This window comes from Rhinatrema bivittatum, chromosome 8 (assembly GCF_901001135.1).
Source record: "Rhinatrema bivittatum chromosome 8, aRhiBiv1.1, whole genome shotgun sequence".
In the NCBI taxonomy this organism is placed as follows: Eukaryota; Metazoa; Chordata; class Amphibia; order Gymnophiona; family Rhinatrematidae; genus Rhinatrema; species Rhinatrema bivittatum.
Genome location: NC_042622.1, coordinates 275075635 through 275147723, shown reverse-complemented (window position 1 = coordinate 275147723; position 72089 = coordinate 275075635). Strand labels below are relative to the sequence as shown.

The 72089-nt window shown below is 44.6% G+C and overlaps 1 long non-coding RNA gene across 1 annotated transcript; it reads left to right on the top strand.

Moving 5' to 3' along the window:
- Window positions 1–26633: 26633 nt before the first annotated feature.
- LOC115097344 lies at window positions 26634–44645 on the top strand. Its single transcript, XR_003858263.1, has 3 exons — window positions 26634–26704; window positions 27217–27595; window positions 44607–44645. It is a non-coding gene; the product is annotated as an uncharacterized LOC115097344 (long non-coding RNA).
- The last annotated feature ends 27444 nt before the right edge of the window (window positions 44646–72089 follow it).

The following is a 72089-nucleotide window of genomic DNA, read 5'->3' as shown; positions in this document are numbered from 1 at the left end:
GAGGGTAAGACCGTGTTCAGCCATGCGGGAACATGCCTTCAACCCTCGGCCTGGCCCTGAAGGTCTGGGCCCGGGCTGAGGCCCAAGGGCACACTAAATACCTCGAACACAACAGAATGCAAGGCCTTCGAGGCCGAACACAACATTTATGTACAAAAAACTGACTGGTTAAATTTTTCTATCCGTCTGCACACCCCTCACCGTTCTTTGAGATCAGCTAATAAAGTGCTTCTATATGTTCCTCCAATAGGCACAGCTCACTTAGGGGAGGATTTTAAGAGCCCTGCTCGCCTAAATCCGCCCAAATCCGGGCGGATTTAGGCGAGCAGGGCCCTGCGCGCCGGTAAGCCTATTTTACATAGGCCTATCGGTGCGCGCAGAGCCCCGGAACTCGCGTAAGTCCCGGGGTTTTCGGAGGGGGCGTGTCGGGGGGCGGGCCCGAACCGCGTGGCGTTTTCGGGGCGAGTCGGGAGCGTTCCGGGGGTGGGCCCGGGGGCGTGGCTACGGCCCGGGGGCGTGGCCGCACCCTCCGGACCCGCCCCCAGATCGCGTCCCGGCGCGCTAGCGGCCCGCTGGCGCACGGGGATTTACTTCTCCCTCCGGGAGGCGTAAATCCCCAACAAAGGTAAGGGGGGGGGGGTTTAGACAGGGCCGGGCGGGTGGGTTAGGTAGGGGAAGGGAGGGGAAGGTGAGGGGAGGGCAAAGGAAAGTTCCCTTCGAGGCCGCTCCGATTTCGGAGCGGCCTCGAAGGGAACGGGGGTAGGCTGCGCGGCTCGGCGCGCGCCGGCTATAAGAAATCGATAGCCTTGCGCGTGCTGATCCCGGATTTCAGCGGATACGCGCAGCTACGCGCGTATCTACTGAAATCCAGCGTACTTTTGTTTGCGCCTGGAGCGCCAACAAAAGTACGCCTGTTCGCGGTTTTTGAAAATCTACCCCTTAGCCTTAGATAGAGAGAGAGTTATTTCAAAGGCAGGCCCAAGTTTATGGAACACCATGCCAGCAATCCTAAGATTGGAGACAGAGTCAAAAAAATGTAAGAAAGGCTTAAAGACCTGCGCCTTCCAGCAAGCCTATTCAGATAATCTACAAACAGGTGACTAACTGCATAATCTCTCTACTTTTTATTTTATTATGGATTGTTTTACGTTTCTTTTAATATCTGATCTTTGTATTTATTTTAAAGCCTTTTTGAATTTGTTATTGCAATGTATTTTTTTTTAAATTGTGTTTTAGATATTTGTAAACCGTTGTGATGTAATTACGAACGACGGTATATAAAATCTTTTAAATAAATAAATAAATGTGTATGTTGGTCTGAGGCAGAGCTCTCATTATTAAAATTCAGAAAATTAGTTAAATCTTACTTTGATGAGCAAGCCTTTTCTAGTGTGATCTGATGTCAGAATTTTGTTTTCTGATTTGACTTTGCATCTGAATATATCGGATTTTCTAGATTTTATATGAAGCATTTAAGCTCTTTTAGTTGCTATTGTATTATGGCTATATTTCTGTGCTATTTTTTAATTATTACTTGTTTTTTGAGTTTTAAGCTGAGGCTGACAGTTCTAAAAAAAACAACCCAGCAGAGACTGTGAATAACTACAGGAGGGAATTCAGCATTAAGGGAATATGACAATTCATGCATCTTAAATAAATGGAACTCGGTTTAATAGTATATTAGCATATGAGTACTGGGAAGAAAATTGATTTTTTTTATGATTGATTTATTTTTGTTTTAGATTTTATGCAGTATTTGAATTTATGTATGTCTATGTTTTATGATTTGAACGTACCATTAAACCACCAAGAAATGGTGATTGGCAGTCTAGAAATTTTTTAAATAAATAGTTAGACAGGGCAAGGGAAGAGTGCTGGATGTGAACTAAAGAAGGGATCCTGTGTGCTCATCTATCTATGATGATGAGTACAGAGGAGGAAGATGACAAATTGTCTTGGATAAGAAGAGATATTTAATGCATGCTCATTTATTTATTATTTAATTATTTATTTAAAATTATTTATTAACCGTTTAGCAATAAAATATTGGACAAAACGGTTTACAATAAATTAAAAGACAAAACAAATGAAAAATAAGAGTAGGAAAATTACATATATAAAATTATATAAAATAAAATAGACAAACATCATATGGCTGGCAGTTGGGATATATCCTTAGCAGCATGAACAGAAATAACTGAGCAGACTGGATGGAACAAGTAATCTTTTTCTGTTGTTATCTACTATGGCCTCTATGGCTTCTTCCATTTGCTGGTAGCTCGAAAATTATATTGACTTCTAATATGTATGGCAGGCTGAGAGATAAGGTGATTTGATCAAAGTTGGAGAGAAAGCCAGTGGCAGAGCCGAGAAATCTTGACTCCCTTTTTTGGGGCTTGCATTGGAAAAGAACCCGCATCTCGCTGTCACATGAGTTCCTGTGAGTTCTTCGATAGAAGGGCGTCGGTTTTTCAGCGAGACCCATATCATCCAAGCCCCCTCAAGCCTAACATTGCAACAGTTCTTTCATTTTGCCCAATAGACTAAATGACCGACCCAGCCACTGTATACTCATATGTTCTCATTCTCCAGTTTTTTCTATCCTTTATTTCCTGGCTACTCTAGCCCCCAAGTTCATTCTCCCTGTTATTTGTATCTGCGCTTCGGCCTTCCTGTTATATGGTTTTTGTTCAGTTAACCCCAAGTTTGATGTAAACCGGCCTGATATGAAGCTTGTCATGAAGTTCTGTATAGAAAAATGGTAAATAAATAAAATAAATAAATATCACTTAGCCACCTTCTGCCAAGGCGTCTTTGCTAATCAGGGCCTGGATTTGCAATGCTGTTAAAATATAACACTGTAGGTTGGAGCCATGTTTCTTTGTCGATCTTCATTTTTTGTATCTGCTGAAGCTGTGGCCCATGGCCAGTTGCAAAGCCATTAATAAGTGCTCAATGACAGAGCTCTGCTTTCACCCACTTACTGCCAAAACCACAGAGTATTTTGAAGCAGGGAAGTACGTTCTTTACATATTGTACCTGTGTTAATCATTCATGGTATCCCTGCCATGATTTAGCTGGCTTTATCTTGTGCAATCAGTGCTATCAAAAAAACAAGTCGCTAATAATGAAAGCAGATGATTGCCTTCATTCCAATCTGAGAAAGCAACGTGCCCATTGTAAACAGTGCATTCTTTCTGTCAGGATGCACGCATGGGCTGGTGTTCTGTTTCATGTCCTGTCTTGTTATAAGCTGATAGGACGGTCACAAAACTGGTTGGATGACAGTCGGTGGTTTCAGAAATCAAGATCAAATGACTGACTCACCCGACACAGCAAACACTGGAACCAAATGAAACGCTAGGATAATCTGAAATCTATTTTTTTTTTCCGTAAAGTGTCTGAGAAACTAACCCTGCATTTGATGACTTGTTTCCGTTCCAGTTAGCTCCGCCTTGCATCACACTTCAGCGATAAAGTATAATACTAAGAGTTTTTCCTTAATTTCTCACCTGTCAATTATTTCCTCCCGAAACGAGAAGTCAGGTCAGGGCACGACAGACTCGACAATGCTATAGTACAAAAAAAAAAAAAAATCACATCTATTTTATCTGAAAATGCTACAAGTAGGTGCACAGCGCTGCTTAAAACACGGTGGGAACCCACGGCTTTTAACTCCTTTAGACAACGTGATTGATTTCAGAGGCACTGCCCAAGGGAGTGGAAGCACTCCATCAATTTCTTTTAACAAAAGATACAGTAATAAATATAAAAAAAAACTTGCCCTGATCAAGTGTGTTGTGTCAGTAGTAAAAACACAAGCAGAGTACATCAGTAAGTAGCTTTAAGTGGAAGAGAGAGCAAATGACCACAACCTGCAGATTCCTTTCCGTTGACGTTCTAGTAGTGCTCCTAGAAAAGCTTATAGGGCCCCTTTATCCAAAGGAAGGGTGATTTTCAAAGGCATTTCCATGGGTAAAGTGGTGCTTTACCCACAGGAATCTGTGTGCAAGTTTACCTGGACTGAGCAGAGGGACAAGGCTCGGGACGGGGTTTACATTTAGGTGCATAGTTTTCCAGTTTCAAAAGGATGCAGGTGAGTTTCAGGAAACATTTCTGAGCCCAAATTAGCAGGCGTGCGTGGGTTGCTTCCATGGGATACTGTTGTTTTGCTTTGAAAATCAGTGTAGCTTGTAGGGGTGTTTTGCTGTCAAATTTATGCAAGTTGTTATAAAATCACCCCAAAATGCTGCAGATATGCAGAACGGCCTCCCAGAGGGGGTGGTGGAAAACAACATCAAAATAGCATGGAGCAAGCACAGAGGATCCTTCGTTGAGAGGAGCTGAAGGTGAAGACAGCTGAAGTAGGGAGACACTCTGCAGTTTTGCAACAGGAAAGGAAGCTGGGTAGAAATCAGACAGGCTGGGGGGTCTTTAACTGCCATCGTATTCTCTAACTCTGTGTACACTGCAGAGTCGCCCAAGGCAACCAGCAGATCTCTGTGACAATCTACAACTTTTTAAATGATCCACACTACATTTTCCTTATGTAGTCACTTTTGGGCCTGTGACCATATAACCACTCTTATTACCCCGACATCCAGCGTTCTACGAGGCATTAGTTCACTTTGGCGTACAGTTAAAAACCGGGCTCTAGTTCCTCCATTTTTTGAAAAACATTTGCCAAATGAGTGAAATATTCAAAACATTTAACAAATCCCTTCCCCACCCAAATAGCTACATCTGGTGCAGGTTACTACCCACGCCACATGCTTGTGACTTTGCTCCCTTCTTTTCTCCCTGCCAGAGATGGCGGGACTACAAAGCAGCTTGCTCCGTAACTCGTAGGAGCACGCCACTGTGAAACCTGGGCGGCTGGTGGTCTTAGTCCTCTCTCCACTGCGATGACCTTAAGCCGCATCCTCAACCGTCACCGGCGGCAACTTGGATTGTGAACTCTTTTCGGGGACAGGGAGCTTGCAGGTAGGGGACTGATCTTGCCCGGCTTCCCAGTGCTAAAGGAATGGCCGTTTGTTTTACCCGTGTGACCAAATGCGCTCATTGTTCCAAAGAAATCACAAAATATACCAAAAAAAAGGGGGGCAGTTTTTAACAGATACTTAACAGGTGACTTAGAGATCAGGACAGCTTCTAGTCAGTCTGCTTTGAAAGAGGAAGGAGAGACTTCAGTCAACTTACTTGGCAAAGCTAAGATTTCTTTGAAATTAAGCCTTTACAAAGCTTTTAATTTTGCTATTCTGTCTACTTCCCTCCCACCCTACCCCTCTACCCACCCACCCCTAGGTCTGTTGTTCTAATATAGTCTACCTAAATTCATAAATGGCAACAAGGTAAATTAGTATTTCCCTAATTGCTATCCATCAGACAAATTACCAAAATGAGGACTATCCAATGCAACAGTTGTGGAGCCTTTATATTGAGGGTAATCATATGGAAACTTAAGGCTTGCCCCATTTGTTCAGAACTCTATACCTTGGAAAAGGAGCTGGCTGAAGGTAAAGCTGAATTAGCTTCAATAAAGAAAGTCTCACCCACTGTACATTCTTCAGGAATTAAATTCCCATTACCACTGAATAACCAAAAGTCAAGGAAAAAGAGATTTACTGTGGGCTCAGGTAGGTTAAGACCTGTGACCCACAGACACCCATTATTGACAGCTGTGCAGCCCACACCTCTACCCCCCCACTCACATAGGGCATTGAGGAACTTAAAAAACAGTATTACAGTGGCCTCTGGTAGAATTAGACCTGTGATCCGGAGACACACACTGTATCAAGTGCAACACGTACAAAATGCCTTCTCTGTATTAAATACTGAAGAAGTTCTCGAGAAAAAGATTGAAATGTTATCTGAAAATAGAGAAGAAACCCAATGCATACAGAAAGTCCAGATCAGAAACCAAAGAAAAAAGCTCACTGTGATGGATGACTCTGCCATCAGAGGCATTAATCTCTTCCCTTGCACAAATGCAAAGGGAAAAGTGGATAACAAAACTCAACTAAAGAGGTCACAAAAGGAGTCCAGGAACAGCAGTAACCTGAACGAAGAAAGCTGGAAAGCTATGAGCACAAATGGTCATAGTTTGGGCAATAAAATCCCAGATCTGCAAGCCCCAATGGTGGAGGCAGACTTGGACATTGTTGCTGTCACGGAAACGTGGTTTACGGAATCTCATGACTGGGATACAGCAATACCAGGCTATAACGTGTTAAGGAAGAACAGAGAGGACAGGAAAGGGGGAGGAGTGGCTCTTTATGTTAGAAACAATATCCAAGCATCTGAGCTGCAAGGAAGATGGGGCAAAGAAGAAGCACTATGGCCGACCTAAAAAAAGATGGGGCATCCATTTTTATTGGAGTGGTTTACAGGCCTCCAAACCAAAAAGAAGAGCTGGACAGAGACCTAGTTAATGACATCCACAGGATAGGAAAGAAGGGAGAAGTGATCGTTGGAGACTTTAATATGCCAGATGTAGACTGGAGAATCACATCTGCATAATCTAAAAATAGTAGAGCGATAGTGGATGCCCTGCAAGTAGCTTTGTTCAAACAAATGGTAATGGAACCCATGAGAGAAGGAGCTATACTCGACTTAGTGATCACTAATGGAGATAATGTCTCAGACGTCCAGGTGGGTGCCCACCTCAGCACCAGTGATCATCAAATGGTATGGTTTAATATCACAAAAAGGATACGGAAAAGAAGCACAAACACCCGAGTTTTGCAGTTCAAAAACACGGACTTTGATGAAATGGGGAAGTACCTGAAGGAAGAACTAAAAGGCTGGGAGAACGAGAGAGATGTGGATCAACAGTGGACCAATCTAAAAGGAGCAATTACCAAGGCAACTAATCTATATGTTAGAAAAGTAAAGAAAAGCAAAAGACAAAAGAAATCTATCTGGTTCTCAAAGGAGGTGGCTGACAAAATAAAGGCTAAAAGAACAGCGTTCAAGAAATATAAAAGATCCCAAAGGGAGGAGCACAAAGATGAATATCTGGTAGAATTGAGGGAGACGAAGAAATTAATCAAGACGGCAAAAAGTCAAGCGGAAGAGAGGATTGCCAAAGAGGAAAAGAGAGGTGACAAAACATTTTTCAGATACATCAGTGAAAAGAGAAAAGTTCAAAGTGGTATAGTGAAATTGAAAGATGGAAAGGATCAAAGTGTGGAGAGAGATGAAGAAATGGCAGAAATATTAAATGAATACTTCTGTTCTGTGTTCACTAAGGAGGACCCTGGAGAAGGACCGTCCCTAGTTAACAAGAAACTGGAGGGGAGTGGAGTAGATGTAACTCCATTTACAGTAGAGAATGTATGGGAAGAGCTGGAGAAACTGAAAGTGGATAAAGCCATGGGGCCTGATGAGGTTCATCCAAGGATACTGAGGGAGATCAGAGATGTGCTGGCAGGTCCGCTGTGTGACCTGTTCAATAGATCCCTAGAAACGGGAGTGGTGCCGAGTGATTGGAGAAGAGCAGTGGTGGTCCCGCTTCACAAGAGTGGGAACAGAGAAGAGGCTGGTAACTACAGACCAGTTAGCCTCACTTCGGTGGTGGGAAAAGTAATGGAGTTACTGTTGAAAGAGAGAATAGTGAACTATCTACAGTCGGGAGAATTGCTGGGCCAGAGGCAGCATGGATTCACCAGGGGAATTTGTCCTGTCAGACAAATCTGATTGACTTTTTTGACTGGGTAACCAAGGAATTGGATCAAGGAAGAGCACTCGATGTCATCTACTTGGATTTCAGCAAAGCTTTTGATACGGTCCCGCACAGGAGACTGGTGAATAAAACGAAACGCTTAGGAGTGAGTGCCGAGGTAGTGGCCTGGATTGCAAACTGGTTGACGGACAGAAGACAATGTGTGATGGTAAATGGAACTCTCTCTGAAGAGAGAGCGGTTTTAAGCGGTGTACCGCAGGGATTGGTGTTGGGACCTGTCCTGTTCAATATCTTTGTGAGCGACATTGCGGACGGGATAGAAGGTAAGGTTTGTCTTTTTGTGGATGACACTAAGATCTGCAACAGAGTAGACACGCCGGAAGGAGTGGAGAGAATGAGACGGGATTTAAGGAAGCTGGAAGAGTGGTCGAAGATATGGCAGCTGAGATTCAATGCCAAGAAGTGCAGAGTCATGCATAGGGGGAGTGGAAATCCGAATGAACTGTATTTGATGGGGGGAGAAGGGCTGATGTGCACGGAGCAGGAGAGGGACCTTGGGGTGATAGTGTCTAATGATCTGAAGTCGGCGAAACAATGTGACAAGGCGATAGCTAAAGCCAGAAGAATGCTGGGCTGCATTGAGAGAGGAATATCGAGTAAGAAAAGGGAAGTGATTATCCCCTTGTACAGGTCCTTGGTGAGGCCTCACCTGGAATACTGTGTTCAGTTCTGGAGTTCGTATCTCCGAAGAGACAGAGACAAGATGGAGGCGGTCCAGAGAAGGGCGACCAAAAAGGTGGAGGGTCTTCATCAAATGACATACGAGGAGAGATTGAAGAATCTAAATATGTACACCCTGGAAGAAAGGAGGAGCAGGGGTGATATGATTCAGACTTTCAGATCCTTGAAAGGCTTTAACGATCCAAAGACAACGACAAACCTTTTCCGTCAGAAAAAAATCAGCAGAACCAGAGGTCACGAGATGAGGCACCAGGGAGGAAGACTAAGAACCAATTTCTTCACGGAGAGAGTGGTGGATGCCTGGAATGCCCTTCCGGAGGAAGTGGTGAAGACCCGAACTGTGAAGGACTTCAAAGGGGCATGGGATAAGCACTGTGGATCCATCAAATCTAGAGGACGTGAATGAAGAGGGGGTGGCTCGCATACAGTATGCTGAACAAGCATCAGCCCTCAAGATAGAAGGGCTCAGAATAGAAGAACAACAGGAAGCCGCTGCTGCCACAGCTGCCGCCACAGCCGCCACCGAAGTGCGCAGAAAGGCTGAGCTAGAGATCGCCTTAGACCTGTTGCAGTAAAAGGGAGAAGCAGCAGCCCTTGAAGCCCAAATTAAAGGTCTTGTTGTGGGGGGAGGGAAGTTGTCACAGCTACAAAAAGTAGCGGACGCAGGGATCAATAACCGGGGCCCGCAAGGCCAGGGGTGGGAGGAGGCGGCAGAACACTGCACGGAGTGGCAGTAGCCACAGAGGCATTCACGGAGCGGGATGCCAGTGGTCAGTGTTCCACCTTCACAGAGCGGAAGGCTGGAGTGGCATTCACGGAGCGGGATGCCAATGGTATACCACCTTCACAGAGCAGAAGGATGGAGGGCTGCCATCTCCAAAAAAAAAAAAGCAGAGGGGTGGGTAAGAGTATGTAAAATTACCGGTGAGGACATAGGCTATAGGTATTGCCAATTATTAGGCTTGTTCAATATTTGTTGATTGTTAATGTGGCTCGCGAGAATGAGGGCTACTACCTGGAGATAATGCCCTTGTTCAATGTACATACACACGGTTAATGAGACTCCATCATTGCTCTAGGCTTCAACAGCAAGAGGAAATGTGGAAGAAAAAAAAAAGGATTTGCATTCACAAAAAAGCGAGGTGTAGCTTGCTTGTTACGGCGGTTACTTCCCCAAAACCAAATAAGCCGATACTTTACTTTCAATACATATCCAGCATAGCTCTCTGCTTCAACGGCAGGGGAGAAAGTCTAATACTTCTCTTTCAATGCATAGCTCTCTGCTTCAATGGCAGGGGGAATGTGGAAAAGAGGATCTGTATATGGACAACAACCAACAAGGTCTGAATTACATAGTCTGAGTGGACAAAGGCATGGGTGTAGCCTGCTTATTGCTGCGGTTACTACCCCTAATTAAGCTAGATATTCACTTGGATGTGGTTCCGGCACTGCTCTCTACATTGGTGGTGGGGTGGAGGGGAAATGGAACTAAGGGGTACTAAAAGCCAGGCGTAACAAGTATGAGAAAAAAAAAAGAGTGCATGGCTTGCTGGGCAGACTGGATGGGCCGTTTGGTCTTCTTCTGCCGTCATTTCTATGTTTCTATGTTTGACTGTCTGTAGGTATTCCAGTATTCTTTCATTGCCCGTATTAAATGGGCAAAGAAAGAATGAAGGGGTGTTCAGGAATCCATGTTCTGAACCAGATCCTATGACACAACTCTCAAGTACTCTTTCATTAAAAGTTGTCTGTCACATGCTTAAGCAGTTGCCAAAATCAGTATGAAATTTCATCATGTCTATATCAGGCAACACAATATAGTTCCATGGAATTGTGCCAGGACACTGTGTTCATAAGTGGGTCACTTTTCAAGCAGGCATTGAGCGGCCAAGATAACCAGCTCATTGTAGTGATCTTTAGCGGCATTTTCAGCTGAACCTAACTGGTGAGGGTTTCACTTGAAATGTTCCCTAAATCGAGCGGGTCAAAAATTGATTGGCAAAATTTAGGAGACTTCTATTTGTGTGGCTGGCGTTATTTGCTTAAACTTAACGGGTTAAAGTCCATTCCTCCTGGGATGCCCTTGGAGCCATCCCTTTTTTGACAGGCCAAATTTGGCCATCTGGTGAATTTAGGGAGTTAAATGTAGCCTGGGCGGTCTTCTTGTAGTGGATAGGTTAGTTCCAGATTCGAGGCTAGAGTATAAAACAGCTGATATCCGGTAGAGACGGAAGATTAGCGCTTGAGCGCCATTTTTTGAAAGACAAAGCGGTAGGAAGAACCTGTGCCACACTGAATTGTAAGTAGCAATGCATTAGTAGAGTAAGATACGTATAGACATCGTTTTAAAGGTATTTATAGACTTATGTTTTTTGTAACAGAGTTTGTGAAGGAACGGTAGCCCCTGAAGCAGGCGCGAGGAGCGCGCCGAAACATGGCCAATGTCGGGCGATTCATCTGAAGCAGTGCAGTAACACGGCGAAGAAACATAGTAGAAATACTGTTGAGAGATAAGCATAAATCGAAACACACAATGTTTTAATGATTGGTTGTGGCATGTTAGATTGTCAAATACGGGTGTTTTTAGGGATTTTAAGGGAGGCATATTTGCACTTTAGAAGAATATAAGTTTAATTGACAAACTTGAAGAGAGTAGGTAATTAATAGACAAACCTGAAGAGAGTAGGTAAATGACGTAATTATTAAGTGGTGAAGTCAAGAGAGGGGCTGTAGCCCTGTAAGGGCAAGAGCTCATGAGACTGCGAACACACTGACATCTTTCTGATACCACTCTCTCTGGTAAGTCTTGTTAATTACATATTAAAAGTAAAAGTATAATACATCTGCTTTTTTGCAGTACCTCAAGTTGCAACGTTCTGTTTTTGTTTAGTAGTTATATATTTGAGGTTTTTTGAGCCAGCATATATTATCAGCCAGTAAATGGGGAACATTTTTTTTAAAGCAAAGTTCAAGCTGGCTAACTCCTGAAGTTAACCAGTTGATTTTGGCTTTTCAGAAGCTACACCAGTATTAATGGGATTGTTCTAGCCCTGAAACTGCATGGGCACTTGCTGTCCAGTTGCTTTAATGACCCCAGGTGTCCGTAGTGCACCTCGGATAAATGGCTGATGCTGTACCTGGGTCAGCAATTAGACTCAGCCAATTGCCAAACATGCTGCTCTTGACAACAGTCAACCATATGGTTTAAATCAAAACAGTTTGGCATCATCTGCATAATTCCAAGAATGCATGTGGCATATATTTCATATAAGGTGGAGGGAACTATGAGAGGGATAAATTTGCAATTTAAAAAAAATACAAAATACCTTAAGAAGAAACAAATATGTAGGGTGACAGTGAGTTACAACCTTCTAGGATAAAGCCTTAGGTCAGAATGCTTTTGGCTTGTAAATCATTTGTCAACCAGCCTGGGAAAAAAAAGTGAATGTATGCTACTTACAAAACCCAGAACAAGTCAGGAAAGGCGCGGAGAGGTATGGCTTTCTAACATAAATCTGTAGAAGGGGTGTGTGTGGATATGGCATTTATGGTGGGTGGGTGTTTGGGGGGAATGGAGGTACGGGTATATGAAGAGTATGAGTGGGGCTGGGATTGTGTGTGGAGAAGAAGGCTGTCTATGTGTGTGTATGGATGGGTGGGTGTGGGTGGTAGAGATATGTGTTTGAGGATGTGAGGGTGTGTATGTAGGATGTATAGGTCCTGTGTTTATTGTGGGTGTGAGAGGGTGTTTAGGGGGCTGGAGATGTGGGTTTTGTGTGAATTTTGGATGGGTTGGGGGTGTGGGTGGGAGGGAGGATTAATGGAGGGGTTGTTTGAGTATAGGGATTGTCGAGTATTTTTAGAGGTATGGATATGTGTTTTCAGGAAGAAGATATACTTAAAGAGGGAGTTGGATATGGAGAGGTTGTTTGAGTGTGGATTTCTGGGGATATCAACATGTATGTATATATATGGGTGGTGCAAGTGGGGGAGTGTTGGCGATAGTGTTGTTGGAACCTTGGGGAGGAAGTGCTAGGGAGCGCTCCCGATTCTAGGGAGATGTGTGCCCTTGGACCACGACGCGACTGCAGAGAGGAGCTCCATGGAAGCGCCATGGCAGGCAAGATGTGTCCAAGCATGGGATGAGCAGACTGACTACTGCCCTAACCTCTACCGAACCTGCACGTACCAGTAGAGACCCAGCAACACAATGCTGGTCTCTGGGGTAGCCCTCCAGCCACTCGATAGCCCTTTCGGACCTGCCACTAGGGAGCAGCAGATGCAGCACGATGGACAGAGGGCAAGGACAGGCAATGGTACTGGAACTAGGAAGAAGATGGGACCTCGGTCTTGGACTAGGCTTGAAGACTTGAACAAGGCAAGGATACTTGGAACTCAGAACTCAGATGAGAAGAAGATGCTGGGAACTTAGAACTCAGACGAGGAATCTTGGAAGGACTCGGACGAGGGCTTGGAACTTGGAAAGGCTCACACGAAGACTTGGAACTTGGAAGGACTTCAGACAAGGACTTTGAACTCGGAACTTGGATGAAACGAGACAAGGATTCTTGGAACTTGGAACTCAGATGGGACGCGACAAGGATTTTTGGAACGTGGGAGGAGTGAGGACAAGGACTCGGGATACTTGGAGACTTAGATAGGCACTGCCCCTCAGGGCGTCTTACACAGCTGACGTGGGCTGGTCACGGACCACCCTGTCCCATGGCGCACCCTACACAACCTGAAGAGGCTGGTAACGGACCATGCGAAGAGCGGAACAAGCACAAGACTGAGGCTCAAGACAAAGGAGTAATCCGGGCAGTGCTCAAAGACAGGTCCAACCAGAAGAGGACTCCAGCCACCAGAAACAGACACTGGATTGATAAGGATTTACTCCCAGGGAAGGTCAGCTGGAGATGAGGTCCAGGGCGAGCAAAGCTGAACCCGGAGCTAGGGACTGATGATACTTCAGGATCAGGATTGGACGAAGGATATCAGGATTGAGACTTGGAACTTGAAACTCAGAATATCAAAATCAGGACTTGGAAATCAGGACATCGAGGTCAGGACTTGGAATTCGGAGACTTGGAACATCAGGACTGGAACATAGGAAATTGGTTACGAAAGGACATCAGGACATCTGGATATCTAAGGCATCTGGACATCAGAGACCTCTACAGAAGAGGACCACAGGGATGTCTGGAACATGACGGACAAAGACATCAAAGGACAGAGATGTCTGGACATCCAAACACGAGGGGACTTCAGGACATCCGGAGATAGGGAGATGTCTGGACATGGAAACACGGAGACATCAGGACATCTGAAGACAAGAGGATGGGATCCGTTGAGAGACCAGAACATGGAGTGAAGAAGACGACAGAGGTTCAGGAAGCATGGACGAAGACAAGGAGGACCAATGAGGAACAGAGTGCCTTGAAGAAGTGAAGAAGGATCACAGAGGACTCCTGGAATGAAGAGCTGGAACTGAAGATCCAGGAGAGGTCCAACTCCACGACCAACTCCTTGTGAAAGTGAAGACTGAGTGAAGGAAGGCCCTCGTTATAGGGCTGAAGAGGAAATGCCTAGAGGACGTCAGCAGAAGGAGCCCAGGAGGACTGCCCACCGCTGGCCCTTTAAATGAGACAGGAGGCGTGGCCTCACACCTAAGAAGAAGGCAAGACCAGGGACAGCAGCCATGCTGTGAAGAGGAGCTGAAGCAGGAGTAGGCCTGAGGCATTGGAGGCGGCTCCTGCTGCAGGAAGGCTGAAGATGATGGCGGCTTCCTGCTGCAAGAAGAGGAGCTTCAGGGCCACTTCCTGGCCACAGAAGAGGATGACAGCAGAGGCCTCCTGGCCATGGAAGGAACGGTGCTTGCAGCGGCCTCTGGACTGCAGAGAGAAGGAAGCGGCAGCAGCTCCCAAGCTGTGAAGAGGAGCGTCGAAAGCGGCAGCTCTCTGCCACAGGAAGATCGGATGGTGGCGGCTCTGTCCGCCACGAGAGGTGGCTTCAGCAGCAGCTTCAAGGCCGCGAGGAGAGACCTGGTCGGCGGTGGCTGGCCCGCTACATGGAAGAAGATAGTTGATAGTCTTCAGGCCGCATGGAGGCCTGAACAGTGGCGGTTCCCTGCCGTGGGCAGCAGCAGGACTGAAGGCGGCCCCCAGGCCGTGGAGAAATGGTGGTCAGCGGCAGACTCCAAGGCTGCATAAAAGGAGGGATGGTCAGCGGCATTCAAAACAGCGATGGCAGCGACGGCCTCCGGGCTGCGCTGCAAGGTGAGAGACAGCTTGTGACAAGTGTTTGTTTGGGTAGGTTTGTATGTAGGGTATCTGTGGGGGTTATTTATTTATTATTTATTTATTTATTTATTTAACAGCTTTTAATATACCGGTGTTCGTGCGGGCACATCACGCCGGTTTACAATAAAACTTGAGAAAGGAGGAAAGTTACAAAAAACAGGGAGCGGGTGAGGGAGCAGTTGAGAATCGGGGGGCGGGAGTGAGGGGGATAGATGGAGGAGGAAGGGATAGCAGCTGAGAAAGTAGAGGAGCGTAACCATAAACGAGGTGGAGGTATTTACAGGAGGGGGTATTTACAGCAGGAGGACTGCAGAGGTGTGATAATTTGAAAATTAAAAAACTTATTTACATTGTACATTCTATACCTTATAACTTATTTACAGCATAGAGTGATACAATTAACTTAGGACAAGCTAATTCAGAAGGCGTGTTAGGGAGAAATCCATAGGAGCGTATAGGGAAATGCGGTGGGAGGCGGGGGGCGGAGTCTGGGGGTTGGCTACATGGGTGGGGGGGGATTGTCTACGGGGGGATGGTTTCGGGGTAGGCCTGTCTGAAGAGCCAGGTCTTGATGCCTTTTTTGAAAGTGGGCAGGGAGGGTTCAAGACGGTGATGTGTGGGGAGGGAGTTCCAGAGGGCAGGGCCTGCGATGGTGAAGGCTCTTTCCCTGGTGGTGGAGAGGCGAGCTGTCTTAAGGGGGGGTGTGTGTAGGATGCCTGCTAGGGTGGATCTGGTGGGGCGATGGGAGATGTGAAAGTGGGGCATTTTCTTAAGCCAGGCGGAGTGGCTTTTGTAGAGAATGTTGTGGAGTATGGTGAGGGTTTTATATTGGGAGCGGAAGTGGATGGGCAGCCAATGCAGATCTACAAGAATGGGTGTAATGTGCTCTCTTTTGCGTGTGTTAGTTAGGATTCTTGCCATGGCGTTCTGTAAAGTTTGTAGTGGTTTGATGGTGGAGTATGGGAGGCCTAGCAACAGGGCGTTGCAGTAGTCCACTTTGGAAAATATGGTGGACTGCAGGACTAAGCGGAAGTCTTGGGTATGGAGTAGTGGCCTGAGCTTTTTAAGGATCTGGAGTTTGTAGAAACCTGCTTTGAGCAGGGACTTGATGTGTGGCTTGAAGTTGAGGTGTTGGTCGAGTGTGACTCCCAGGTCTCTTACAGAAGGGGGTAGGGCGTGGGTAATGGTGGAGAGGGTTGATGTGGAGGAGGAGGCGTGTTCAGGTTGCTTGGATATGAAAAGTAATTCGGTTTTGGTTGCATTGAGTGCAAGGTGTAGGTTGGCTAATAGGGAGTTGATGGTGACTAGGCAGGATTCCCAGAAGAGGATGGTTTCATTGAGCGTTTTTTGAATGGGGATGAGAATTTGCACATCGTCAGCATATAAGAAGAAGTCCAGGCCTAGGTCTGAGAGTAAGTTGCAGAGGGGGAGGAGGTAGATATTGAAAAGGGTGGAGGAAAGGGAAGAGCCCTGGGGGACGCCTTGCATGAGGGGAACGTGAGCAGATTCAAAGTTATCAAGTTTTATAAGGTATTCTCTGTTTGCAAGGTAAGAGGCAAACCAGTCTAGTGCTGTGTCGGCAATGCCTATCTCTGCCAAGCGGGCGAGAAGGATCTGATGATTGACAGTGTCAAAGGCTGCCGATATATCCAGTAAGGCCAGTAGAAATGAGTTTCCTTGGTCTAGACCGATAAGTATGGTGTCAGTGATAGCTAGAAGGAGATTTTCGGTGTTGCGGCCTTTCCGGAATCCAAATTGTGATGGGTGCAGGAGGTTGTGTTCCTCGAGGTAGTTGGTGAGCTGGGTATTGACTGCTTTCTCGAGGACTTTTGCAATGAAAGGAAGGTTGGAGATGGGCCGATAGCTTGCCGGATCGGAGGGATCAAGGGAGGGTTTTTTTAGGAGAGGCTTCACAATAGCAAGTTTGAGGGGATCTGGGACTTTGCCGAAGGTGAGGGAGCAATTAATGATATCAGCCAGGGGTTTGGCGAAGGTGGTGGGAATGGAGAGGAGGGTTTTGGAGGGGATTGTGTCTGCAAAATGTGTGGCCGGCTTCATCTTTTGAGGATGGTCTCAATTTCTAGGGTGGATGTGAGGTCGAAGGATTTGATGCTGGTGTTATTGTGATTAGGGAGGGGGGAGGTGGTCGTGGGGTTATGGGGGAAGCGTAGGAGGATACTGGATATTTTATGTTGGAAGTATTTAGCAAGCTCCTCGCATTTTTCCTTGGAGTGTTCTTCGAGGGTGGTGGGGTGGGGGGTCTTAGTGAGATCTGCGACATAAGAAAAGAGGGCGTTGGCATTGAATTGTAGGTCGTGAATTTTAGAAGCGTGGAAATCCCTTTTGGTGTTGATGGTGGCTTGCCGGTATTTGTATAGTGATTGTTTATACACTGCTTTGTGTTGGGGGGAGGGTTGGCGGTGCCACAGGCGTTCTTTTGATCTAAGGTCTTGCTTTAATTTTTGTAGTTCGTTAGTGTACCAAGGTTGTTTTTTTTGTTCTGTAGTAGGGGGATTTCTTTGTGTGTCAAGGGGCAGAGATCATTGGCTACTGTTTTGGTGATGTGATTCCAAGAGTGAAGGGCTGCGTCTGGATCTGACAAGTCAAGGTTCTTTATTGCTTTGTCTAATGCTGTGGTCATGCTTTCTGATGAGCAGGGTTTCCGGAAGGAGATAGTTTTTTTTTGGGTTCGTGATATCAAGGCGGGGGAATTGAGACAGATTTGGGCATTTGGGGGTTAATGTGCAGCAGTGTTATCTAAGGGAAATTGTGAAGCTTGGGTTTTTGGGGGTATGGCTGTCTGTGTTTAAGTGTGGGGCATGGTTGGACAAGTGTGTGTATAGGGTGTGTTTATGTGTTTGAGGATATGTATGTAGGGAGATCCCATTTATTCCCATCTTCTTGTGAGCCAGGGGAGTATAGAAGGCTTCAGGAAGATCTCCAAGGATTTCTAAGGTATCTGGCTCATAGGAGGAGGAAATGATTGTTGTCTGTAGTAACAATGTTTGGCCACTGGATGGCATTTTTGATAAGTGACTATGTATTACCTGATATGATGTGCTTTGGCAGAATAGGTGTGTGCATCTCCTTAAAGATTTGGGTTCTTCCTGTTGGTTGTTGAAAGGGTCATGGGCAGTAGAAAGCAGGATAGTTTTGGCAGGGTTTTGCCCTTTCCTCCCCTGTCCTTGCTGGTATAGAGTGGGGTTTAGGGATCTCCACCTCAGCTTGTGGGCTGGGAGGCCCAGGGACCCTCCAAAGAGAGTGGGACCTTGCAGGGGTTCTTCCCCTCAAGGGGAGAGGCCCAAGGCCAAGAAGGAGTCCATGTCCTTCATCAGTTAGCCCAGAGGAAAAGAAGCGTGATTGATGGTGGCTGTGGAGTGGGTTTTTTTCTCCCTCCCAGGGAATTACCATTAAAGCAAGAAGGAGAAGTGCAGGAGTGGGTTGAGTTCACTAAGTTGGGAATGCCCCAGAGTATCCTTTGATGTTCCAAGGTCTGGGAAAGCAGGCACCGGGAGAAAGGAGAGGTGTTTGGAAGGAGAGGTTTGGACGGAAAGGAGAAGTGTTTGAATGGGAGGTGTTTGGATTGGGACGGTGTTTGGATTGGGGAGGTGTTTGGATTGGGGAGGGTGTTGGAATGGGGAGGTGTTTTGGATTGGGGAGGTGTTTGGAATGGGGACCCCCCCCGCGTGTTGTTGGAACTGTAGAGGGTCGTCGAGGCACATGGGGAGGGTTTGGATTGGGAGGGGTTTGGATTGGGGAGGGGTTTGGATTGGGGAGGGGTTTGGATTGGGGAGGTGTTTGGAATGGGGAGGTTGTTTGGAATGGGGATGGTGGTTTGGAATGGCGAGGGGTTTGGATGGGAGGGTTTGGATTGGGAGAGGTGTTTGGAATGGGGAGGTTGTTTGGATTGGGAGGTGTTTTGGAATGGGGAGGGTGTTTGGATTGGGGAGGTTTTTGGATTGGGAGCTGTCCAGCATTCTACAAGTTCTCTTCAAGTCCAATGGTGAATCTTTTGTGACCAAGGTTTTTGGAATCATTGTCTTCCCAATTTTAAAGAGGTTATGTCGGTTAAAAATGTGTTACCTGGGTGTGAGTTACCTCTCTTTTCGGGCCTACAAGGCCATAACCTGATGTTTACCCTCCTGGACGAAAAATGAGAATTACAACAGTAAGTGGGTGTTAGGAAAACGAGAGTCATCGCAACTAAGTTGGTGTGCAAGACTTCTTGTGACTGGATGCACCTACCTTACAAAAGACCTGGAACCCGAGACAGAGTTTACGTTTGTCTTTTATCATCTATATGAAGGAATGACTGATGCCTTAGCTCCTGGAACAACAACAGGGAAAAAACAGAAGGCTTGAGGAAAGAAATGTATAGCTAAGATTGGAAAGGGAAGCAAACAGCTTTCTGGAAATATATGTCATCGCTTAAAGCAATGCAAAGCTGAATACAACACTAGGTAAATTGAACGGATTAAATGACAAACTATTCACAGACTGATCTCAACATCTCAAAGAAGACAGGAGTCGGATTTGTTTTGCATTCAAAATGCACTTTTTGTTTCCTGTTACTTAGACTTTGATTTATTTTCAAAAATAGTATTCTGATTTTTTTTTTCTAAATGTAATTATTTCATTTGTATTGTGTAATCGTTTAAGAAAAAACCTCTCTTGACAACTTAGGCAACATATCATTGGCGTCTACCAGGAAACATGAGGTCTCATCTCTGATTGAAACATGAGTTTGCACTAATTTCGTTTAATATAATGTATCTGTTATTTTCTCTTAACCTTTTCTTATTAAAGATAGATTTAAGTCAGATGTATATGTTATAACTGTTAGAGGTCAATATTTAGTGGTGTGATAACCAGGATATTCACAGTGAAATGTAACTCGCCAAGTCTTCACTCAATATATACTCGGCTAAAGTTATGCAGATATCGTTAATGGGGTAACTTTGACCACTGGCCGGGCTTTTAAATATTGAAACCCACATGAAACCTAGCATGCTGAGCTGGTGCTAATCTCCCCATCCGCTGTCTTTAAAAGGTGTTGGGTCAAATCTCACCCCTTCCTGCCTCCAAAAGTGACCTGCAGGGCTGAATACCACATGCAATCCACCTGCCAGCACATTAATATTAATTTATTCATTTCACTACGGGTAAGAAGACCAACGACTGGTCCCTTTTGTGAAAGCTGGCAGTGAAGGGACCAATCCCCTTCAAAACCTGAGTAACTTTATCTCCCTGAAGTTAACCAGATAACCTTATGAAGTCAATATTCAAAATGATTTTAGCCAAACAAATCTGGGGTTTAAATATTTCCCTCTCCCCCTCCTCCCCGCTGTCTGGGACTTACCCGGTTAAGACTTGGCTTAGCACTTCCTCTCTGCATAATGTTAAACTGTCCTCAGAGCACAGTAAGGTCTCCAACGACAAGATAAGAGAAGGGGAAAAGTTGGCTCCATGGTTCCAATCACATGGTTGTTATAGCTCCCATTTATGTAAGAAGCTAGTTGTCATGTTGTAGATTTTATTTATTTATTTAGATTTAACTCATGCCTTTTTCGTTGGTAGCTCAAGGTGAGTTACGTTGTACAATAAGGTAAAACCTGTTCAATGAGAGAAAGAATATGGCTATTATTACTTTGTGGGAAGCTTGATTAACAGCTATTTAGGTTAAATGGAAAACCAATGTAAGATGGAGACATGAAACAGAGGAAGAGATCCTGATGAAAAAGAACATAGTACATAGTACAGTGCAAGACAGTTGTATTACATGAAGTAATTAGTGAGGATTTTAGACAGTGCTGGGGAGGAGCCGGCTGTCGTGGTACATGTGGGCACCAACGACATAGGAAAATGTGGGAGGGAGGTTCTGGAAGCCAAATTTAGGCTCTTAGGTAGATAGATTAAATCCAGAACCTCCAGGGTGGCATTCTCTGAAATGCTCCCTGTTCCACGCGCAGGTTACCAGAGGCAGGCAGAGCTCCGGAGTCTCAATGTGTGGATGAGACGATGGTGCAAGGAAGAGGGATTCAGTTTTGTAAGGAACTGGGGAACCTTTTCGGGAAGGGGGAGTCTCTTCCAAAGGGATGCGCTCCACCTTAACCAGGGTGGAACCAGACTGCTGGCGCTAACTTTTAAAAAGGAGATAGAGCAGCTTTTAGACTAGCACAAACGGGAAAGCCGACAGTCGCTCAGCAGCGCATGGTTCGGAGAGAGGTATCTTCAAAGGATACTAATGATGCATTAGAATTAGGGCATCCCGACAGTGAGGTTCCAATAATAAGAAAAGTAGTCCAAGTGCCTGTAACTAAAAACTCACCTGAGCTAAAAAATTCTAATTTATCCCTATCAATTAAAAAGCAGAATGAAAATACAAACAAAAAACAAACTTTGAGTTCCCCGGGACTGTGTTCTTCAATGTCCTCTGAGACTTTTGTCGAATTCCCGACATCTCTTTGGGAACTAAAGGATTCTTTTGAAGATAAATTAATTTCTACAGACTTTGCAGATGGAGGGGCTGGTTTCTCTGGGGCACCATTTCACCATCTTGGCCAGGTGGATGGTAGTATACTCCTATCACTATACTCTTCCCCATCACACAAAGGATTTCTACCTATAAAGATTCAATTGTGCATTTAGTCTCATGCAGGATCTTTATCCTGTTGGACTCTATGCCATCCTGGACATAAAGCGCCACACCGCCTCCCGGGTGCTCCTCTCTGTCATTGTGATATAATTTGTACCCCGGTAAAGCACTGTCCCATTGGTTATCCTCTTTTCACAATGTCTCTGAGATGCCAATTAAGTCTATGTCATCATTTACTGCTATACATTCTAATTCTCCCATCTTACTTCTTAGACTTCTGACATTAGCATACAAACATTTCAAAGTGAGTTTTTTGTTTGTATTTACATTCTGCTTTTCAGTTGATAGGGTTAAATTAGAATCTTTTAGCTCAGGTGAGTTTTTAGTTGCAGGCACTTGAACTACTTTTCTTATTATTGGAACCTCACTGTCGGGATGCCCTAATTCTGCTTCAACAGCAGGGGAGCAAGACTGATTCTTCACTTTCAATGCATAGCCAGCATGGCTCTCTGCTTCAACGGCAGGGGGGAATGAAGAAAGGTGGATCTATATTCAGGCAACAATCAACAAGGACTGAATTACATAGTCTGGATAAACAGATAAGCATGGGTGTAGCTTGATTATTGTGGTGGTTTATACCCCTAACTAATTAAGATATTTCACTTAGATGCAGTTCCAACACTGCTCTCTACATTAATGGTGGGGGTGGAAGGGAAATAGAATAAAAAAGGTTACTAAGAGCCAAGAGAAACAGATAAGTATGTGAGAGAAAAAAAATGCAAAAGCTTGCTGGGCAGACTGGATGGGCCGCTTTGTCTTCTTCTACTGTCATTTCTATGTTTCTATTCTAATACGTCATTAGTATCCTTCAAAGAAACCTCCCTCCGAACCATGCGCTGCTGAGCGACTGTCGACTTTCTCCTTTGTTCTAGTTTAAAAGATGCTCTAGCTCCTTTTTAAAGGTTAGCACCAGAATCTGGTTCCACCCTGGTTAAGATGGAGTCTATCCCTTTGTAAAAGACTCCTCCTTCCCCAAAAGGTTCCCCAGTTCCTTACAAACAGAATCACTCTTCCTTGCACCATCGTCTCATCCACGCATTGAGACTCCGGAGCTCTGCCTGCCTCTGGTGACCTGTGCGTGGAACAGGGAGCATTTCAGAGAATGCTACCCTGGAGATTCTGGATCCCAAGAGCCTAAATTTTTCTTCCAGTATCTCCCTCCCATATTTTTCCTATATCGTTGGTGTCCACATGTGCCGTGACATCTGGCTACTTCCCAGCACTGTCTGATATCCTATCTAGGTGACACATGAGGTCCGCCACCTTCGCACCAGGTAGTCATGTTACCAGGCGATCCTCACGCCCACCAGCCACTCAGCTATCTACATTCCTAATAATCGAATCACTAACTGATGACCGATCTAACCTTTCCCTCCTGGGCAGTAGTACTGGGAGACACATCATCGGTGCGAGAGGAAAATGCACCACCTGGAGAGCAGGTCCTTGCTACGGGATCCTTTCCTGCTACACCAGGTTGATGCTCTCCCATCATGAGACCTTCTTCCTCTAAGGCAGCACCAGGGCTGCCAGTCTGAAGTTGGGACTTGGCTACTTTGTCCCTGAAGGTCTCATCTATATACCTCTCTGTCTGCCTCAGCTCCTCCAGGTCTGCCACTCTAGCCTCCAGAGATTGGACTCGTTCCCTGAGAGCCAGGAGCTCTTTGCATCAGATGTACACATACAACTTCTCACCGGCGGGTAAAAAATCATACATGTGACACTCTATGCAGAAGACTGAGAGGCCCCCCTCTTGCCGCTGGACTGCAGCCTTCATCTTAAATTTGTTCAGTTCCTAGTTCAGTTTTAGGTTGCTATGGGAGTAGGACTACATACAATTAGGGTCCTTTAAATGTATTAGTGTATTCACAAGGGAATGATTTAAACTCTTGATAAGGTATGGGTAATTTCTGAATTTAAAAGGCTGATTAACTTTTTTTTGTGTGTGAAAGTGTCACCTTCCTATAAAGTAAAGGATGAGCTAGGGGTGGGTGGGAGAGGGGTGGGAAGGTTTGGAATTGCAAACACACAAACCTTTTACCTGCCTTTCTGACTACCTATTTAATACAAAACTCACAAACTTCTGTTTTTACTTGCCTTTCTGACTACCTATTTAATAAAAAAACACACAAACTTCTGTTTTTTACCTGCCTTTCTGACTACCTATTTAATAAAAAAACACACAAACTTCTGTTTTTTACCTGCCTTTCTGACTACCTATTTAATACAAAACTCACAAACTTCTGTTTTTTACCTGCCTTTCTGACTACCTATTTAATAAAAAAACACACAAACTTCTGTTTTTTACCTGCCTTTCTGACTACCTATTTAATACAAAACTCACAAACTTCTGTTTTTTACTTGCCTTTCTGGCTACCTAGTTAACACAAAACTCACAAAACTCCTGGTTTTTGCCTGCTCTCTGATTAGCTATTCAGTACAAACACTCAGCCATGATACCCAGCTCGTAGATGTTCTTTATTATTGAGAAGGTGGGTGCAGTGGGGAGTGGGCTTTGGAGCTGAAAGGGAGGAAGGCAACGGTTGGTTAAGGTCTGTAGGCCCATGATCTTTTTTTCTTTTTTTTCCCCAGCACTTTACCACTTACTTGGCTATATTCTTTTGCTGTTAAATTTAAAGTTATCCAGGAACGATTTCCTGGATAACTTTAGATCTATTCTCTCTGGCACATCTAGAGTTAGCTAAATAACTTATCCAGCTAACTGTAGGCATACAAATATTGGCGTTATCTGCATAAGATATTTGACGAACCAGTGACGTTTACAACAGGAGATTCAATCTCGCTTCATCAGCCCTCTCTCCTCTCCCATCCAGCCCTCTCCAAGTCACCAGTAATCTTGCTCTCTCAGTCCCCTCTCCCCTACCACATCCGCCGCCCGTGCCCTCCCCCTTCTCCCTGGTCTCCCTGGACCCCCACTGTACTAATTTGGTGGGACGAGCTTGATAGTTGAAGGAGAAAGTCCTCACCTCTCCTCCAGACAGCATCGACACATGGAACCCCTATGGCATTAGGCCTCTTGTAGCGTGTAATTACAATATAGTAAATCTCCCATACCACGCCGTGGTATGGGAGATTTACCACGCCGTGGTATGGGAAGCAGTAACAACCCTACCGATGAAAATGCAACAAGTCCCTTTCAGGAGAAGACATTCCCCTATATCTGATGATTTTTGCAGCGCAAAATGATATTCTTTAAGCTTATTAAACTGTATGTTGCAATAAGGTCAACTCTTTACATTGAGTGGAATTTTTTGTTCTACTTAAACTTAACTTTTTGTTATTAACACTGCAACTGTGACATCAGGTTCTAAAACACCATTACATCTCCTATTTAGAAAACAGAGCAAGCCAGGCTGTCTAAAATACCTGTAAAATAAAAAATACATGTATCTAAAAATATTGTACAAAAGCTTGTATAACTACATTGGTTCCTTCTTTAGATGTCGGATCAGAGACATTCAGATTTAAACAGGGGTCTCAATAGCTAACATACAATATTTTTGAATAATACTTACATAAATCAAATAAAAACTAATCACAGGCTGCCAAGAATACAATTTATTCCAAGAGACATATCTGCCATATCAAAACAGGACTCAACAGCAACAACCCTATCCGGAAAAGCAGCAATGCAAATATTACATCAGGCCCCAGAAGAAGGACTGCTATAGACCCCCTACACAGAAACTATATCCTCAGCTCAGTCACACATACAGAACACAGAAAGACCCTTACCAAAGACAGAATAAGAGACCAACAAACAAAAAATAAAGAAATATAAAACATCAATCATAAAAGTAAAACCATACTAAAAAAAAGAATACATTTTTCAAATCAACTGACGAATAAAACATTCAATAATTAAAACCTCATAAAAATGTTTATGAAATGTCTCAAAACACCAATACAATATTTTAAAACAGCAGACATATCAGATAACATCCAATAATGATTAAAAAATCTCCCGCTCTCATACCTGGGATGTTTCAGTTTCTAGCCACTGAGATTGTTGTGGATTGAGGAAAGAGGGCTACACAAACTTTATCTTCTCTCTCACCCCCTTCATACATTGACTCTCCTACACACACACAAACACACACATACTGGCTCTCACCCACCCACACACATACACACACACCAGCTGTCACACCCCCACACCCACAGGCAGTCATACACACAGGCTCTCACCAACATACCCACCCACCTACCTCTCACTCACTCACTCACCCACATGTATACACGCACAGGCTTTTACCCATTTACCCAGCCACACACATACAGCCTCTCACCACTCATACACAGTCACCCACCCATACCCACAGGCAGTCATACAGTCTCTCACCAACACACCCATGCATCACCTCTCTCCTACCCACACATATACACAGGCTCTCACCCACACATATACACCCACACACAGCCTCTCGCCCCCTCCACCATACACACAGCCTCTCACTCACACATACCCATACCACAGAGCCTCTCACCAACGCACACTCATGAAGGGCCTGGGGTTCTTTTTCAAATGCCAGTAGGATGGGGTCCACTATTGATCGCTGGGTCATCTCTCTCTCTTCATCTGCCAGCAAAATGAGGTCTGCCGGCAGTCACTATATCCTCTCTCTCTCTTAGGCCACTGCAAGATGGGCTCCACAGCAGCTTGCTAATCTCCTATTCTTCAGCTGCCAGCAGGTTGACGTTTCATTGGGTGTTAAGGCATCAGAAAAAAGGAAGAGTTGCAAATGTCTTCCATGCATTCTACCAAATCAACTGATTTACCGGGCTGACCTTTACCACATACAATACATGCTCCATAATGAGGAATCAAAGTATCCACAACATCAACCCAAGCTGATTCACAATGGAGCACCGTGTGTACTGGAAGTAAATTTGGGAGTCAGTTTGAGCAACGTTAATGTTAGCATGGAGTCCTAGACAAATGAATTTAATTTATTTATTTAGATTTAGCTGACGCCTTTTCATTGGTAGTTGAAGGCAAGCTACATTCAGGTAAAGTAGGTATTTCCCTGTCTCCAGTAAATTTAAGGCATAGATTTACTTAACTGTGCTTAAAAAATAGAAATATCACACTTTCTGGATGTTAACATTCATGTGAGAAAAAAGTGGGTGTGTTTAGGAAAATTTACAAAATAACGCATTGTGCGTTATTTCATTGCTACTCGTGTTGTTTTATCATGTCATGTGTTTTGTTTTTGTTTGTTTATATAAACCAGCTTCCTGCAGCGGCTCTTTAAGGGTGTGTCAGACACTGGTGGAGAAAGGAGTGTGTTAGGAGTTCATGGAGAGGTAGGTGAAAGAAGTTTTTGGAATTACCTGAATGCTGTGTGTCAGTCTTTTGCTCGTTTCCCCTTTGTCTGCTGTCTTTTCCTGTCTGTAAAAGAAGTTTGTATTTTGTTTATCTTGTTTGTCTGTCATTTTCTGTTTAGAGGGTGCAAGAGAGGAGTGTTTGTGTGAGAGGTGTGAGGATGAAGTGTTAAGGAGTTGTTGTGGGTGTGACAGGCATGTACATGGGGTGGGTGCTCAAAGGGAGGAGAAGTGGGAAGGCCAGGAGTGGCAGAGGGAGGAAGAGGGCAGGAGGGGAGAGTAGTGGGAGAGAGGCAAGTCAGAGAAGTAAAGACAGGAAGAGAGAGGAGGAGGAGGAGGAAGGGGAGGGGGAGAGGTGCTGGCAGAAGGTTGGAGCAAGATTAGGTCGAGAGAGAGAGAAGAGAGAGGGAGAGGCAGTGGCCTGCACAGGAGCAGGTGAGGGGAGGGAAGGGCTGTAAGTGAAAGTGACAGTTTGAGTAATATCACCCCTCCAGAAGAGACGACCCAACTATCTGGCAGCCAAATAAAGAGCAGGCAGAAGTTCAGCACTGAGGACAATGACCTACTCATCCAGGATGTCCTTACCGATTACACCATGCTATTTGGGAGTCAGGCAGCAAAGACCTGAAAGGTGGGAAAAGGTGTTTTATGGAAGAAGACAGTGAACATCTACAGGCGAAATGGCATCAAGAGGACCAACAAGCAGATGTCCCAGCTGAAGACAAAGGTGGCAGCAGGAGGAGGTACGCAAAAGAGATGGAGGAGAAACATTGTGCCCCAGACTCTTGACAGCGATGGAGCAGTACCCCGTAGAATGACTGGGATCTGACGTGTTTGAGGGCATGGAAGAGTGCTTTGCATGAGAGAGTACAGGTAAGCTTGACAAATGTACAAATGTTTGAGACCTAAGACTATTTTGCTCACATTTGGAGCTCTATATATGAACATCTTATGGAAAAATATCTTTTCCTGGATATACTAGACATTTATTGTTACGATTCCGCCTGTAGCTGTGCCACAGGAGGCCTCTCACCTTTTCTCCGAAGGCCGCAACAAAGCCAGGGCCTTGCCTGGACAGTCTATCCCGGTTTTGCTCCATGGCCTGGGAGGCCTTCCTTGCCATCTGGGCCTGCCTGAGGCCTGCTCTGCTTCCTCCTGGACTCTCTCTGGTTTGGGCCTCACCCCTTCTTCCTAAGGGGCCGGCCCGCAGCTCTTCTCTCTAGTTATAGGGTCAGCCGGGTGTGGCCCATCTAAACTCCTCCCAGGGAGTTGCCTGCTTCCTACTCTATAAAAGGACTTCTCTTTCAGTTCTGCTTTCCTTGCATTGGAGTTACATGCTCCTGGATGTCTCACCTTCCAGCGCTCTGTCAGGCCTTTATTCTTCGTTGGAGCTCCATGTCTCGTCTTGAAATGTTTCCATGTTCCTGTTGTCCGATGTCCTTGGTTCCTGATGTTGCTTCCTGATGCCTTGTCTTTGCCTCTGCTTCCAGGACCCTTGGTTCCTCGATGCCACCCTTTCCTGGCATGCCATGTCGTGGTCTGTGACCAGCCCATGGGTAGTGGCCGTGTAGGGCGCTCATGGTACAAGGCCATCTTCATCTGCGCAGTACAAGCCTCTGGAAAACTTCTGCTTCAGTCCTGAGTTGTCTTTGAATCCTTGCTTGCTTCCATCCCGGTCTTCGGAGTTCCTTACATTGCATCCATCCATGCCAAAGACTCTGACTGAACCTGTGCCATTCCAGTGTGGCCCGCGATCAGCCTAGGATGGGCTGTGTACGGCACGCCTTGGTACAGGCTTCTACCGAATCTTCGCCATGTTCCAGTTTTCATCTATTCCACACCTTGTCTAGAGCCTGCTTCGCATTCAAGCGTGGTCTGTGACCAGCCCATGGGTAGTGGCTGTGTAGGGTGCACTGCGTCGCAGGCTCAACTCAATACTTGATCTTGCTCCTGAATACCTTTGCCTGCAGTACCTTGCTTCTGAACCTTCATCCAAAGTCCTTGCACGAGTCTTCATCTGCGCACCCAAGTGAGTCTTCGTCTCCACCTCCAAGTTCCTTGTCTACGTCTAGAGTCTCTATGTTCCAGAGCCTTCGTCTGCCCTCATCCGTAGTCCGGCCTGCTGCTTCTTGTCATTCCTTGTGGCAGGTCTGAAAGGGCTGGGAACGGTCGGAGGACTGTTCAATAACCAACACCATGTGTTGGCTCCAGAAGCATGCAGGTCCGGCAGAGGGTCAGACCGTCCGTCTCCACCCATGCTGGGACACACCTCGCCTACCCTTGGTACTGCCTTGGAGTTCTCTAGGGTTGTGCTGAGGCCCAAGGGCACACAATCCCCTCAAGATGGGATCGCTCTCCCAGAGCTCCCCTTCTGTAACATTTATATGTTCTTTTATTATTTTTCATAGGCCCCAGTACTAAAGCCCCAGATCTAAAGCCCCAGTACTAAAGCACCCAGCAGGACAGGCTCTGGATCCAGAGGACTCTGATGAGGAGGAACAGCTTCAACGTCAGAGAGAGCCATATGAGGAGGAGGAGGCACTACCACTCAACATCTTCTTAAGCCTGGCCACATTCATGGAGGAGAATGGTTTGGGGTGGCTGGATGTGGAGACATAGGATCAGCCAGATGGCTCCAGCACCCCTTTGCTGGAGGCCCCAGACTAATCTCAGTCAGCAGAGGATTAATGTGGCAGTCAGCATGAAGAGGAAGGCCCTGGAGTGGTGATCCCCATTCCACTGCCATCACCATCAAAGGCTGGAGAACAGCAGGCACCAGATGCACCTGCTGTACACAATCTCCCAAGATCTGAATTCCATGTCAGCAGCCCTCAATAACATTAATGCAACTTTACCCCAAATTAGGTAGTCATGCCAGTAGACAGCCCAGAGTCCATCATTATTATAGACCTCCATGACACCCAGAAGCAGTCTGTAGCTGGCAACACAAGCCAGGGGCCATAACAGAGGGGACATGCTACCACTTAGCAAAAAACATTGATGGGGAAAAGGCACCGGAAGGCCGAAAGGGTGTAGTTAGACGTTATTTTTCTCCAGAAAGTCAGCATTCAGCTGAGCCTGTCTAAAGAGTCCCTGTGGCAGTGAGGTACAAGACTGTCTGCTGGGCCTGTCTTGGAGGAAGAGTCCCTGTACTGGGCTGTTGATACGTACTGTAATCATTCATAGTATTCAAGCCTTCCTAATGCAACTGAGAGTGTTGCAGTGTGAGATGATATCCAGTTTCGAGTCTACAGTATCTACTCTTAGTGCTCAATGGTCTGGCCTCATCTCTCCAGCCATCAGCCTCCAGCCTCCATTCAGCTGTCTCCAGTCATCAGCCTCCTGCCTCCATTCAGCTGTCTCCTGCCTCCATTCAGCTGTCTCCATTCAACTTTCTCCAGCCTTCGGCCTCCTGCCTCCATTAGGGGTGTGCATTCGGATTGACCGCATTAGTAAAACGCAACTCATATTTTTTTTTTACTTAAAAAATTGATTCGACATAAACGATCGGATTTCCCACATATCGAACATAGATATGTTCGATATGTGGGAAATCGCGATTGTTGAGCCAAAATAAAAATATAAACCCCCTCACCCTCCTTAATCCCCCCCCCCCCCGACTTACCACAACTCCCTGGTGATGGAGCGAGGAGTGAGGACGCCATTTCTGCAATCCTTGGCGAGAAGCATGTGACGTCGGCGGCACGTCGAGTGACGCCGGCGTCACGTGATTCCCGGCTCGTTCGCGCTGGACGGCTCGTTCGGCCCAAAAAGAACTTTTGGCCAGCTTGGGGGGGTCAGGAGGCCCCCCCAAGCTGGCCAAAAGTTCTTTTTGGGCCGAACGAGCCGTCCGGCGCGAACTTGCCGGGAATCACGTGACGTCGCGTCTGAGTGACGCGGCGCCACGTGATTCCCGGCGAGTTCGCGCCGGACGGCTCGTTCGGCCCAAAAAGAACTTTTGGCCAGCTTGGGGGGGTCAGGAGGCCCCCCCAAGCTGGCCAAAAGTTCTTTTTGGGCCGAACGAGCCGTCCGGCGCGAACGAGCCGGGAATCACGTGACGCCGCGTCACTCGACGTGCCACCGACGTCACATGCTTCTCGCCAAGGATTGCAGAAATGACGTCCTCACTCCTCGCTCGATCACCAGGGAGTTGTGGTAAGTCTGGGGGGGGGGATTAAGGAGGGTGAGGGGGTTTAAATTTTTTTTTTGCACATATGTACATATACCCAACTCATTGGATTTTTTTTATGTCCATATTGGCCGCAAGTGGGACCCCCTTTCGGACATAAAAAATATGAACATAAAATTTTGCTCTGCACATCCCTAGCCTCCATTCAGCTGTCTCCAGTCATCAGCCTCCATTCAGCTGCCTCCATTCAGGTGTCTCCAGTCATTGGCCTCCTGCCTCCATTCAGGTGTCTCCAGTCATCGGCCTCCTGCCTGCAGCCTCTACTGTACATTTTGTTGTCTGCTCCCCTTCAGTACACTTTCTCAACAGAAACTACATGCTGTATTGTGAATCTCTACAATGGCTACATTAGAATGAGGCTGGACTACATGCTGTATTGTGAATCTCTACAATGGCTTCATTAGAATGAGGCTGGACTACATGCTGCATTGTGAATCTCTACAATGGCGACATTAGAATGAGGCTGGACTACATGCTGTATTGTGAATCTCTACAATGGCTACATTAGAATGAGGCGGGACTACATGCTGTATTGTGAATCACTACAATGGATTCATTAGAATAAGGCTGGACTACATGCTGTATTGTGAATCACTACAATGGATTCATTAGAATGAGGCTGGACTACATGCTGTATTGTGAATCACTACAATGGCGACATTAGAATGAGGCTGGACTACACGCTGTATTGAAATTCTTGTTGATCAGAGTTTGGGCAGGGTTGGTTCTGTCTTTAATGGGGAAAGCTTCCTTAAGGCACCCACACCTGAAAAACTCCTTATTCAAGATAGTGAGCATGAATAGTATACCTCAATGGAAAAAGTTCACTTTAATTAACGTACAGGCTGAGCATTTCCTCTGGTACACTGTATATAATTTTCCCCTTTAGGTACATGGTTTTAGGGAAATGTTCCCTGTGTTGCTTTGGTTGTCTGCTATCTAGCAGCTAGAAATGCTATAATACAAAAAAAACAATAAAATGCTTACTCAAGATTGAAATGGGTGAGGCTGTTGAAACAATTTCTGGAATTTAAAGTTTAAGATCAGTGGTGTTTGCATTAGTCTTATCATTGATAGAAGATTACTGCAATGCCCTTTATCTGGGATTTCCATGGAGGGTGTTAAGGAAGCCAGAATTTTGTGTGGGAGATCTAGGAGGGAAGATGCAGCTCCCCTTTTGAAGAGACTACATTGACTATCAATTAAATCACGCTGTAAATTTAAATGTTTGGTTTTGGCCTTCAAGGTTCTGAAGAGTTTGCTCTCAGCAGTTATCTAACCAGTTGAGTTGGAGATGATCTAGTCAGCAATTTATGCTGCAACTCCCTCTAGTGAGGGTTTTTTTTCCAGTAGTCGCAGTTTGGTGGAATGAGATGCCTCATAGGAAATTACAAACCTGATAGATGATTTCTGGGGAGTAGGAGGATGGTGGGGGAAGAGACATTATATGATTTGGATTTGATTGGTTTAGATGACTGGAGATTATTTTATTGATGATAGCTAGATGGTCCAGTTATGATGATGTTTTATATTGTGGAATTATGTTTTAATTTTCTTTAGATTTATGTATTGTAATTTGATGATTTATTTTGCACATCACTTTGGGTGATTTATTAAAATCTGTAAAGTGCTTAATAAATATTTTAACTAGATAAAATTACAGATAACTCATGTAAACCATGTGTATTTCTGCCTGTGGGTGGAAGCCTGAGAAACAGGCCTTTGAAGACAGATTTTTATTGTCTTTGCACAATGCTGCTTCCAGTGTTCTTGGCCGAATCTGGTGGCCACAGAAAGGCTAAAAAATGTGACCCACACAAGACTATAATATATGTGTGTACAACCATAGGGGTAGATTTTCAAAGAGTTACGCACGTATGTCCCGGGGCTTTCCAAAATGGGCGGTCCGGGGCAGGGCTGGGGGCAGGGCGGCGGTCTGGGGGTGGTCTGGGGGCAGGGCCATGGGCATGGCAGCGGTCCGGGGGCGTGACGGCGGTCTGGGGGAGGTCCGGGGGTGCTCCTGAGTGCTCCGGGTCAGTGGCCCGTGCCAGGGCAAGGTGCGCCGGCAGCCGGCCGGCACGCGCAAGTTGCGCGTAACTCCTGTAAAAAGGTAGGCGGGATTTAGTTAGGGCTGGGGGGTGGGTTAGATAGGGGAAGGGAGGGAAAGGTTGGGGGTGGATCGAAAAAAAAGTTCCCTCCAAGGCAGCTCCGATTTCGGAGCATCCTCGGAGGGAACGGTGAAAGCCATCGGGGCTCCCCTTCGGCTCGGCGCGCGCGAGGTGCACAAGTGTGCATCCCCTTGCGCGCGCCGACCCCGGATTTTATAACATGCGCGCGGCAGCACTCGCATGTTATAATATCGGGTGTACACTTGTGCGCGCCAGGTAGTCGATTTTAGCCCAAGGGGCCGATTTTAAATGTTACGTGCGTGGGCTACATTTGTGCGCATAACCCTTTGAAAATCTACCCCATAGTGAACACCAATGTATTTGTAATAATATTGTTCAAATTGTAAAGTTTGTTATAATTGCACCCCTGTTTCTTGTGAACCAGCATGATGGGACTACCGTCTTGAATGTTGGTATATAAAAAACTTAAATAAATAAATAAAATAAATAAATATTAAACCAAGAGAAATTTCCTTGCTATGTAGAAAAATGATTTTGTAGTTTCTATTTTTAATATTATGTTATAATTTTTTTTTTGATTGACAATTTTTATTGGTCTTCACATGTAAAATATACAAACAGTGAGACACTAGACATGGGGAAAATCTTTAAAGGTTCGCACGGACGCAGATTTGTTCACACAACCCAATGCGAACAAATCTACGCCCGATTTTATAACATGCGTGCGCTGACGCACATATGTTATAAAATCCAGGGTCCGAAACTGGAGCGGCCGCGGAAGGAACTTTCCTTCCGCCTCCCCCCACCTTCCCCTCCCTTCCCCTATCTAATCCATCCTCCAGCCCTACCTAAATCCCGCTCCTAACCTTTATCGAAGAAGTTACGCCTGCCTCTGGGCAGGTGTAACTTGCGCACGCCGGCTCTCCTTCCGCCAGCACAGCGACTGCGCCGGAGGCCTCGGTCCTGCCCCCAGCCCGGTGCCCTGCCCACGGCCCCGCCCCTGGAATGCCTCCTTTTGCAAGTCCCGGGACTTACGCGTGTCCTGGGGCTTGCGCGAGTCTTTGCAAGATAGGCTCGGCGCGCGCAGGGGCAGCTTGGGGCAGGTTTTCGGGGGTTATGGGCATATCTTACGCGCGTACCCCTTTGAAAATCTGCCCCTATATATTTAACATCTATACAATGAAATTTCCTAAAAAAAGACTTCTAATCACAAAAATGTCCCTCTGGCAGAAAAATTAAAAAACGTTCCTCCAGCACACTGCTGAATATTGTGTCCCAGATTAGGCTGCACTGACAAAGTAAATCACACAGGAGCTCATTTATACTTGCCCCAAGATGGTGCTGGTTCAGCTTGCTTCCATTGTAACTGCCTCATTTAAAACATCAAATGGCACGATAAACTTTTCTCAAGTTGAACTCTCCTCCAGAAAGGACTTCTGTTTTCGTCACTGAGTGGCTTCATCAGGAGGAAGAGGTGTATAAATATATATTATATACATCCTTCCAACACAATTTTTTCGAGTTCATATCTTTCTGGGCTTCCACGTGAAACAACTGGGAGAAATATATATATATATATCAACTTCCAACATGATTTTTCAGGATTCAAATCTCTGAGTTTCCTCATGAAGCAACTAGGAGACCTCGGATTATTATAAAAGTGGCTTTCTCATTGTCTCAAATATAAGCCTCAGCCTTCCTCTCTCTAGCTTCTTTGCCGGAGAACTGAAAATGGACATCAGCAAGGCAGCAAGGCAATAAGACTTGCACCGATTCCAAGCTTCTGTGTCAGCTCTTGTTAGGAGATGTTATGGGAAACATTGCACAGCCATAACTAAATAGAAGCACACATGAACCCTCAGTGACACATGACAACCAAGGACAGCCTGGTACATCCTAATATATGTCAAGGGTTAACACACTGCATGGGGAAGACATCAAGGAAAGCCTATGTGGACAACCCCTACGGCATTTTAAGTTTCTGAAATGCTACAGCAGTGAAGTTTTCCTCCTATTATTGCATCTGTAGCTCGCCGTATTCAAAGGACTGTGCTGTCACATAACAAAACTATGCCAAGATATATAATACTTTTCCTCCTCCAAGCCCAAAAACCCCATAAACAATGTATTTCCCTCTTAGAAATAGCATTCACAGTAGATGTAGCTTCAAAAGGGGATGTAAAGAGTTACAGTTTTATTAATGACAATATGTTTTAATGTATTTGATACTGTTGTAATCCACCTAGCATGGCAATCTACAATAAGGAAGATATAAACGGTTTTAAATAAATAGATTTAAATAGGTAGCCCTCACACAAAAGGTATTAGCAGCAACAGCAAACAGTTGTCCTTGTAGAAAGGCGTCCAGCAATATATCATCTAGCTGTGCAGCTCATACTTCTTTCTGCACATTGTCTTCCTATACTGTACAGGTCTTATATAGTATCTAATGTTCTCCATCATCTGTTTAATACTTTTAGAACATGGCAAATCTCTGCTGTTTTTTAATGCTTCCTCAGAGACGCACCATGGACTATATCTATGGCCTGAACAGGTTCTGCCAATACAATAATGTAACAAGAAGAGAAAATACATTTACTGTACTTTTTGCATTTATTTAACATATATTATCAAGCTAACTAACATTTAAAATCTCTCTAACTCACACAAACTTTCCCACACACACATACTTCATATTAAAATACAAAACTGTATTTCTATAATTTTCATCAAATATCTTATGATATCAATTACTACATTTAAATAAGAACATAAGAAATTGCCATGCTGGGTCAGACCAAGGGTCCATCAAGCCCAGCATCCTGTTTCCAACAGAGGCCAAAACCAGGCCACAAGAACCTGGCAATTACCCAAACACTAAGAAGATCCCATGCTACTGATGCAATTAATAGCAGTGGCTATTCCCTAAGTAAATTTGATTAATAGCCATTAATGGACTTCTCCTCCAAGAACTTATCTAAACCTTTTTTGAACCCAGCTACACTAACTGCACTAACCACATCTTCTGGCAACAAATTCCAGAGCTTTGTGCGTTGAGTGAAAAAGAATTTTCTCCGATTAGTCTTAAATGTGCCCCATGCTAACTTCATGGAATGCCCCCTAGTCCTTCTATTATTCGAAAGTGTAAATAACCGAGTCACATCTACTCGTTCAAGACCTCTCATGATCTTAAAGACCTCTATCATATCCCCCCTCAGCCATCTCTTCTCCAAGCTGAACAGCCCTAATCTCTTCAGCCTTTCCTCATTTGTATTAGTACATTAATACACGATAATCATCGAAAATTAATAATGACTTTCCACGAATCAAATGACGACACTTCTTCAATCCAAACTCCAAATGATAATAGTCCATAAATCCTACAAAGATCTTTGTTTTGCCCCATTTTTTTTATATATCAAGGGCTTCCTCAGGGACAGACTTTAATTCACATGAAGAGAAAATTTCTAATTACACGTAGAGTCAATTCACTGTCACTTCTAAGCCATGTAATTTCCTCACACCGTTAAAATGATTCTTCAATTTCATAAAGAAATCCTGAAACAATAATTATAATCAAACATTAAAGATGTGTACTGTATTTAGCAAAAATGCACCACTGATTCCACTCTAAATACTTCATGACCCACCCCAAGATACCGAATGGTATACTCAGGAACCACACATAACAAGGCTCCATTCAGACAAATTGACCTGTTCAAGATGTATCCAGAGCTCAATTATATTCACCACCAACTCCATAAATGATTCTGTGAACACAGAATAATTAACACACCAAGACCCTCCACAACTCCTTAAGAAATTCCCCCAAAAATTCCTTAAAACGTTCCTTACAAGGAACCCCCACATGGAAGAAGAAAGTGTAATAATACTAACCTTAATTCATAGCAGAGTCCATATCATCCATTTTTCAACGAATGAAAATATATGTACAAGGGAGAGTGCATAAACTATACCCTTCACTTATGATCTGAAACACAAACCAAGAGTAACAGATGATATCCAACACACTTACCCATGCCGTCTTCAAACCGAACTACCTGGCACTTACCCGGAAATGACGTAAATCCCTCCTTTGAAAGAAGCATGATGACGGTAAAGCTTAACCCATACCTGGTATATATACACCTGAATTTTAAAGCAACCAGTTAATAATTCAATCAATAAGCCACCTTCTCACCTATCCAATACACTTCACCAAACTGTCAACAATCTCCTATTTATTCCTCATAGACAAATTACATGAATGCGCTCCATTCTACCGGACCATTTAATCCATTAGGTGCTGAGGTGGACCATTTATAAATAAATTGTTGTTCTATTTGCCGTAAGGCTGCAGATAGATCCCCGCCATTTTTTAATTGCACTCTCTTGATCACAAAAAACTTAATATCCTCCCATAAATGTTGTAGCTCAGTCCAGTGATCAACCAGGGGAGCGTGTTCTCTGAAATGCTCCCTGTTCCACTCGCAGGTCCCCAGAAGCAGGCAGAGCTCCGGAGTCTCAATGCGTGGATGAGACGATGGTGCAAGGAAGAGGGATTCAGTTTTGTAAAGAACTGGGGAACCTTTTGGGAAGGGGGAGTCTCTTCCGAAGGGATGGGCTCTACCTTAACCATGGTGGAGCCAGATTGCTGGCGCTAACCTTTAAAAAGGAGAGAGAGCAGCTTTTAAACTAGAACAAAGGGGAAAGCTGACAGTCGCTCAGCAGCGCATGGTTCGGAGGGAGGTATCTTCAAAGGATACTAATGACGCATTAGAATTAGGGCACCCCGAAAGTGAGGTTCCAATAATTAGAAAAGTAGTCCAAGTGCCTGTAACTAAAAACTCATCTGAGCTAAAAAATTCTAACTTATCCCTATCAATTTAAAAGCAGAATGAAAATACAAGCAAAAAACAAACTTTGAAATGTTTGTATGCTAATGCCAGAAGTAAGATGTGAGAATTAGAGTGTATAGCAGTGAATGATGACATAGACTTAATTGGCATCTCAGAGACATGGTGGAAGGAGGATAACCAATGGGACAGTGCTATACCGGGGTCCAAATTATATCGCAATGACAGAGAGGAGCACTCGGGAGGTGGTGTGGTGCTTTATGTCCGGGATGGCATAGAGTCCAACAGGATAAACATCCTGCATGAGACTAAATGCACAATCAAATCTTTATGAGTAGAAATCCCATGTGTTTCAGGGAAGACTATAGTGATAGGGGTATACTACCGTCCACCTGGTCAAGATGGTGAGACGGATAGTGAAATGCTAAGAGAAATTAGGGAAGCTAACCAAATTGGTAGTGCGGTAATAATGGGAGATTTCAATTACCCCAATATTGACTGGGTAAATGTATCTTCGGGACATGCTAGAGAGATAAAGTTCCTGGATGGTATAAATGACAGTTTTATGGAGCAATTGGTTCAGGAACTGACGAGAGAGGGAGCAATTTTAGATCTAATTCTCAGTGGAGCACAGGATCTGGTGAGAGAGGTAACGGTGGTAGGGCTGCTTGGCAATAGTGATCATAATATGATCAAATTTGAATTAATGACTGGAAGGGGGACATTAAGCAAATCGATGACTCTCGTGCTAAACTTTCAAAACGGAAACTTTGATAAAATGAGAAAAATACCGGTAGGTAGAAAAAAACTGATAGGAGCAGCTACAAAGGCAAAAAGTGTGCAAGAGGCATGGTCATTGTTAAAAAATACAATCCTAGAAGCACAGTCCAGATGTATTCCACACATTAAGAAAGTTGGAAGGAAGACAAAAGATTCCCAGCTCCCAGAAACCTGCTAGCAGATACGCTAGACATAACCCCGCTGCACTCCGGCACCCCTTCCATATCCTTTCATTAACTGTTTCTTATCCCAATCCACTATCAACACTATATGTTACCTACCTAATACATTTTTGTACATGATATCCCACGAGCCTAAGTTATTAGCTACCTTCTTTGTTTCACTTTCGTTCCCTTTAATTGGTTTCAGTTATAACCTGTTACAACCTGTTTCCATGACCTGTTCTATGCATAAATTTGTGTTTTACGACATGATCTATGTATAATTGTTTGTTCCAATGTAAACCGGGGTGAAGGCTTCCGCTAAACCTCGGTATATAAAAGCTCCAAATAAAAATAAATAAAATATCCTCCTTGAGAGGCTGAGAATTTCGCTTAGTATACCAGGCCTCGAAAACTCTCCAAACTCTCACATAGGCCAGAGCCGTACAGAATTTCCTGGCCTGAAGCAAAGTGGAAATCATGGCAGGCGAACAACCACATTTCAGCAGACTAGCCTTCTCAAACCTGACCACTGACGACTTGGTAACGAGTTCCCTCATTGCTGATTCCGCAACTCACGCTACGGACTTCCATTTCAGCTCCTACTCAGGCGAGACACCCTCCAGGTACCCGCTCCTCGGGGGCCCTTCCTTGTCTCTGGCTATCCGCTCCTCAGAGGGCCTTCTGGCTTGGGATTTCGCTCTACCCTGCAACCCAGGACTACTGCTGGAACGCACCTTGCTGTGAGTACTCTGACTATTTGGATTACTTCCTCTCTCCGGTGTACCCCACGCTGTGGGCCACTACCACATTCACTTGCATAGGACTCTCCTATGTGCACCGTATCCATGGACCTCCTCCATACCATCATCTGTGGGAATCCTCGGCGAACCCCTTGCTGCAGGCCACTACCATTCCTGATCTACGTGAGGAACCCTGTTGGTGTACCCTGCGCTGCAGGCCACTACCATGCCATCTCTAAGAAAGGACCTTATCAGTGTACCCCACTCTGCGGACCATTACCGGATTACTACAAAGGCCATAAATAACAGATACTTCCAAGTACAAATCAAAGACGTAATGTCAGAGAAAATAAACCTTCAAACAGGAGTTCCGCAGGGATCAGCCCTATCTGCCACACTATTCAACATATACATTCTGCCATTATGTCACGTGCTAGCTGGTTTGGGCATCTCACATTACATATATGCTGATGATATTCAATTAATACTTCCAATTGATAACACAATTGAGAAAACATTAAACATAGCCAACATATATCTCGATATAATAAAACAGCTTCTGAACCAAATGGAACTAGTTATTAATATGGAGAAAACAGAATTCCTACATCTAGAAAGAAAAAACATAGCGATCATTCAAAACCCAATCACATTCAATAACAACCAAAAAATACAACTAGCTGAGAAAGTATGAAACCTTGGAGTGATAATCGATACGGAACGCAGTATGAAACAACATATATCTCTAAAAGTAAGGGAAGGATACGCCAAACTTATGACTCTTAGAAGACTAAAACCACTACTAATGACAGACTTCCGATCAGTATTAGAAGTTTTAATTTTTGCTAGCACTGACTACTGTAATGCCCTTCTACTGGGCCTACCGTACACCACGATAAGACCACTACAGGTATTATAAAACACAGCTGCAAGAATTGTAACTGGTAAAAATAAAAGAGACCATATCACTGATATCCTAATTGAACTACACTGGCTACCCATTGAGCAAAGAATACAAGACACTATGTACCATACCTAAATTAATACATGACGAAAAAGCAGACTGGTTGAACACAGCCCTTTGCGTACATGTCCCTAACAGAAACCTGAGATCAGCAAACAAAGCACTGCTAACTATTCCCTCAGTAAAAACAGCAAGACTAACTCAAGTAAGGGATAGGGCCCTATCTCTAGCGGGACCTATAATATGGAACACCATGTCTTTAGAAATCAGATTGGAAAGAGACATCAAAACTTTCAGAAAAAGTCTATAAACATGGCTATTCAAGCAAGCATACCACAAAGAGAATGGAGAGTAGAACCCAGGGAAATGTAGGATGCGGTCAGTAGAACTCACACACACATACCCCATCTTACTCGAATTGTGTATATTTTATTTCTATTTCAACAAAGGACTGGATGTAAGTATTTATTTATTTATTTATTTAAATTCTTTTAATATACCGATGCTCAAGACGAATTCTTATCGTACCGGTTTACATATTAACTGGGGGACAACCATTTAACTAGAAAGAAAGTTACAATAAGCAGGGTGTACAATTCAGGGCCATTAAGAGAGAAAGAATTAGTTTAACTTAACGCTACTAAAGGAGTAGTGCAAAAAAATAGAAAACAATTGACTAGCTTGGGGTGCTGCTAAATCAGCTAGTTTATTTAAAATCATGTATAGCTATAAAAGTATTAGTTTATCTTATAGCTGATATAGATAGAATTGGACTAGATCTGATTTTCATCAACTCACCTATCAACATAAGCAATCCCCCCTCATGCCTGGCAGTACCCTGGTCTGACCATTCCTTGATTCTTACTAAACTCACTCTCCCGCAAGCCTCACCCACATTACCTTCCCAGCCCATATCTTTTAGATACCGTAAAACCTGTAATGTGGAAACTATTACACAAGCATGCTCTGACTTAGACAGTCAAATTGACCTCTCCTCCCCAGATAACGCCTTCTCCTCTTGGGTTAACATCACACAGAACATTGCAAACAAGCATTGCCCTATCACAACTAAAACACTCAATCCTAACCGTAGAAACAGAAAACCATGGTACACACATGATCTCAAAATGCTTAAAACCCAGCTTAGAGCTGCCGAGAGGTGCTGGCGCAAACACCTCTCCCCTGCAGCCAAGACCACCTATTACCAACGCATGCACGAATACAGAAATGCCATCCTCCATACTAAACGCGATTATTATGCTAGAAAAATACACGGTCTCCAACACAACCCCAAGGCCCTCTTTACTATGGTTGCGGACCTTACCACTCCCGCCCACAACCAGCAACCACCCACAAGAACCGATGCAACGACTTAGCGCACTTCTTCAGAGATAAAGTTGCATCCATCACGGCACACTTCTCACACAATGACAACAATGTTCCTCTACCCAGTATCAGCTCTGCAGCAAATCTCTCCGTTTTCGACTCAACTTCCTCATTAGAAGTTGAGAACATCCTAAGAAAGATGAAACCCTCATCTCATCCCTCTGAAACTATCCCCTCTAAGCTTCTCCTATCTATACCCAAAGTTATTGCCAAACCCCTATCCAACATTTTCAACTGCTCCCTAGAGCAAGGCACAGTTCCTAATTTCCTCAAACAAGCAGTAGTAAAACCGCTCCTCAAAAAACCTAATCTTGATCCTGCCACACTGTCCAACTACAGACCAGTCTCCAACCTGCCCCTACTCGCCAAAATTCTTGAAAAACTAGTTAACTCTCGCCTCTCTCTCCACCTTGAACAACATAACATTCTACCATCTACCCAACATGGTTTCAGGAAGCATTTAAGTACCGAAACCCTGCTACTCTCTCTCTCTGACACTCTTATCAGAGGAACCGACTCAGGATCCTCCTATCTGATTGCCATGCTAGACATTTCTGCTGCGTTTGACACTGTCAACCACTCTATCCTCCTCAACATCCTCAGTAGCATTGGGATTTCTGGAATCGCACTATCCTGGATACAATCCTATCTCCAAAATCGCTTCTTCACTGTCCTAGTGGATAACAATGAATCTGAACCCATTAGTCTCCCCCAAGGTGTTCCCCAGGGCTCTTCCCTCTCCTCCACCCTCTTTAATATCTACATGGTTCCCCTTACCACCCTCCTCTCAAAACTTCACATCAAGCACTTCATCTATGCAGACGATGTGCAAATTCTCTTCCCCTTTTCTGACTCCCTTCAAACTGCCCTACAAAACTGGGAATCATGCCTCTCAGCCATTAACCAACTCTTAACAGACATGCACTTGGCACTAAATCCCAACAAAACTGAACTTCTAATCATCTCTAATAAGCACCCGCTCCCAGCTATCCCACCCTCTCACGCATCTACATCTTTCTCTGCACACACTCGCAACCTAGGTGTACTCATTGATAACCATCTCACTTTCAAACCATTCATTAACTCTATCATAAAGGACTGCAACTTTAAGCTTCAAACAATAAAAAAACTTAGACCATTACTTCACTTTTCCGACTTTCGCACAGTTCTTCAGTCTATTATCCTGTCTAAAATAGACTACTGCAACGCACTCCTCCTTGGCATCCCCTCAACGCATACTAAACCTTTACAACTTTTGCAAAACGCCGCAGCTCGTATTTTGACTAACTCTAGAAAAAGAGACCACATTACCCCCACACTTATCGAGCTACACTGGCTCCCAATACCCTCCCGAATACTCTACAAAGCACTCTCCCTCATCCATAAAAGTCTGTTGAATGATAACCTTAATTGGATCAACCCCCCTCTCCTCCCCCGCACATCGAATAGACCTACTCGCCCAGCCCTACAAGGAACCCTCTGTAAACAATCTATCAAATCTATCAAACTCTCCTCTACCATGAGCAGAGCATTTTCCCTAGCTGGCCCCACTATATGGAACTCCTTTCCGCCTGAACTCCGCATTGAGACCTCTACTCCTAAATTCAAAAAGAACCTCAAAACCTGACTGTTTCTTCAAGCTTACCCACTTTCCCCCCATCCCACGCAGAAACATCACCAACAACAAGCGTGTAACAAGTCAAGTAACTGACCAGGAATGCCTTATCGATGTATGACTAAGAATGCCTGCTGATTTTGTACTTTGTACTCACCTATTTTTGTATATAGTTGATTGTATCCATTTAATTTTTGGAATACTGCATCGCCTAACCAGTATTTTACCCCCCCCCCTGTTTAATGTATTCTTATGGTTACATGTAAGGGCCCCCGCCCGAAAGTTATTTATATTCTGCTGTTATATGTAAGGGCTCCGCCCAAAAGCTTTTGTTCTTTGTGAACCGATGCGATGTGCATACGAACATCGGTATATAAGAGACTTTAAATAAATAAATAAATAAATAAACGATTTATCTCACCCACCAATTAATATTTAATATGAAACTATGTTACAGTATTTTGACAGCACCTGTTTAAGTTGATATAATTTAAGACATTTTATGCAACATGACGTTATGTGCCTTATTGTGAATCATTGTGACGGCATCTAGCTTGACGGTATAGAGAAGATTTTAAATAAATAAATAATAAATAAATACTACGAGGAGGTATTCCCCCTGGGAATTCCCCATCACACTAACTTTGTGCTATTCTCTGCACTACCCGCTCCTCGAGCAGTCGCTCTCTCTCTCTCTAATTAAGACTCTATTCCACAGTTGTGTCTGAAGCCTGCCGAGACCTCGCCTCCCGACAGTGAGACGCACAGGGCTCCTCCCTATGGGTGGTACCATCGTTCCCGTCGGCCCAGGGGCCCACAAACATACAAAACCCTAACACTAACGAGAGAGACTCCTTTATTTCTCCTTCCAATCCTTCAAATTATGTGCTATCTCTAATCTATCTAGATTGATATCCCTCCGCTCTCCCCCTCCCTCCCTCTCCCTCTAGGTTAGTAAACTAAGAGGTAGATAAACTTGCTGGCATTCGTACAATATTTGCTTATTTATTTGACGTATATGTAGGTCTCATGTTGACATTTTTTTTTACATTTCTTTACAGGGCAAGAAGAGGAAGAGGCAGGAGCAGCAGCCAGTCCCAGCACCAGCACCAGTACTGCCGTACTTCCTCCAGGATCTCCTCCTAGCTGTTCATGCCCTGCACAGTTTGCCAAGCTGGAGGAGATCCTGCAGGAAGTACGGCAGTTCAGGGCGAAATATGATGCCGACTTCATGATGTTGCAGCAGAATATGGAGAGGAAGTTGTCAGCCCTGGAGGAGGCCCCTCAGGAGCAGAGGGCAATGGCATCTCGTGAGGAGGAGATGCCAGTGCCCTCTGATCCAGAGCAGGATCCTCCGGGTCACCACCCTCTTCTCCACTGCAACATCATGAAATCCGTACCATATTTCGCCCTGGCCTGGGTGACTCCTCTCATTTTTTAAATGTATTTATATAATATATATATATATTTTATTTTTTTTTAATTTTGTTATAATTGTTAAAAATGTGTGAATAAAATGTTTTTTTATTCAGGAAAAATGTGTTTATTTTTGTAATTTTAGAAATATTAGTGGACTGAGAATTCTTCTAATATGACAAACTGTCCAGTGTGTTTTGATTACATTCATAGATGTCTTTCTGTATTTATTTATTAATATACTATTAAAAAAAAGTGATTTAACTTATTAATAATAATTGTTCCTAAATTAAATATTATGGTACTAAATTACAGAGAGTAGACATGTACGTATTATAATTCAACAAATTTCAATGTTTTTTTTTTACTAGTATGGCACTCAGTCATACACTTTCATAAAACATTCAGGCTGGTTGAATTAGCACAAGTTGTATTCTTGTGAGCAGTAGTGCCAATGTCAAGGCTCCAACCATGGCTACTGACCATTCACACATCTTTCAAACTGGCCAATGCAATATTGTGCAGTGCACTGCACTCAGGTTAGTGCAACGAGTATACACTTCTATGCCAAAAATTGCTACATGACCAAGGCAGCCATTTCAAGTGGCAAATGTAATGCTTGTGATGCTAAAGTAGGAGTAAGAAAGCAGAATCATGAAAAAAAAATCCTTCAGAAATTTACAACTGCTGGGTGCTTAGTTTTACTTTTTTTATTATTATTATTATTTCTGAAGGTCTTTGGTTTGTTTTGCATGATTCTGCTTTCTTAGTCCTACTTAGTTACTTTACTAGTACTATTGCAATGAACAATACTGGGACTGGCAGAATCACAGTATTACAAGCACTAATACATTCTCTGCTTTAAAAGGGCTCCCAGGACGCATGGCAATTTTTGGCATCAAGGTTTTTCTGCATACACAACACACACTCCAGGGTGTGTATATTTTTATTTGAATCAATGTATTGTTACGGTAGTGGGATATAACAGGCATAGCTAGCCACTAGTAGCCAGCAACCTCTGAGTTAGATCTTTAAAAAGTAAGTGCGCGCGTACTTTTGATCGCGCATCTGGTGCGAACAAAGGTACGCCAGATTTTAATAGATACGCGCATAGCCACGCGTATCTGTTAAAATCCAGGGTCGGCGCGCGCAAGGCTGCGCAAAATCGGCAGTCTGCACGCGCCGAGCCGCACAGCCTGGATCTGTTCCCTCCGAGGCTGCTCCGAAATCAGAGCGGCCTCGGAGGGAACTTCTTTTTTGGTCCCCCCCCCACCTTTCCCTCCGTTCCCCTACCTACACCCCCCCCCCCAGTCCTATCTAAACCCCCCCTACCTTTATTCCGGTAGGAATTACGCGCGCAGGGCATTTAAAATCTACCCCTCTCAGCGCACTATGCAAAGATTGCATGTAATTACACTTTATTGCATTGGCATAAAATCCCTTCATACTTCATTCTTCATTTGTTTTGTAAATGAGTCTGAGACTCATGCCCTGGAGGTGGACGCTGAGGTAGGGGAGGCAGAGGCCTGGGAGTGAGAAGCCTGTGTGTGCGTGTTGTGTCTGTGGGAGAGAGATCCTGGGAGTGAGAAGCCTGTGTGTGCGTGTTGTCTGTGGGAGAGACATCCTGGGAGTGAGAAGCCTGTGTGTGCGTGTTGTGTCTGTGGGAGGAAGAGCCTGTGTGTGCGTGTTGTGTCTGTGGGAGAGAGAGCCTGGGAGTGAGAAGCCTGTGTGTGCGTGTTGTGTCTGTGGGAGAGAGATCCTGGGAGTGAGAAGCCTGTGTGTGCGTGTTGTGTCTGTGGGAGAGAGATCCTGGGAGTGAGAAGCCTGTGTGTGCGTGTTGTGTCTGTGGGAGGGAGAGCCTGAGAGTGAGAAGCCTGTGTGTGCGTGTTGAGTCTGTGGGAGAGAGATCCTGGGAGTGAGAAGCCTGTGTGTGCGTGTTGTGTCTGTGGGAGAGAGATCCTGGGAGTGAGAAGCCTGTGTGTGCGTGTTGTGTCTGTGGGAGGGAGAGCCTGAGAGTGAGAAGCCTGTGTGTGCGTGTTGTGTCTGTGGGAGAGAGATCCTGGGAGTGAGAAGCCTGTGTGTGCGTGTTGTGTCTGTGGGAGGGAGAGCCTGAGAGTGAGAAGCCTGTGTGTGCGTGTTGTGTCTGTGGGAGAGAGATCCTGGGAGTGAGAAGCCTGTGTGTGCGTGTTGTGTCTGTGGGAGAGAGATCCTGGGAGTGAGAAGCCTGTGTGTGCGTGTTGTGTCTGTGGGAGGGAGAGCCTGGGAGTGAGAAGCCTGTGTGTGCGTGTTGTGTCTGTGGGAGAGAGATCCTGGGAGTGAGAAGCCTGTGTGTGCGTGTTGTGTCTGTGGGAGGGAGAGCCTGAGAGTGAGAAGCCTGTGTGTGCGTGTTGTGTCTGTGGGAGAGAGATCCTGGGAGTGAGAAGCCTGTGTGTGCGTGTTGTGTCTGTGGGAGAGAGATCCTGGGAGTGAGAAGCCTGTGTGTGCGTGTTGTGTCTGTGGGAGAGAGATCCTGGGAGTGAGAAGCCTGTGTGTGCATGTTGTGTCTGTGGGAGGGAGAGCCTGAGAGTGAGAAGCCTTTGTGTGCGTGTTGTGTCTGTGGGAGAGAGATCCTGGGAGTGAGAAGCCTGTGTGTGCGTGCCGTGTCTGTGGGAGGGAGAGCCTGGGAGTGAGAAGCCTGTGTGTGCGTGTTGTGTCTGTGGGAGAGAGATCCTGGGAGTGAGAAGCCTGTGTGTGCGTGTTGTGTCTGTGGGAGAGAGATCCTGGGAGTGAGAAGCCTGTGTGTGCGTGTTGTGTCTGTGGGAGGGAGAGCCTGAGAGTGAGAAGCCTGTGTGTGCGTGCCGTATCTGTGGGAGGGAGAGCCTGGGAGTGAGAAGCCTGTGTGTGCGTGTTGTGTCTGTGGGAGAGAGAGCCTGGGAGTAAGAAGCCTGTGTGTGCGTGTTGTCTGTGGGAGGGAGAGCCTGGGAGTGAGAAGCCTGTGTGTGCTTGTTGTGTCTGTGGGAGAGAGCGCCTAGGAGTGAGAAGCCTGTGTGTGCATGTTGTTTCTGTGGGAGAGAGATCCTGGGAGTGAGAATCCTGTGTGTGCGTGTTGTGTCTGTGGGAGAGAGATCCTGGGAGTGAGAAGCCTGTGTGTGCGTGTTGTGTCTGTGGGAGAGAGATCCTGGGAGTGAGAAGCCTGTGTGTGCGTGTTGTGTCTGTGGGAGAGAGATCCTGGGAGTGAGAAGCCTGTGTGTGCGTGTTGTGTCTGTGGGAGAGAGATCCTGGGAGTGAGAAGCCTGTGTGTGCGTGTTGTGTCTGTGGGAGAGAGATCCTGGGAGTGAGAAGCCTGTGTGTGCGTGTTGTGTCTGTGGGAGAGAGATCCTGGGAGTGAGAAGCCTGTGTGTGCGTGTTGTGTCTGTGGGAGAGAGATCCTGGGAGTGAGAAGCCTGTGTGTGCGTGTTGTGTCTGTGGGAGAGAGATCCTGGGAGTGAGAAGCCTGGGTGTGTGTGTTGTGTCTGTGGGAGAGAGATCCTGGGAGTGAGAAGCCTGTGTGTGCGTGTTGTGTCTGTGGGAGAGAGATCCTGGGAGTGAGAAGCCTGTGTGTGCATGTTGTGTCTGTGGGAGAGAGAGCCTGGGAGTGAGAAGCCTCTATGTGCATGTTGTGTCTGTGGGAGAGAGAGCCTGGGAGTGAGAAGCCTCTATGTGCCTGTTGTGTCTGTGGGAGAGGGAGCCTGGGAGTGAGAAGCCTGTGTGTGCCTATTGTTTCTGTGGAAGAGAGAGCCTGGGAGTGAGAAGCCTGTGTGTGCATGCCGTGTCTGTGGGAGAGAGAGCCTGGAAGTGAGAAGCCTGTGTGTGCATGCCATGTCTGTGGGAGAGAGTGCCTGGGAGTGAGAAGCCTGTGTGCGTGTTGTGTCTGTGGGAGAGAGAGCCTGAGAGTGAGAAGCCTGTGTGCATGGGAGAACAGTAGGCAGGAGCAGCACTCACTGCTGGCAGGCTGTAGTGCGTCCCAACTGGCGGTGCTGAGGATGCAGCAGGAAGGAGCGTTTATTTGTTGTGGCTCCTGGACTGGCTTCTTCTGGGGGCTGCAAGAGGCGGCAGTGGCAGTGTGGTAGTACTGGCACTGGTGGGTGCCCCAGCAGGCGGTGCGGGGAGCACAGCTGCAAAGGGCAAAGCCTCTCTTCCAGCCCTTGACCTTGCATTTCGGGCCTGGACAGGAGGGAGGCAGGAACAGTGCTCACTGCTGGCAGGCTGTAGTGCGCCCCAACAGGCAGTGTTGGGGACGCAGTAGGAAGGAGCATTCATGTGTTATGGCTCCTGGACTGGCTTCTTCTGGGGCCACAAGAGGCGGCAGCAGCAGTGTGGTAGTAGTGGCACTGGTGGGTGCCCCTGCAGGCAGTGCAGGAGCACAGCTGCACAGAGTGAAACCTCTCTTCCAGCCCCCAACCTTGCATCCCGGGCCTAGACAAGAGGCTCACTCCTCCCAGTCACAGGGAACTTCCGGATACCCAAGCAGTGGAAAGTTCATTTTGATGAAAACCAATTGCTCTACTAAGTCTGGAGACAAATGTGCATGGTGTGGACTCACAATGTTCCCTGTTATTGAAAATACTCTTTCACTTTGCACACTGGTTGGTGGGCAAGAAAGAAAGTGCTGTGCTACTATGGCAAGATCAGGCCACATTGAAGCTTTCTGTGCCCAATATCTCAAAGGATCTGAGTCCATGCTCTGAATTGCCTCAGACAGAAAACTCTTAATCTGAATTTCTGAAAGCTTCTCTTGCAGGTATTGCTGCTGGTCAGCTCCACTCACAATTCTGCCAACAAGTGATGCTCTTGCCTGGTACATGATTCCCAATTCATGAAACTTGGGATGAGATTGGTCTCTCATGGGAGGGGAGCAGCTGGTGGAAGCAGTTGAGCAGGATGGAGTTGGAAACTGAGAAGAAGATGATCCTACTTCATCATCATCATCCTTAAAACTGACACTCTTTGACATTATCTTTTCAACCATTGTAATCAACTTGTTTTTCAGTGTGTAAGAGCATTGCACGTGACAGCAAAACTGCCTTTCATATGTGGGTCACACATAGTGGCTAACATATAGCAATCCCATTGCATGAGAGGTTTCAACCTTTTCTGTATTTGCTCTTTAAAGCATCTCACAAGCAGTAGCACTTCGTTCAAGAACTCTGACTGATGCAGAAATTTCTCTAATACCTGCTCCAGACAGCACATTACAGGGATGACATCATCTAATGTAGCCATAGCTGAACTCAGTACATCAGTATATTCTTTAAAGGGGTTGAGGACATGCACCATCTGTGCAATATTTGTCCAGTCCTGACATCCAAGAGGACTTTCCATCCAATTTCAGATGCTATTGCCAAATCATGAAGAGGTGGAATTCCATCTGGTAGGCACATCCTGAACAAGGTAGTACAATGGTGCCCCAACTGCTATTTGTTTCTCTCTGAGTTCCTTCCCACTTTTCACACTGTGATTGAAATGTCCAGCTATTTTGCGACACTTTTCTGTCAACTGCTTCAAGTCTTGACTAGTACCATCTTCCTTGCCACTAAGCCCCAATGCATCCCTCACTACCAGGTGCAGCGTATGTGCAAAGCATCGGATGCCCTTGAATCCACCATCAGCCAGAGCCTTAACAATATTGGCACCATTGTCAGTAATGAAATATCCATTTAAGCATTCCATATCACTGCTTCTAAGGAGCCCATTCCATCTTCCCATCATCCCCTGAATTACTTATAAGATATTTTCTGAAGTATAGCTCTTGTCTTGCACTTGAGCATGCAGTAAAGCCCACCGGTATCCTGGCGAAACCTTTTTGGAGCTGCTGGTGCTACTGCTGCCACTGCTTACAGGTAATGCCTCATCCAGCTGCCACCAATGTGCTGTTAGAGACTAATATGCATGCATTGCATGCATTCTAGTCCAAACATCAGCGGTGAGGTGGATGCTCCTCCCCTTTTCCCTTGCCATCACAATCTGCATTTCAGCACGACATTTTCTGTAGAGGGAAGGAAGCACCTGATGGCTAAATGTACTTCTTGAAGGAAGTGTGTAGTAAGGGGCAAAAACATGATCAGCTGCTCATTTTCTACAATCTGCAGTGGCTGATCATCCACAGCAATCATTACAGTAATATGTCATGTACCCACTTGGACATTGCCTGCTTCCTGCTCTGTCACATTGCAGAAGGACACCACCCCATCTGCTCAATGGTAGCTTGCAGCTGCTGCTGGGGATGAGGAGGAGAGACTGCAGCTGCTGCAGATGCACACAATCTGTATCTTCTTTAGTTCTGCTACTTTCCTTCTGTGGCTGCTTCCCTGTTGCTTTACTTGAAGCCTGGGCATGAACTGTGGGACCAGCTTCTTCTACAAGTAACAGTGCTCTATGTTCTTTTTCCAGGTGATATTTCATGTTGCTGTTAGTAAGATGTCCAATAATTCTTCCATGACTCACCATCTTTTTACAATGGATAATTTGTCCAAATCTCTGATCAGCTACAACATGAAAATTATTCCAAATCTTAGATGTCTTTCTACTGTCCCTTACTCTAGGCTGGACACTTGTTGTCATTTTCATACTAGTAGAACTGGAAATAGTAGTAGTACGGTAGTAATTTTAGTCATGTGCTGATGTTCAAATGGTGTAGGTGTGATTTTTGCAATCTGACTGACATTGTCATTGGTGGTGTCCTCCTTCTCCTCCTCAGAATTTTTACTAGCCAAGAATTCCTGATCATCAACATCATCTTCCTCGTCATCATCAATATCTGATTCATCATGCAAGATTTTCTCTAGCACTGTTCTTTCATCTAAGAATTTGACCTTTTCCTCACATTGTTCTGATTTAGCTCCTTCCTTCTCCTGCAAGTAACCTTGCGCTTCTACATCCTCATTCTCTTTCTTCTCAAAAAATCGCAGTTTTTTCTAGGGACTGGCAGACTGCTCTTTCTGGTAGCACTAGTACTAGCGCCAGTGCTCTTACCACCAAACATTTGCCTCCCGAAAACCTGCCCCAAGTTCCCCCTGCGTGCGCCGAGCCTATGTTGCATAGACTCGGCGGCGCGCGCAAGCCCCGGGACGCGCGTAAGTCCCGGGGCTTTCCTGGGGGGGGGCGAGTCAGGGCGTGTCAGGGGGGGCGTGTCGTGGCAGCGCGTCATCCGGGGGCGGGGAGCGGGCATGGTTCCAGCCTAGGGGCGTTTCGGGGGCATGGCTGAGGCCTCCGAAACTACTCCCGGACCGGGGAATCGCGCGCCGACCCCGGATTTTAAAGGATACGCGCGTATCTATTAAAATCTGGCGTACTCTTGTTCGCGCGAGCGTACTTTATTAAAATCTATCCCTGTACCTCTCCCATCTTACTTCTTAGACATCTGGCATTAGCATATAGATATTTCAAAGTGTGTTTTTTCTTTGTATTAACATTCTGCTTTTCAGTTGATAGGGATAATTTGGAAATCTTTAGCTCAGGTGATGTTTTACATATAGGTATATGGACTACGTTTGCTTTTAATGGACCCTCTCTGCTGATGCTTACATTCTGCTTATCTTACATGACAGTGCTTGTGCTGTAAAACTGTAACAAACCAAGCCAAAAAGGAAAGAAATATCTGTTCCGCTTTACACTTTATTTCTCCATATGCTGCTAATAAACGGATTGACTACCTCATAAAAGTGTCTGCACCTGCTCCCTACAACAAATGAACTGATACCATAAGGATGCTGGTTAAATCTAGTAATGTACTGTAAGGTTATCCGCACCAGATACCTTTAGAGAAGTGACCCTTTCAATGACAAGCCCAAGGTCTGCTCTGAGGTCTTCATATAAACCCATCATGGTCTGAGAGCTCAAGCAGTTCCTCTTCATCGTGTGCACGTCTGGAATCACCCAGTAATGTGCTGCAGGGACAAGCGAGGTGCTTCCTGTGAGTCCTGCGTAGCATCCTGCATGCTGCCCCTTAAACTGGACCCTGCTGCCCCACCTGTGCTCTGCCCCCAGAGCTGGGGCTTCCCTAGGTGGCAGTTTTCGCCTCCCTTCCCCTCTTGCCGCAGCTGCCTGCGAGAAGACAAAGAGGATCCTTATTTGCATGAAATCTGCACCTTCATTAGCAATAGTTTAACGTTTATGCACAATATTTCATTTATTGCACACTATAGCCAAATATTGCATGATATAAGACAGTTATTGCGCACTGCATGTCATTTATCTCACGGTAAAGTCATTGCACCCTGGTAAATCTCCCTATAAGTTTGCACCTGAGGCACTATAAGTACAGTGCAACTCTGAAACTACTTAAGGGATTGGGCTGAAATTTAGCACGAAGGATCAGGAGTAATAATTGTCAGGAAATTGTAATTTTGCTTGGAAGTGATGCAAAATTATCATTGCCTGACAACGTTTTCTGTCGGTGTCCTATGCCCGCATTCTCTGGCATGGTGGAAGGGAAAGGTGCCCCTGTGTCATCTTTCTAGCAGGCACTTTTCAATTTGTAAAATATGTTTACAGAAAATACGTCAATGAAACCTGATGGTAGTCTATTGTGCAGCCTGTTACCTGAATAATAAAAACAATCTCTTGGTTTAAAAACCAATTTCTCAATGATCAGTTTAAATCTGTGTATCCTCTTCCATTTGTCACAAACAGAACATCGCAGTTTTGGCCCTCCTGCATACATACAGACATAGTTAGTGATATCATGCCTCTCTAAGCCTTGGTTTTCTTTTCTAACTTACAGAAAGACACATTTGTAAATGAACGAACACAAGAAAACAGGATGGAATTGAAAAGAACTGGGCCACCTGATACATCTTAACGCCTTGAAAGGCCACAGAGCTGCATTCTTCTGGGGGGAACCCAGCCAGGAGTGCTAATGTGATACCTGATTGTTTTACAATATTGAATCCATCCCTGCCTTGAAAAGCTTGGGATGGAGTGACAATCAGAAAAAAATAGATCTCTAAGGAGTGTCTATGGAAGGCTGAGAAACGCCGATATGAATCTCACCGCCGCTAAATACCAGGCAGACACCTTAGTGACCCAGTGGAGACGAAGGTGATGGGCTAGTGGTCTCGTTGCCGTGGCTTACTGCTGCTACGGCACCGGAATGAGTCCACTTTGCTTTTCAGTGTTATTAGGGCTACAATGCATCCATACTGCAGGTAAGGACATGGCTACCACCATATTCATTCGTTTAAGTGAACTCATGTACCTAATGGAGAAAGTGTAAGAATATAGAGCATGTAAGAAAAATTGGTTTTCTTAGTGAATACAACTTTACGGCTCTTTTCTCATAAAGGTTTCTGCCATTCTGTGTTCGTGGGGATGCTCCTTTGAGTATAGTTTAATAATAATAATAATAATAATAATAAAAAAAACCCAGACTATTTTTTTGGTGGGGGGACAGCTTTCTGGGAATCTCATTTACATGCATTACCGAATTATAGTGTGGTAAAATTCACTTTTAAAAAGCAATTTCACATGCACCATTAGTGTGAAACATTTAGATGAGTTCATTAAGAGGGTAATTTTCTAACTGCGTGCATAGGGCTAAATGAGTTAAATGAGTAAAACGTACTCGTTTACTTTAACCTGTATTTCAAAGTAGATTTATGCACGTAAATCTGCTTCGAAAATTAGGGCAGGTTCACGCGCGTAATGTTGATTTGCAGAAGTATGCACACGCTTACACCTGCTATACAGCAGAAGCAAATTCATGCACGGACGAATCTGTGCCTCTTTTTTTGCGTGCATGAAAATACGTGCGTAAGTGAGTTGTGTATTACGTGCATGAAAATACGTGCGCAAGTGAGTTGTGTATTACGTGCATGAAAATACGTGCGTAAGTGAGTTGTGTATTACGTGCATGAAAATACGTGCGCAAGTGAGTTGTTTATTACGTGCATGAAAATACGTGCGCAAGTGAGTTGTGTATTACGTGCATGAAAATACGTGCGCACGTGAGTTGTGTATTACGTGCATGAAAATACGTGCGCAAGTGAGTTGTGTATTACGTGCATGAAAATACGTGCGCAAGTGAGTTGTGTATTACGTGCATGAAAATACGTGCGCACGTGAGTTGTGTATTACGTGCATGAAAATACGTGCGCAAGTGAGTTGTTTATTACGTGCATGAAAATACGTGCGCAAGTGAGTTGTGTATTACGTGCATGAAAATACGTGCGCAAGTGAGTTGTGTATTACGTGCATGAAAATACATGCGTAAGTGAGTTGTGTATTACGTGCATGAAAATACGTGCGTAAGTGAGTTGCAAATACGTGTGTAAGTGCGTTGTGTATTACGTGCATGAAAATACGTGCGTGAGTTGTGTATTACGTGCATGAAAATACGTGCGTAAGTGAGTTGTGTATTACGAGCATGAAAATACGTGCGCAAGTGAGTTGTTTATTACGTGCATGAAAATACGTGCGTAAGTGAGTTGCAAATACGTGCGTAAGTGCGTTGTGTATTACGTGCATGAAAATACGTGCGTAAGTGAGTTGTGTATTACGTGCATGAAAATACGTGCACAAGTGAGTTGTTTATTACGTGCATGAAAATACGTGCGCAAGTGAGTTGTGTATTACGTGCGTTGTGTATTACGTGCATGAAAATACGTGTGCAAGTGAGTTGTGTATTACGTGCATGAAAATACGTGCGTAAGTGAGTTGTGTATTACGTGCATAACCCCCCACCCCCAACCCCGGGGAATATCCAAAAGTCCATTTACACGTGGAAAGGCTTTTGAAAATGGAGTCCTTAGGCATCAGTTATCAAGAGGTTTGCCCGGCTAAGTTTAGAAGTTGGCCGGGTAAACCTCTTAACTTTGAAAAATCTCCCCTGGGGACCAGCTAATCTTGTTCACCTAAATGCACAGGGCGCACGTATTGAAATGCTCAAAAGGGGGCTGTGGGGGAGTTGCTGGAGCAGCGGTACGATTCAGCCGGTCAGTGCAGTTTTGCAATGCTATCTGGATAGATTTAGCGGGACAGCTCTGGTCGCACCAGTAGCAGGCCTAAGTCTAGCTGCTCACATTTTGTCCCTTTTAGGTTTTGGCGCATTTTCAGGTGCAGCTGAAGAGTTGGCTAAAGATAATTGGCTGAAGCTAGCCAGTCGTCTCTGCTGCTCAGCAGCTTACTGAAAATTGACCCGTCAGGCTTTCCTCTCATTCATTCAAGCCCTAAACCACGGTTCTCCTACTGACAGGGAATGTGGAAATCTGCATGTGCCCTGTCTTTTACCCACTTCCTTGAAGGACCCAGTGCTTGCTGCTTTCAGAGACAGGGTGACAGCTGCTGGATGGGCTTTTAGCCTGGCCCATTTCTTAAGTAATGCAAAAACAAAGCCTGTTTTATAAAAGCGCAGTGGATAATTAATGAAAAACACTATACAGCTAACGTGAGAAGCAGGGTTGGAAATATGAACTTTTTTTTTGGTCACATTTCATGGCTGGAATGCTCATAACTTTCTATTGTGTTGTCATTTATCATTAGTAAGGATAATTTATTCACCAGAAACACAAGGCTTCTAAATTTACTTAAAAAAAAGATTGGATTCATGTGAGGAAGCAATATGAGTTATTGAAATAAACACCTGATATACTCCCACAGCTGCCAGGGCTCTTTTGCTTGTGCTGCATTTTTCTTGATTTGTGCGTTGGTGTCTTAGTGTAGCGGTGGTGCGGTGGGTGCCCAGGAAATGTTTATATCACACACACACAGACAACAGGAGCAGCACAAAGGTTTGGGACCATCCCAGGCAACAGAAAGCTTCGTAAAAAAACTAAGAACCACCAAAGATAGAGAACAGTAATAAAAACGCCTTCTCTGTGGGTAACACAGAATTTAACCAGCAGAGATCGGGGGTTTGTTTACTGCCCACCAGCAATGCATTGTGAAGGAATGCTCCTGGGGATGGGAAACTGGAATAATGTGTGCACTTTTACTGTATGTGTTGTTTTTTTTTTTCTTTACTGGAAAAGATTACCCACAGAAAAATCAGGCATAAATCTCTGCAGTTTATTTTGGAATGGAAAATAATCAAAGCAAACATATGTACATCCTTCTGCTTTGATTATTGGGCAAACCCAGCAAGTAAAAAGTACCCACAGAGTTGTGTACCAGCACAGGCAATTTGGATTATTACTCCCAAGTATGCAGGTAAAGCTATCAAATAAAATGATCCATTAAAGTTAAAGATACTGATTGTATCATATAAGTATCAAATAAAATAAAGCATAATAAAATACAGCAGTAATAAATATAATTACAAATACAAATCACAATCACATAAAAAATGAGAGGGTGAACTCCAACTAGTTATTTATGAGGATTCTACACGGCGATGTTGTGGCAGATCTGCCTGCATCAGGGTCAACCTTACATATTTGTTGAATAATACAACAATCTGACAAATGATCACAAGAAACAATAACAGCAAATAAAATCACCATAAAAGAACATAAGACTTGCCATACTGGCTCAGAACACAGGTCCACCAAGCACAATATCCTGTTTCCAACAATGGTCAAGCCAGGTCACAAGTGCCTGGCAGGATCCCAGAGGGTAGAGAGATTTCAAGCTGCTTATCCCTGGGATAAGCAGTGGATTTCTTCTGCAACTCCACCTTAATAATGGATTATGGACTTTTACTCCAGGAACTTATCTAAACCTTTTTTAAACGCCGTCACACCAATAGCTTTCACCACATCCTCTTGACAATGAATTCCAGAGCTTAATTATGCATTGAGTATAAAAATATTTTTCTCGTATAAGTTTTAAATATATGACTTAGTAATTTTATTGTGTGCCCTCTAGCCTTTGCACTTTTTGAAAGAGTAAACAACTTCGAACATATCTCCCCTCAGCTGTCTCTTTTTCTCCAAGCTGAAGACTCCTAACCTCTTTAGCCTTTCCTTATAGGGAAATCATTTCATCCCCTTTATCATTTTCGTTGCCCTTTTCTGTACTTTTTCTAATTCTGCTATCTTTTCTGAGATGTGGTGAACAGAGCTGCACCCAATACTCAAGATGAAGCTGCACCATGGATTGATACAGAAGCATTATAATATTCTCTGTTTTATTCTCCATTCCTTTCCTAATAATTCCTAGCACTCTGGCTACTGCTGCTCACTGAACAGATAATTTCAACATATTATCAACAAAGACACCTAGATTATTTTCCTTAAAGTTGACTCCTAATGAGGAACCTTGCATTGTGTAGTTACAATTTGGGTTCCTGTTCCTCTTCCCTATGTCCATCACTGTGCACTTGTCCACATGAAATTTCATTTGCCATTTGCATGCAAAGTCTTCAGTTTTTCAAGGTCTTCTTGCAATTTTTCACAATCCTCTTGTGATTTAACAGCTTTGAACAATTTTGTGTCATCAGCAAATTTGATCCCCTCACTTGTTCCCATTTCCAGGTTGTTTATAAATATATTAAAAAGCAGTAGCTCCAGAACAGATTCCTGGGTCCCTCCACTTTTCACCTTTCTCCACTGGGAAAATTTACCATTTATCCCTACTCTCTGTTTTCTCTCTTTTAATTAAACAATGTTGGGTTCCATATTAGGTGCTAGAACCCAAGAAAGAGATCTAGGTGTCAGTGGATAACACATTGAAATCGTCAGCTCAGTGTGCTGCGGCAGTCAAAAAAGCAAACAGAATGTTGGGAATTATTAGGAAGGGAATGGTGAATAAAACGGAAAATGTCATAATGCCTCTGTATCGCTCCATGGTGAGACCGCACCTTGAATACTGTGTACAATTCTGGTCGCCGCTGTTACGATCCCAGTCACTAGACTAGTGACCGGGCTCCTACCTCTCTTTCCTGCGCTGCAAACCGCCAGATTCAGGGCCCTCTGGGCCGCATGGCAGCGGCGTCTCCACGAGGGAGACGCCGCCGTGGACTCCTCCCCTCAGCAGGGGAACGCGCGCGCGCGCGGGGACCAGCGTTTTCTGCTGTCAGCACCCGGATGTGCTGACACGCCCACCGTGACGTCAGACGCCGACCGGGGGATTTAAACAAGGCACTTTCTTCTCCAAAGTGCCTTGCAACGAGGTTCCTTCTTTGAAGAGCTAGTTGCCGTCGTCCCTGCTGGTTCCTGTTTCCTGCTGCCTGTCTGCCTGCCTGTCTCAACCCCTGCCTGGTTCCTGGACTTCTGCTTGCCAAGTGTTTCTGCTTTTGCCTGACTTTTGCCTGCCTAGACTTCGGTACGTGTCTCAGTATCCTGCTTGTCTTCTGCCTGCCCTGACTCCGGTCCGTGACTCAGACTCCTACTTGTCTTCTGCCTGCCCTGACTCCGGTCCGTGACTCCGACTCCTGCTTGCCTGCTGCCTGCCTTGACTCCAGTCCGTGACTCCGACTACTGTTTGCCTGCCGCCTGCCAAGACTCCAGTTCATACTCCACTCCTGGGTTTCTTCGTCTCCACCTAAGTCCCAGCGGTCCGGGTCCCTACCGGCTTCTCCTGGGGGGACCTCGGACTTCCAGGGTGAAGACTCCTAAGTCCTTGCGACCCGGGCTCCCACAGCTCCTCTGGAGGAGTCACGGGTTTCCAGGTGAAGCTCCGTTTGCCCAGTGGGAGTTCTGCCTCCCGACTGTTCCCTCGGGTCAGTCGGCCTAAGGATCCACTTCCAGATTTCGTCCATCATAACAGCCGCATCTCAAAAAAGATATAATTGCGATGGAGAAGGTACAGAGAAGGACTACCAAAATGATAAGGGGAATGGAACAACTCCCCTATGAGGAAAGACTAAAGAGGTTAGGACTTTTCAGCTTGGAGAAGAGACGACTGAGGGGGGATATGATAGAGGTGTTTAAAATCATGAGAGGTCTAGAACGGGTAGATGTGAATCGGTTATTTACTCTTTCGGATAGTAGAAAGACTAGGGGGCACTCCATGAAGTTAGCATGGGGCACATTTAAAACTAATCGGAGAAAGTTCTTTTTTACTCAACGCACAATTAAACTCTGGAATTTGTTGCCAGAGGATGTGGTTAGTGCAGTTAGTATAGCTGTGTTTAAAAAAGGATTGGATAAGTTCTTGGAGGAGAAGTCCATTACATAAGAACATAAGAACATAAGAAAATGCCATACTGGGTCAGACCAAGGGTCCATCAAGCCCAGCATCCTGTTTCCAACAGTGGCCAATCCAGGCCATAAGAACCTGGCAAGTACCCAAAAACTAAGTCTATTAAGTTCACTTAGAGAATAGCCACTTCCATTAGCAATGGTAACATGGAATAGACTTCGTTTTGGGTACTTGCCAGGTTCTTATGGCCTGGATTGGCCACTGTTGGAAACAGGATGCTGGGCTTGATGGACCCTTGGTCTGACCCAGTATGGCATGTTCTTATGTTCTTAGTTCCCAATCCACAATAGGACACTGCCCCCTATCCCATGACTGTTTAACTTATTTATTTATTTATACAAATTTCTATTCCGCTGATACACAAATCTCAGCGAAGTGCAAAGACATACAAAATAAAATCGAACAAACAATAACTTAATATTAAGCAGCACTAGCAATTCAGGAGCAAAAACTACCAGAAACCTATGGCTGCCACTCAAAAATGGCGCCGATGGTCCGATAAAAAAAACAACCCACCCGACCCTTTAAAAATAACCCCTTAGCTTCCCCCACCCTCCCTATCCCCCCAAAACATTTTAAAATTAACTGGTGGTCCAATGGTGGTCCCGGGAGCGATCTCCCGTTCTCGGGCCATCGGCTGCCACTCATAAAGATGGCGCCGATGGCCCTTTGCCCTTACCATGTGACAGGGTATCCATGCCATTGGCCGGCCCCTGTCGCATGGTAGGAGCACTGGATGGCCGGCGCCCACCTTTGGCAGGCATTAATTTCTGAAAGTAAAAGGTGCGGTTTTGCTGCACATTTTGCTTTCTGTATCGTGCGGGAATTATTATTATTATTATTTATTTCTTTTGTATACCGACATTCGATCGAGATATCACATCGGTTTCCAGATAACAGGTTGAATAGAGCCGGAACTGCCCTATTTTACATTGTAACAAGATAACAGTTGATTAAACAATTAATATAAGGAACATTGTAACATATGAATAAAATTAAAATTAAATATTAAATGTGGGTATATAGAAGTGGCATATAGCCTATATACAATATGTACAATAGGCCCATCAACATCCATTTGCATGTTGCGGGCGCTATTAGTTTCGGGGGGGTTGGCCACGCATTTTTGACGCACTATTACCCTTACTGTAGAAGGGGTAAGAATAGCACGTCGAAAACGCATGGCCAAACGCGGGCTAACAGTGCGCTCCACCGGAATGCACTTTACTGTATCGGCCTGTTATTAAACAGTAGCCACTATGTAAGGCACCGAGTCCAGATGGCTTACCTGGGGAATTCTATAAGTTATTGCTTGATCACATTTGACTTCCTCTGGGGAAAATGTATAATGCTTTATTAAAACAAGGTGAATTGCCTATGGAGACCAACATAGCAAATATTTTTAATTTACAAAAGCCGGGTAGAGATCCGACGCTGACTGGATCATATAGGCCGATTTCATTATTAAATTACGATGTTAAATTATTAGCAAAGTTGTTGGCAGATAGATTGTCTAAGTTCCTCCCTTCTCTGATTTCTTCCGAACAGATGGGATTCGTTAAGGGAAGAGATGCTATGTCTAATGTGCGCAAAGTACTTGCTTCCATAAACCACTCTGGGCAATCTAAGTTGAATTATCTGCTCATTAGCTTTGACGTGGAAAAGGCATTTTGACAGGGTCAGTTGGAGGTATTTGCTTGCAGCCTTGGAGAAATATGAATTTCGGATCCGCTTTCTAGATTATACCCATATTCTATAAAAAAAATTCTCAAGCAAGTATACTGGTAAACGGAGATCTCTCAGAAGCATTTACGTTGCAGCGGAATATGTGACAAGGGTGCCCACTCTCTCCACTCCTTTTTGTGTTATCTTTGGACCCTCTCATACATACCTATTATTGGATGAGAATATTCCTGGGATTAACATAAGAAATCACACTTTCAAGGTTGCGGCCTTCGCCGATGATTTACTTTTTCATATTGCTAACCCAAAACGACATCTCTTCTCATTATTATAGGCAATTTCCCTCTATGGGCCCATAGCCGGTTTGAAATTGAACTTAGATAAATCTGAAGCTATGGCAATAGGTAGCTGGGGGGGCACAGGATTGGGTGGGCAACTTCCCTTTAAAATGGACACTCTGTCAGCTAAAATAACTTGGTATTTGGATCCCGACAGATATTTCCTCCTTGCATAATATTAATATTGTTAAGTTGCAAAATGAAACTAAGGTTTGAATACGGAAATGGATGCATTTAGTTTTATCTCTGGGAGATCAGATTCAACTGTATAAAATGACTATTTTCTATAAATGGCTTTGCATACTCAGTCTTTTATCTTTACTTCTTACTAGAAAAGATCTTATTACCCTCCATAGAGAGCTTCACCTTTATTTGTGGAGGGGGAAAATAAACAGATTAACATTGACACAGTTGATGACATCTGCCAAGCATGGTGGGATGGGTTTGCCTGACATTCACTTATATAATTATGGAGCTCACTTATGCCATTTAGATGACTGGATTATGGCCACATCTTTTTACTTTGACTATAGATATGAAGCTGTGATTGCTTATCCTGTGCAACTCAGATGTATATTACATGCTCCAGCTTCACAGTTAACCCCTTATTTGAAAAATCATATTCTTATATCACCTGCTAGGGCGACCTGGCGTTGGATCATCTCTAAATTGGGTCTTGCTTACATGACATCACCCTTCTTACCCATAAATGGCAATCTGGCTTTTAAACCGGTTTGGATAGGAGGGTGTTTTCTAATTGGGTACAGAAGGGGGTGTTTCTATCGTCCCAGGTTATTGATGAAAATGGGAAAATGCTTTCTTTAGACTCTATGCGACACAAATTGAAAGATGTTACTGTAGATACGTTCAGCTATTTGCAATTGCTGCATTATGTTAGTTCTTTAAACCTGATTGATCTTGTAGCTAAGAGGTGGGAGGTATTCCAAGACTGGTTTGATTTGGAGGCTCCGACCAGACATACATTATCCTATTTTCATAAGTCTTTAAGGTTCTTTTTTGGTAATGTTTCCCTAGACCCTTTGTGCTCTAAGTGGACACAGGATTTAAATAACCCTGATCCTTTTTCAGATTCAAAGCTTGCTATGGGTGTATCTCTAAAATCACGCAAAATTCTATTCTTCGTGAAATGCAATATAGATTACTATCGAGAGCATATATTTCGCAGAGACGAACTTTTCTGATGGGCTTAACAGAATCTGAGTATTAAATGTAATATTGATGTGGGCACTTTGGGACATTCCTTTTGGTATTGCACTAATATACAATTTATTTGGAACAAAGTATTTGATTATATGCTTTCTGTTCCACTACCTTTTTCTGTACAGTTGGCAGTTTTTGGTTCTTTTCCTTTGGCAAGAGCTTTTTCTGATGTTCAGAGGTTGTGGGTTTCTAGAGTTCTGATGGTCGCTCGAACCATATATTGCATTTTTGGAGGCAAGACCTGGCTCTATCTTTCACCTTCTGGAGAAATGCTGTTCATCGTCTCTTCATTATGGAACTGATGATCGGCAAAAGGAGTCACCCAAATAAGAAACGAAGGGTTCTAACTACATGACTTCTCTATCTAGATTCCTTGTCGCCAAGTGTACGAAGTCAGCTTTTGATGGACATATATCATATCTATAGGGGAAGGGGGGTGGGTAGTAAGGTGTTTCTGCCTTGATATTATCCAAACACAAATAGTGACATATATATATATGTAGATTTTTCAAACTTTATTAGTATTCAAAATAGAAGAATTCCAAAACATTAATTTATTTTAAAAAACCCCACAAGGAATATCCATCTCCAAATACACCACTTACTCATTCATTCATAGCACACTCACTACACTCCCTCATACATTTCACAAAAAATCTTCATTTTGAGAGAGAGAGAGAGAGAGAGAGAGAGAGAGAGAGAGAGAGAGAGAGTGGCCATAATAGCATGTCCCATACATACGTATTTATATCCCTAGGATAGACCCACCTAGTAACTCGAGGTGTGGATTAGATAAGGGTGTAGGGGGTTAGGGGCCACTTTCACATTCTACATGAGACGTACGAACAGAACAGTGGTCTCTTGTGAAGATTAGCTGGCCTTCGGAGTGAGTAAACTCCCTCCAAGATGAGATTTGGGCAAGGGTCTCTCAACCTACCTTGATGGACATCAAGGTAGGTTGAGAGACCCCTAACCCCCTAAACCCTTATCTAATCCCCACCTCGAGTTACTAGGTGGGCCTATCCTAGGGATATAAATACGTATGTATGGGACATGCTATTATGGCCAGTCTCTCTCTCTCTCTCTCTCTCTCTCTCTCTCTCTCTCTCTCTCTCTCTCGCGCTCGCGCTCCCTCCCTCCCTCCCTCCCTCCACGATATGGTGCAATCGCATGCGAAAACGCCTTACCGCATTTTGATAAATGACCCCCTTAGTCTTCTCAACATGTTTCGCCTTTGAAACTCTGTATATAAAGTTGTGGTGGGATATTTAAAAGTTTAGAATTGATGGAGAATATTTATTGTAGATGTTTACACAGGAATATTGAACCAATAAAAGAAGAGAATCTAGAACAAATCTGTCATGAGAATGTATAAGATTTCCGAAATTGAGTTCTTTCTGTTGCGGGTTGACGCTGTGAGAGCAAATGGTGGACCCTTGAGCTGGCCTACTGAAGATGATAGGGCAGGCCGGGAGGTGGAGACACAATCTGGCAAGGCTTCACCCGGAGCCTGGGACCCCCCTGGGAGAAGCCCGTAGGGGTCCGGGCCCTTGGGACTTAGGCGCTGCTATGAAAGTCCAGAAAGGCTGAGGCGGAGGGAAGGCAGGAGGCCTATCAGCAGCAGAGATGGTTCACATGTTGCCAGAGAAAGTCAGAGAAAGACCAGGTCAGGGGACTGGCCCAGAAGGTACGCTGGAACCAGCGCAGGCAGACAGGGATATGAGTTCGTGGTAACTCAGGTAGGGATGGTGGCAGGCTGCAGCGAGGTAGAGTGGAGATCGGGCAGGCCGCAGGCTGCGGCGATGTCAGAAGCAAAGCGGGGATGAGCAGGCTGCGGGCTGGAGTGGAGTCAGAAGCAAACCAGAGTCAAGGCAGGCAGCGGGCTGTAGCGGAGTCAGAAGCAAACCGGAGTCAAGGCAGGTACCAGGAAGACAACAGGAACGCAACTGGAAGCAACTAGATAGCTGGGAACCTCGTTGCAAGGCGTTTAGGGAAAGTCTGAACGCCGGTTATATCGGAAGCCGAGCGTGATGTCAGCCGAGACGGCGGAGCTGGGCTTCCGGGAGCTGCGCGTGCGAGGCCGGAGAGGAACAGGGCCATAATGGCGTCCGCCACGTGGGAAGCGCGTGGACAGAGAGCCCACCGGGACCTGGACCGGGCGGAATCCGGCGACCACCGGAGCGGAGGTAGGCGAGCCTGAGCCCTATCAGGAGAGGGGCGGTCGGGACCGCAACACTTTCTGCTTGTAAGTTGAATTTTGCATTGCGAAAAAAGATTTTGGGTTCTATGTAAAAATTCAATCTAAAAATGAAGATTTTTTTAAAAAATGTGAAATGTATGAGGGAGTGTAGTGAGTGTGCTATGAATGAATGAGTAAGTGGTGTGTTTGGATTTGGAGGTGGATATTCCTTGTGGGTTTTTTTAAAAATAAATTAATGTTTTAGAATTCTTCTATTTTGAATACTAATAAAGTTTGAAAAATCTACATATATATATATATATGTCACTATTTCTTTTTGGATGAATATAGTTTGGTGATATATGATTAGATGCCATATTAGTTGTATCTGTCTTGATATTATCTCGACAAAGTTTACAAGGCACCTGCCGTGTTCAGGAGCAAAACTATCAGGTTGCACCTTCTGTTCTGTATAATTATGTTTCGGGAGATATGAGCCTAGTGTTTGTCTGGTTTGATAGCAATAATAATAAAACAGATTTAAACTTAAACCATTTTTATTAATTTGAAAGACATTTTTCTTTTTTCTCTCCATTTCCCTTCCCAGGTATTACGTACATCTTAATTACTATACATAAATATTTTAACATGTCAGGCACCTATGTTTAATATTATTTAAGCTAACATTCCAATTAAATATTAAGTGAGCCTCAAGTCTACCTGGTTCCATATCTGGTCTGATTATTATGAAGTCAGGGATAATTTTTTAAGCTTATGTGGGCCTGATACAAATTTACAAAAGGAAACTCTCTGTGGAGTTTCAATCTGAAAATAGGGGGCTAAGAGCATAAGAACATAAGTCGTTTTGTGGTAACCTCCGTACAAACGGATAAATCACACATGGGGGTTTCACAATGCAATCCTCGTGCAGGTCTTCTGGCTTTGTCTACCCTGGCCCTGCCACTTCGCACTGGGAGTAAAAGTACCCATGCTGCTTTTACCCACAGAGGGCAGGGGCAATTGTCTGCCCCTGATTGCTTAGTCACCTGAATAAAATCTTTTAAAAACTGCTCTTCCCAAATGTTTGCCATGCGTGGAGGTGATTGTTGCAGGGGGGGGGGGGAATTTCTAAACCTGTGGGGGGGGTTCTGGAAGCTCCTGGGCCTGCAATTACATTTCAGAGACACTCCCCCCGGAGCTTCCCTTGCAAACCTTAGGGCCATTAGTACCCGCAACGTTCTTGGCAAAGTCCGAACTCTAAATGATGCACTGGGATTTCAAAATGAAATCCCTGCATGTTGCCCCCTGCCCCTGAGCTCTCCCCTTTTCAGGCTCTGAAACTGGGGGCTTTACCCCCCTCTGTGGGTAAAGCCCACAGAGGGGGATTTTACCCGGGTAACTGCTTAGTTACCCGGGTAAAATATTTTGAAAACTCTCCACCCCCTGTAACTTTCCCAAATGATAAAGAAGTTCTCAAAGGTTGGCAAGACGGAACCTTTTACTGACTAATTCTACTATTATTCTCATTTATCATTAAACCATGAAAGCAGATTCTTCATTGTGGGAGAGTTGGTGTTTATGTGCCTTTCCCTGCCATTAGGAAGGCTTGCCTTAATCTTTTGGTATTTCTTCCCAGGACCTAATAAAATCAAGTCTTCAAACACTAGTTCATTTACATTTGAAGACTTTAGTGCATGCGTGAAAGGTTTTCAGTCTCTTTCCAAACATGGCTCTTTGCCTTAGGCCTCATGTCTTAGAATACATCATGGCTATTATTATTACTAATACTTAACATTTCTATAGTGCTATTAGGTGTGGTGAAATGCTTTTATGTGCAGCCTGGAGAGTGTTATTACCTACGTAATGCCTACGTTTTCAAAGGTTCAGTGTTATAAATTTTGTAAACTTACAGCTCCTTTGGATCCAAGGTGAAAATTTGTTTCATACATTAAAATTTCGAAGGAAACTTAAGACGTGGCTTTTCCTCCAAGCCTTCCCCTAACTCAAATTTACTCGTCAGACTCAGATCAAGGAACTGAATGTTTAATAATTTCATAACCTTCTTATGAGTTATATGTATTTAATTTCTATCTCTCTTATTCCTAGCTACTCTAGCTCCCAAGTTTAATCCCCCTGTTATATTGTAACTTTGCTATTTCAACCTTCTTATTTTGGTTACTTTGGTTATCCCCATGTTCCATGTAAACCGGCCTGATATGAATACCATTCATGAAGTCCGGTATAGAAATATTTTTAAATAAATAAATAAATAAAAAATTACAAAACAGATAGTTCTTTGAAGTCCTTTATTATTACGAACATAAGAACATCAGAAGTGCCATTTGAGTCAGACTAATAATCCATCAAATCCAGGATCCTGTCTCTGACAGAGGCCAATTTGGGTCACTTGGAAGTACCTAGCAGATCCTAATCGGGAGACCCATTTTCTGTTGGTCACATCCTGGTCAGGTGAATGGTAGTATATCCCCACTGCTATACTCTTCCCCATGCATGTAATTTATATAGAGAGAGAGATTTCAGAGTGCAGTTTGTTTTCTCCATAACTTTTCTCCTACTTGATTCTATGTCATCCATAACATTTTGGGGTAGATTTTATAAAATCGGAGCGGCCTCGGACGTAACTTTCCTTCCGCCTCCCCCTCACCTTCCCCTCACCTAACCCACCCCCCCGGCCCTATCTAAACCCCCGCCACCTTTGTTGGCAGATTTACGCCTGCGGAAGGCAGGCGTAAATCTGCGCGTGCCAGCGGGCTGCTGGCGCGCCATCACCTGACCCGGGGGCTGGTCCAGAGGCCTCGACCATGCCCCCGGGCCAGCGCCACACCCCTGGGCCCGCCCCCGAAATGCCGCATCACTCGCGGCACGCCCCCCGACACGCCCCTCCATGCAAGCCCCGGGACTTACGGGCGTCCCGGGGCTTGCGCGCGCCGCCGAGCCTATGCAAAATAGGCTCGGCAGGCGCAGTGGGGGTTTGGGGTAGGTTTTCGGGGGGTACGCGCGTACACCTTTGAAAATCTACCCCATAGTGTCACCCTCTACTAGTTCAATCTGTTTTGTCATTTTGCTGTATTTTTTACCCGGTATTATACTGCCCATTGGTTAGTCTTTTTCCACCAGGTCTCTGAGATGCCTATTTATGGGGAACATTTTTTAATTTATGAGGGGCTTGCAGGCCCATACCTTCTTTGAACCATGGGCATGTAAGCAAATTTTCAAAGGGAATCTCCTTGAAAATGTGGAGCCTTCCAGCACTGCGGGTACTTCAGCAGGTGCAAATTGATGCTGTAAATCATATTCGGGGATTTCAAAATAAAATCTCCACTTGCTGTCTCCAGCTCTGCCCTCCGCCCTGATCCTTTGCAAAATGGGTAAAATACCGGGTACTTTTATCCATAGAAGGGAAGGGTAATTTTTCATCCCCAATTTTACCCAGGTAACTGGTTAGATGCTGATGTCCAAAAAAAGCTGAGTTCCTAAATATAGGCATCTAAGGTAAGCAACTATTTTTAAGCAAACTTAGGATCTGAGGTTTTCACCTGAAAATTTACCTAAATATAGGAACTTAAAATTTAGAGCTCTAAATTTGTGTCTGCTGTTGATTTTCCTAGATGGAGAGACTCCCATTTATTCATGTCTTTTTGTGAGCCTGGGGGGGGGGCGGGTACAGAAGGCTCTGGGAAGGGGAGGCCCCCAGGAGTTAATAAAGTATTTGGTTCTGGGCGAGGGGAAGAAATGTTTACATGGTTATTGCCTGTAGCAATGTTTAGCCTGGTTTCCCCTATTGGATGCTAAAAAATAAGCAGGCAGTATATCGGGGGAAAGTTTTGGTGGAATTGTGTCCTTTCCTTTCCTGCTCTTGTCTGAATAGGGTAAGGATTAGGAATCTCCAGCTATGTAATCAACAGGAGTACTAAGCCTGAAGGCTGGGAGATCAGGAGACCCTCCAAGTGAAATGGGAACCTGCATGGGGCTCTTCCTCTCAAGAGGAGAGGACTGAGGCTGAGAAGAAGTGGAGCAGAGTGGAGGAACATGAGACGGTATCTGCGGAGTGGGTCATTCCCCCCCCTGGGAGAGCTACCAGGCAGCAAGGAGGAGAAGTGCAGGAGTGGGATGGAGCTCAGAAATGGGATTTGCCCTGGGAGTCCTTTGATGTGCTGAGGTCCGGAGAACCAGTACAGACGGAAAGGAAAGATGTCTTCCTCCACACAAGGACTTTACCAATGTGGCAAAACTGAGATGCCAGGGGCTTGTGTGTGGAATGGTTATTTTCCTCCTCCATGAGAGGTGCAGAATAGGAGTATGAATGGGGTGAGCTCATGTGAAGCTATGCCCCAAGATACCCTTGACGTGCAGTGTCCGGGGAAACTTGACCTAAGAGGATTGAGGGTGAAGAGGGGGGAAACGGTCCAAGACCACTGGATGTGTGAATAATGCTATGGGAAATGTGATTGTATATTTGGTGACCATTCAATGAGAATTTTGATGCGTACATCTAAAAACAAATCAGCCTCCCTTGTGACTGAGAGAGAGAAAAGGCAGTGGATAAGGATAGCTGGTTTTACTGAAAGGTCCTCTTCAACATCTGCATGACCGTGTTAAGAACCTACACTCTAAATTTGGAAGGACAACCACTACTAACACTGGAAGAACCATTCCATCATTTTATATACCTGGGCGGGGGTTCACCTTGATTGAGGATCCTAAGTTAGGTGCCTGGTACTGAAAATTAGTGCTGAACGCTTTCTTTTCCCATCTTAACTCCATCCCCCATAGTCACCCACTTTTTAGGCTCAGATTCAGATAATTTGGAATCGTTTATATATGACTGCTCTTCATTTAAATCTACCTGAACTATCAGAGGGTTTTCCTCATGTTTCTATCAGGATATCCTAATTTCCTTGTCTTGACAGTATCCTTTGAAGTTTTCTCACTCTGAACCAACTTCTGCCACGTCTCTGTTTCCTTTTATAATTGTTAGTGCCAGAAGCCGGGTTCCATTCTGGCTAAAGTTTATTTTATTTATTTATTTATTTGTGTTTTTCTATACCGGCATTCACGGAGGTTCGTATCATGTCGGTTTACATAAAACAAGGGGTGAGCAATACATTATAACGTACATAACTATAACATGAGAGTATACATTACAAATTATAACAAATGCGCAGAAGAAGAAGTTACAATAAAACAGGGATGATTCTAACTGGGAGTAGAAGAAGAAGATGATAGAAGTTTAACATAAGAAGTAGAACATGGATAAGTTCTTGGAGGAGAAGTCCATTACCTGCTATTAAGTTCACTTAGAGAATAGCCACTGCCATTAGCAATGGTTACATGGAATATACTTAGTTTTTGGGTACTTGCCAGGTTCTTATGGCCTGGATTGGCCACTGTTGGAAACAGGATGCTGGGCTTGATGGACCCTTGGTCTGACCCAGTATGGCATTTTCTTATGTTCTTATTGCAGTGGTTGGTAATATCTGGATCAGGTTAATGGATGATGATCTGTCTGGCTAAGTTTGATGGAAGAGAATCAGAAAGGGTCCGGAAAGGCTTTCTTGAATAACCATGTTTTAAGTCTTTTTCTGAAGGTTGGAAGGCATGGTTCCTGTCGTAATTCTAAGGGGATGGAGTTCCATAGTGGGGGGCCTGCTGTGGAGAAGGCCCGATCTCTCAATGTTATATGTTGGGTGGTATTGGCGTGAGGTACCTGTAGATATTCTCTGTACGCTTCTCTAATGGGTCTGGTGGAGGAGTGTTTTTTGAGAGTTATTTGTAGATGGAGTGGAGCAAGTCCATTGATATTTTTGTAGATTGTGGTGAGGGACTTATGGATTATTCTGTAGTGGACTGGCAACCAGTGAAGGTCTTTGAGGACTGGCGTAATGTGATCTCTTCTCCTCTTGTTTGTTAAGATTCTTGCTGCCGTGTTCTGTATCATTTGGAGAGGTTTAGTATGGGATGATGGGAGACCTAGTAGGATAGCGTTGCAGTAATCTATTTTAGCAAAGATTATTGCTTGGAGCACTGTTCTATAATCATGGAAATGAAATAGGGGTTTTATTCTTTTTAATACGTGAAGTTTGTGGAAGCAGTCTTTAGTTGTTTGGTTAATAAATGATTTTAGGTTTAGCCGGTTGTCTATAGAAACTCCTAGATCTCTTACTTTTGAGATTTGCAAGTTGGCTGGCGGGTTCGTAGTGATTTTGCAGTTTTCTGGAGAGATTAGCAGGAATTCGCTTTTTGATTGGTTTAGAATTAAATTTAGGCTGGAAAGGAGGCCGTTAATTTCTTGAAAACAGTTTTCCCAAAATTCTAGAGTTTTAGTGATGGATTCTTTGATAGTGAAGCCTTTGATAGTGAAGCCTTTGATAGTGATGGATTCTTTGATAGTGAAGCCTATCCCATCAGAATAGGCTCCCCTTTCCCTCAAAAGTTACCCAGTTCCTAAGACATCTAAAGTCCTCCTCCCTGCGCCATTGTCTCATTCATACATTCAAACTGGAACACAGCCTATCTCTGGGGTCCTGCATGAGGAACTGGGAGTATTTTTGAAAATGCCACCCTGGAGGTTCTGGATTTCAGTCTACTCT